The sequence below is a fragment of the Triticum dicoccoides genome, chromosome 1A, assembly GCF_002162155.2.
Source record: "Triticum dicoccoides isolate Atlit2015 ecotype Zavitan chromosome 1A, WEW_v2.0, whole genome shotgun sequence".
Lineage (NCBI taxonomy): Eukaryota > Viridiplantae > Streptophyta > Magnoliopsida > Poales > Poaceae > Triticum > Triticum dicoccoides.
Genome location: NC_041380.1, coordinates 534,610,865 through 534,675,616, shown reverse-complemented (window position 1 = coordinate 534,675,616; position 64,752 = coordinate 534,610,865). Strand labels below are relative to the sequence as shown.

The following is a 64,752-nucleotide window of genomic DNA, read 5'->3' as shown; positions in this document are numbered from 1 at the left end:
CCCCCCCTCCTTTATATACGTGGTCAGGGGCACCCCAAAGACACAACAGTTGTTTCTTAGCCGTGTGCGGTGCCTCCCTCCACAGTTTACTCCTCCGGTCATAGCGTCGTAGTGCTTAGGCGAAGCCCTGCGAGGATCACATCACCATCACCGTCACCACTCCATCGTGCTGATGAAACTCTCCCTCGACCCTCTACTGGATCAAGAGCTCGAGGGACGTCATCGAGTTGAACGTGTGCTGAACACAGAGGTGCCATACGTTCGGTACTTGGATCGGTTGGATCGTGAAGACGTTCGACTACATCAACCGCGTTAACATAACGCTTCCGCTTTCGATCTACGAGGGTACGTGGACACACTCTCCCCCTCTCGTTGCTATGCATCTCCTAGATAGATCTTGCGAGATCGTAGGTTTTTTTTGAAATTGCATGCTACGTTCCCCAACAATATGGATGGTTAAAGTTTGGTTCAAAATACTACCATATACCATTGAATCCTTGGGGTTCCAGAATCCGCCTATTTTTCTGGTCTTCGGAAACAAAAAACCCTGAACCAAGAAGAGTTGGATATGTTATATAGGGTTATGTTTTTTTATTAATTTTATTTTCAGCTCTCAAGATATCGATATATACATATGCAATCTCTACATAATCTCTCTCTCTATCTCTATATAGTATATATTATATGTATATTATGCAAATAGACCCATAATGGGAAATCCAAGTGGCTAATTGTTGAATTAAATAAAAAGCCTTTTTAACTCAGTGGTAGAGTAATGCCATGGTAGGGGGCCTATTAAATCCTGGCGGAGGTAGTAGGCAATACAAAAGAGTTGCTCTCCTATAGCATTAAAGTTGCCTATATAGCACCCAAAGTTTCTCTAAAATAAACTTTGTCGAAACCTACTCATATGGGATCTATTTTTTGAAGAGCTCGTCACGAGAAACCCAACGGTGAAAATGGATCTTGATTCTGACACTAAATCAAAAGTTATAGCTTTTTTTGAAACCTGAAAATAAATGCACATGGGTTTTTGACTGAGGCAGCGTGAGGTTGGAGACTCATGTACTTTCCTTTTTGACAGAGTAGGATGATGTGGCACATAGGTTTCCTAATATAGAGTGTATGCTCGGACACTTCATCAGACGCCCGCACGCTGCCTATCCACGTCTGAATTGCGTGTTACTATCCTAGTCGCTACGCAAAGTGTACTATATAAAGATCACACCAAAGTTTGAACATAACTTTGATCATCTACAAGATATAAATTATATACACCTGATCAAGGCATGTAATTCATTGTTAACCAAATTAATGGCCAGAGTTATGTTGAAAAATTGAGGGGAGCTCAAGAAAATAGCATATATAGCACCTAGCACCCTGATATTCCCCGCCCCCTTGGTCAGGCATCTTCTAGGGTCGCGAAGAAGGTAGCGAAGTTTTTTTTGTTTTTAAAAAGGAGGGTAAACTCTTGACCGGTTAGCAAAGCCGATAGGGACTCGATGGTTTTATCTTGTTTGTTCAGTGATGAGTAGGACACAAGGCATCACTGGTTGTCGCACAAATACAAGAGACTCTGGTATCTTCTTTCAACTGAATTGATGTGGAATTTTTTGCCATAAAAACACAGGAATGCCAACACACATAGAATCATCAATGAATCGTGTGATGGAAAATAACATGGGAAGAGGAAGAAGCTCCCCGGCTTATATTAAAAGTGATATTTTTTCATCAAAAACCGCAAACAGGGGAGGCTCAAATTCTAGTAGATGAGATTGTTTGCTTAATTCGACGTCGGTGGCCAAGGGAGAAGGTGTGTCATGCCAGTGCCACGCAATGACGGTTGGCGGCAAGAATGCCCGTGCTTGGACCCTGGCGAAGCAGCAATCCTGACCCGCCAGTGACCTCATGGTGGAGCAAACTCGAATCATCTGTTCCCTTGCCATGCTCCCTGCCCTTGAAGAGGAGGCTCTGAACTTATCATGTGCCATCTATGAAAAAATCCAACTCCGGCACAGGAAGATCCGCCTCGATACATATTGTGTCTTCTATCGCTGCTTCTGCGACCATGAGAACAAGGGTGTCAGTGTCAAAACCGGCGGATCTCGGGTAGGGGGTCCTGAACTGTGCGTCTAGGCGGATGGTAACAGGAGGCAGGGGACACGATGTTTTACCCAGGTTCAGGCCCTCTTGATGGAGGTAAAACCCAACGTCCTTCTTGATTTATTCTTGATGATATGGGTATTACAAGAGTTGATCTACCACGAGATCGGAGAGGCTAAACCCTAGAAGCTAGCCTATGGTATGATTGTTGTTGTCCTACGGACTAAACCCTCCAGTTTATATAGACACCGGAGAGGGTTAGGGTTACACAAGGTCGGTTACAAAGGAGGAAATATCCATATCCGTATTGCCTAGCTTGCCTTCCACCCAAGTAGAGTCCCATCCGGACACGAGACGAAGTCTTCAATTTAGTATCTTCATAGTCCAATAGTTTGGCCGAAGGATAGAGTCTGGCTGTCCGGAGACCCCTAATCCCAGACTCCCTCAGTAGCCCCTGAACCAGGCTTCAATGACGATGAGTCTGGCGCGCAGTGTTGTCTTCGGCATTGCAAGGCGGGTTCCTCCTCCGGATATACCATAGAAGAGTTCAAATAAAGGATAGTGTTCGACCCTGCAAAACAAGTTCCACATATCTCCGCAGAGAGAATAATATTTCCACAAATCTAATCTGCTGACACGTTTTGGCAACATGACATTAAGCCATGGCCCAGTGATTATTCGAACAGTTTCCTTTAACTAGCCCTGCACATAACACGAGGCAGTTTTTTGACACGTCTCGTCAAAGCAGAGATCGTGTCCCCCTTATTACGGGATTCTCATCAATACGGGCGTGGGTAACCCAACCGCGCCATCAATTACGGCGCTTGGGGGATAAGCGAGTTTTACCAGGCTAGTGGGGCGCATATATAGTTTCCGCCGCCCTTATAAAGGGACAAGGTTTAACCTTTTTCTACCCATGCCTTCTTCCTCCTTGCTCATCCACTCTTTTGCACTCGAGCTCCAACGCCCAAGTCCACATCCTTCCCCTCAACCTTCTCCAAACATGTCCGGAGTGGGGGGAAATGGATGGCTTCCTTCGTTACGGAGGGGCACATCTAAAAGCTGTGCGGCGCCGGATACTTAGCCGCGAATATCGCGCATTGGCTGCCCGCTGCGGGGCAGATCGTTCCTACCCCGGAACCTCATGAGAGGATAGTTTTCCTCCACCACTTCCTCCATGGACTGGGTTTTCCCCTTCATCCATTCGTCCGTGGTCTCATGTTCTACTACAGGCTGGACTTTCATGATCTGGCCCCGAACTTCATCCTCAACATTTCGGTGTTCATCGTCGTCTGTGAGGCTTTCCTCCGTGTCCGGCCCCACTTCGGCCTGTGGCTGAAGACCTTTAACATCAAGCCAAAGGTGGTGGTAGGCCAACAAGCAGAATGCGGCGGAGCCATGGTGGGCAAGATGCCCAATGTCACATGGCTTGAGGGCTCCTTCGTGGAGACCACAAAGGGGTGGCAATCGGCGTGGTTCTACATCACCGAGCCGCGCGATGCGAAATGGGTGGCTGCCCCCAAGTTTCGATCCGGAATCCCCACGCGGCTCACCTCCTGGAAAGAGAAGGGCATGTCCTGGGGTTCATCGGTAGAGCTGGACGGACTCCAGAAATGTATCCGAAATATGGCCAGCAAGAAGCTCAAGCTTGTCAATATAGTCCAGGTCATGCTCATCCGCCGGATCCTCCCGTGCCAACAACGGGACTTCAACTTGTGGGAGTTCGACCCGACCCAGCACCAGACTCTGAGCGAGCTCTTCGACACGACGCACAAGGACGTCTGGAAGGTGTTGTTCAAGGGCGCTGAGGTCCCTCCCTCCCTCACCGAGGACCGCGGGCTAAGCGCGAAGCACCAAGCGCATTCGGTGAGTTCTATACATCCGGTAGGACATTTATTTCCCCTAGCTTAACCATGTGTGGGGTCTGATCTCCATGCCTTTGATAGGACTGGGTGGAGACGTTGGGGCAGATTAATTGTCCGGCCCCTCTGCCCGAAGACACTGCGAACGCTCTCCTGACGGAGATGCTGACTCCGGCTCCTTACAAGGTGCCGGAGAAGACCAAGAAGGCCAAGGGAACCCGAAAGAGCTCCCGGCGCCAGGTGTTATCGGACTCATCGTCCGATAAATCCGCGACGCACTCCTCCCTCGAAGACGAGGAGGAAGATGAAGATGTTCCCCCTCCAGTCGGGGAGACAAGAAAAGGAAGGCCGCCCCTACTGGGGGGCGAAGGGTCCAAGAAGGGAAGCACTCTCCTTCTGGACTACTCCACCACCGCCGCTGAAGGCGAAGACGAATGGCTGCTTAGGGCCAAGCCCCTGGCAAAGTCGTAAGTATTCGGATACCAGAGTAACTCATAGAAACACCGAATTATGATTGTGCAGACCGCCCCGAACCCGTATCGACGTATCCTCGTCGAACGGCTCCCTGGGCTCATCGGATATGGATAGCGATCCACTTCCGACCGCCACCTCCCCTTGCCCTACGGACAACGCCGAGGTGTTGTCTCAAGAGGCACTGGGTCGAGGGAAGACAGTCCCGGAGGCACCTCAAAGTGACCTTCCGGACTCCGAGAGCAGGGGGAGCAAAGCCCCCGAGGGCTCCGAGTTCGGCCCTCAGCCGAACACCGTGCCGGAACCTCCAGTGGTTCCGGACTCGGACAGGCGGCCTCGTTCCAAGAGGGGCAAGACGCCTGTGCCGGTGACCTCTGCCCATCCAGAGGCACCGGACAATCTACTGGGAGCGCTTCGTAGCACTTCCATAGACGAAGAGCACCGCACTATTATGAGTGCGATGGTCCAGAAGGTTCAGTCCGCCAAGAGCGGATTGACTGAAGCCTGTGCCAGCCTTCTAACAGGCTTTGAGGTAAGTTTTTGAAATATAGGAGAAATGTTACCGCATAGACAGTAGCCCCTGATGCTCTGTTCGGTGTTCACAAAGAAAAGCCGAACAGAGGATCAAACAATATTGCAGGAGTCTAATATAAGTATGTCTATATGCGTATGCAGGCTTCGCTGCTGGCCTCTGCCGCACTGACTGCGGAGGTCGCCGCACTGAAGCAGGACCTTAAAGGGTCCAAGGAAGAGCCCGGCCTTGCCAAGAGGCAGCTCGAGGATAACAAAGTTAAGTAGTACCTAGTCTATGGATCTATATAAAAGGAAAGGGATTGCAAAATGACAGGATTATCGTAAATTTGCCAGGGGCCACGACCGAGGTGGAGACCCTGAAGCAAGCGTTGTCCGAGGCTGAAAACAAAGTGGCCAAGGAGCGCACCGAGCGGGAGAGGCATGAGGCACGGGTGGGCGAGGTGCAGAAAGAGCTCCACGCTCTCGTGACGAAGCACGAGGCGCTGGAGCTTGACTTGAAGACGCGAGAGTCCGAGCTTGCCACGGCCCTTGAGGGTGCAAAGAGTGCCAAGGCCGAAGCCCAAAAGGCCCTCCAGGAGATTGATGCGATGAAGAAGATAGCGGCGGGTAAGGCATTCTATATGCAAAGTAAGCATGTGAAAGTAAATTACTTGTTACTTACCCAAATCCGGAGCTCTCCAGGAGCATTCGCAGATTTGCCCCGCAGCGTGTCGGATGCCGCAAAATTTTACTGGGCCGAGGAGGGAAGCTCGAGGAGAAGTTGTTCTGGGCCCAGTATACTGGGACCGAACACCCAGTACCTATGAGCGACCAGCTAAAGCAGCTGGTCGAGCTACACAAGGCGGCCGAACAGGCCATGAAGGGCTTGATAGTCCGGATGTGGCTTGGCGACGCCCTTCCCAACAGCTACTTCGGCTTGGTGAGGCGGCTTGTGGATGTCTGCCCATGGCTGGAAGTTATCAAGCGGTCTGTTTGCATCGAATGTGCACACTGGGCTTTCGCCCGTGTGAAGGTACAATGGGCCAAGCTGGACGCCGTGAAGCTGATCAAGGAAGGGCCGCCGGAGCGCAAGGAGCATCGCCACCCCGAGATGTACTACGAGGGTGTCCTGAAGGGTGCCCGTCTCGTAGCGGTCGAGTGTACGAAAGATATAATATTTGAGTGAACTCGCTCGTGTAATCCTGTATTCATGAAAACTTGTTCATCTGCGCTATGCAACGCTTGTTTGAATTTAAAATATTACCTTCTGTTCGGCAGTTTATCAGATCTGAGAGATGGCTAGTCGTCGGCTTTTTCCCCCATGCCACGAGTGCTGGGGTGTTCGGGATAAACCTCAGCACTCTTGTTCCCATTTTTGGGTCCTTCGAGGGAGGTGCTCAGCACAACGAACAAGGCAATCGAACTATAATGCGTTATCACTCTCACTTAGCCATAGAATTCTATAATTTTAAATTTTGGCGAAGCCCCTAGTATTTAGAAGGCCGAATCTGGGGCGCGATAGACGCCTTAAGCCGGACAGGGCCGGCTCCTCGCTCTAAGCAGCATAAGTCTTTAAGGACTCGAAAACCTCTCGAACAGCGACCAGTCTCTCGCCTTATCATGACAGTCAGTTTTAGCTTTCTCTACTGAGGTGCTTTGCCCAGCAGAACCGGGGCACAATCGCAGTAGTTCTCCCAGTGCTACCTTAGCCGATATAGCGGAACGTAAGGTACCAAAACATGGGAGCCAGGCAAACCCAACTATTGACCCAAGACATGATTCGGAGCTGATGCATATAATGCTATAAGTTCGGGGTGCCGCACTATCGAAAGTGTTCGGACTTCTCACGCCGTATTGTGAGGTATGCTTAAGCCCCTAGCGTATTGGCCGTACCAGAGTGTACGGGTGCTAGATGTCACGAATGAACATATATATATATATATATATATATATATATATATATATATATATATATATATATATATATATATAAAGAAGAATGCAATAAAAGCCTTAATGCAATGCATTGTAAAAAATGTGCGTTAGAGCAGAATGATACAAGTAGTGCGATAAGCAAAAAGTAGGACTATGTACCCTCCAAGGGCAAGCTGAGGAATAATATTAAAGCAAGTATTTCACTCATTATCCTAATCCACCTGGGAGTTCCGTGGTGTGATGTAGCTTTCTGCCTCCTTGGTTGCTGCATCATGTGTTCGGCAATCATGCTGCCGGACAAGGTTTCCAGAGATTAAAGTCCTGAAAAGAAAATAATAAAACAGGAAGCCCCTAGTGCGGTTTAAGCCGCGTCTTGGGGCGTGCCGTAGTCATGCCCCCCTCCCCGCCTGTGCCCATGGTATTTTTAATGCGTAATTATGTACGCGTGGCACGAATTTCGCCGTTTGGCTTGGGCCGGGGTGGGGGCCGCATTGCTATGCGAGCTCGGAACGTGTCAGGTGGTCCTGTTGCTGATTACTCCAGGCGTGCTTGAAGGTGTTTGGGTCCTTAAACGCCGAACTAGTGGATTGCCTTAAGAGGCTGCTTTGCGCTTCCGCTGCGAGGGCTGCAGTGTGCTCCTCCGTTCGAAGAGAGCGCTCTGTGTTTCCGTTAACTGTAATGACCCCCTGAGGTCCTGGCATCTTGAGCTTGAGGTATGCATAATGCGGTACCGCATTGAATCTCGCAAATGCGGTTCGCCCGAGAAGTGCATGATAACCACTGCGGAACGGGACTATATCGAAGATTAACTCTTCGCTTTGGAAGTTATCCGGGGATCCGAAGACCACTTCCAGTGTGACTGAGCCTGTGCAATGGGCCTCTACACCTGGTATGACGCCTTTAAAGGTCGTTTTTATGGGTTTGATCCTTGAGGGGTCTATACCCATTTTGCGCACTGTGTCCTGGTAAAGCAGGTTTAGGCTGTTGCCGCCATCCATAAGGACTCGAGTGAGGTGAAATCCGTCAATGATTGGGTCTAGGACCAGTGCGGCGAATCCGCCATGACGGATACTAGTGGGGTGGTCCCTGCGATCGAAGATGATCGGACAGGAAGACCATGGGTTGAACTTTGGGGCGACTGGCTCCAACGCATATACATCCCTGAGCGCACGCTTCCGCTCCCTTTTGGGGATGTGGGTTGCGTATATCATGTTGACCGTCCGCACTTGTGGGGGGAACCTCTTCTGTCCTTCGGTGTTCGGTTGCCGGGGCTCTTCCTCGTCATCGCTATGTGGCCCCTTATCTTTGTTTTCGGCATTTAACTTGCCGGCCTACTTGAATACCCAACAATCCCTATTGGTGTGGTTGGCTGGCTTGTCGGGGGTGCCGTGTATTTGACACGAGCGATCGAGTATGCGGTCCAAACTAGACGGGCCCGGGGAGCTTCTTTTAAATGGCTTTTTCCGCTGACCGGGTTTAGAGCCTTTGAATCCGGCATTGACTGTCGTATCCTCGGTATTGTCGCTGTTAATGTGGCGCTTATGTTTGTTGCGACGTGACCTGCCATTGCCGTCCTTGGTATCCGAAGTACCATGGTTCTTTGATATGTTATTACTATGAGCCAGCCAGCTGTCTTCTCCCGCACAAAAGCGGGTCATGAGTGTCGTGAGGGCTGCCATAGATTTTGACTTTTCCTGACCAAGGTGCCGGGCTAGCCACTCGTCGCGGATGTTGTGTTTAAAAGCTGCTAGGGCCTCTGCATCCAGACAGTCGATGATTTGATTTTTCTTAGTTAGGAACCGTGTCCAGAATTGCCTGGACAATTCCTCTGGCTATTGAATTATGTGGCTCAAGTCATCGGCATCTGGTGGTCGCAAATAGGTACCCTGGAAGTTGTCGAGGAATGCGGCTTCCAGATCTTCCCAACAGCCAATGGACTCTGCTGGCAAGCTGTTGAGCCAATGCCGAGCTGGTCCTTTAAGTTTGAGTGGGAGGTATTTGATTGCGTGTAGGTCATCACCGCGGGCCATGTGGATTGTGCAGGAGGAAATCCTCGATCCATACCGCAGGATCTGTCGTGTCGTCGTATGATTCTATGTTTACGGGTTTAAAACCCTCTGGGATTTGATGATCCATTACTTCATCTGTGAAGCATAAGGGGTGTGCGGCACCTCTGTACTGGGCTATATCGTGACGCAGCTCCAATGAGTCTTGCCCGCTCTGTTCGGCCCAGCCGGATTTACTTTTACTGTATCCGGTGTGATGTTTATCGTCTCGCATAGTGGCGCGCCCTCGTGATCCATAGATCGATCTTGCATGTTTTGCTTTGTCCTCCAATACGTCTCGCAGGTCTGGTGTATTTCCCCATGCCTTTTTATTTGAATGGCGTCGGGGTGCAGGCTGAGCTTTTGGCTGGAATGCCTCTCTATCGCGGCCACGAGGTGGCCGATCAGCCGCGTCATATGCTTCTTCCTCCAGTCGGGGTAGCAACATGCATTTTGGGTAACTCTTGGAGGGGCGTTCGAGTTTATATTCCTCAGTCGCGAGGACTTCAGTCCATCTGTCAGCTAGCAGATCTTGATCAGCTTGAGGCTGCTGCTGTTTTTTCTTAAGGCTATTTGTCGTGGCTATAAGCCGGCGCTTGAAGCGCTCTTGTTCGACGGGATCCTCTGGCACGACGAATTCGTCATCGTCGAGGCTTGCCTCGTCTTCGGAGGGGGGCATGTAATTATCATCCTCCGCCTCTCCATCTGTCGCTCTCTCTCTGGAGGGCTGGCCTCTCCATCCTCCTGTCCTAGATCGTGCTGGAGGGGATTGTTGCCATCTTCAGCACTATCCGGAGTGTTATTATCTCCTGTGCCGGTATCACTACTTTTGCTTTGGCGGGACTTAGAGCGGCGCCGCTGACGTCGGCGCTTGGGTTGCTTCTTGGAGGGGTCATCCTCCGCTGTCTCGTCGCCATTGCCTTCTTTGGGTGTGTCCACCATGTATATATCGTATGACAAGGTGGCTTTCTAGTGCCCTATAGGCGCTGGTTCCTGTTCGTCTCCTGCGTCGTCGTCCATACCGTCGATGTCTTCGGAGTCGAAGTCGAGCATGTCGGTTAAATCATCAACAGTGGCTATGAAGTGGGTGGTGGATGGGCGTCGAATTTCTTTGTCATCCGCATCCCAATCCTGTTGGTCATAATCCGGCCAGGACTCTCCTGACAAAGAGAGAGACCTTAGTGAATTCAGTATGTCGCCGAAGGGCGAGTGCTGAGAAATATCCGCGGCAGTGAGCTCCATGATTGGCGCCCAATCGGATTCGATTGGCAGGGGCGCGGATGGTTCAGAGTTCGGAGGAGAGTCCGACAATGTGGAGTCACGGGCCTCACGAAGGATAAGGTTGGTGTTCCGCTCGATCGTTGTTGAGGCTACAGCCTCCGCGGCGGGGTCTAGCCACCCGCCCTCGGTCGGCGCAATTGGCTCCGAATTAAAGGTCGGAGCGGCTGCCGGTGCGATCTCCTGAACACTGTCTGATGGTAGAGCTAAATTGTACTCATCGTGACCGTGTGACGCATAAGGCAGAGGCTCGACTCCGTCGAAGATCAAGTCTCTGCGAATATTGACCGTGTAGTTTAAGTTTCCAAACCTGACCTGGTGGCCAGGGGCGTAACTTTCGATCTGCTCCAGATGGCCAAGCGAGTTGGCCCACAGTGCGAAGCCGCCGAGCACAAAGATCTGTCCGGGAAGAAAAGTCTCACCCTGGACTGCATCGCTATCGATGATCGTAGGAGCCATCAAGCCTAATGGCGACGACACAGAGGAACTCTCAATGAAAGCACCAATGTCGGTGTCAAAACCGGCGGATCTCGGGTAGGGGGTCCCGAACTGTGCGTCTAGGCGGATGGTAACAGGAGGCAGGGGACATGATGTTTTACCCAGGTTCGGGCCCTCTTGATGGAGGTAAAACCCTACGTCCTGCTTGATTTATTCTTGATGATATGGGTATTACAAGAGTTGATCTACCACAAGATCGGAGAGGCTAAACCCTAGAAGCTAGCCTATGGTATGATTGTTGTTGTCCTACGGACTAAACCCTTCGGTTTATATAGACACCGGAGAGGGTTAGGGTTACACAAGGTCGGTTACAAAGGAGGAAATATCCATATCCGTATTGCCTAACTTGCCTTCCACGCCAAGTAGAGTCCCATCCGGACACGAGACGAAGTCTTCAATTTAGTATCTTCATAGTCCAATAGTCCAGCCGAAGGATAGAGTCCGGCTGTCCGGAGACCCCTAATCCCAGACTCCCTCAAAGGGCAAGGGCAAGGGCTGCCGTCGATGATGAAATTGACCTATCCATATAAAATTAATTTAATTTAGAGAACATGCCATCATTTTGATTGTCTCATGGTGTATGAACTCCCACATGCAATGTTAGTACTACCTTCGTCCGGGTTTATTAGTCCCCTTTGTATTTTTTGCCCAACTTTGACCATAAATTTGACTAACAAATTATAAGTTGTACTAGCACAAATGCCCGTGCGTTGCAACGGGAGATTATTTTTTACATGCTCCTAGCTCAATAATCATGACTCAAGGCCCTCCACATCTCCCGGTCATCTATTTTAACACGGCGCCTCACCTATATTATCGCATATCTGAATTTTCGCCTTGCCTGATAGTGCTTGTGGTGGCCACCTAATCACAATGTGTTAAAATATTCGTCAATCCTATCTTGGTCATCGCACGACACACATGTCATTGATCCGCGCAAGTAAAAGGAATGTTTAAAACTTATAAAATTAATCCCATCCACCTGGACGTGAGGCCGGCACTCTGCCAGCTACAGTTGATCCATACACCCTCTCTTATACTTACACTCACTTTTTAAATTGCATGACTTTATGTTCCATGTGCATTCAGTACATGGTTATAATATATCAAAGAAATACCCAATGTTTTACCAACCAAATCCACAGTTGGAAAAATCTGAACCAAAATCCTTGTGAGTTTTTTTTTCCTGTAGTTTATATAGTTTTGCCTGAATATCCTTAGTTTTCTGGGAACTTCTATTAGGTTCATATTACATTTTACGCTGATTTGTATGCAAGACACATACACGGCAAAAAATTGATAATTCCTTTGTGTGATTTACGGTATTTCATTTGCACATGGATGTGTGCAACCATATTTTTTTTCTCTCTACTTTGTCCACTATATGATTTATATTCATTGACAAGATTCTTTACAAAGATGTTGCATTTGGATTGGACCAATTTGTTTCTGTACATTTTTATTTTAAAAATGGAGGCTCTAATGTTATTTGAATATCCACTAATATCCCTATTATATTTGTTTAGCTATTATTTTTAGATTCATTCAGTTATGTGAATTTTTTTAACATGTTTTGGCCAGTCATTTTTTTCTCACATCGTAGTATCTGCACAATTTGCATTTGTTCATTTTTTAATCCATGTTTCAATCTAAAATTCTTAGATGGTATCAATCAATTTTTCCAATATAAAATTTCTTAGCTCTTTGATTAAAAAAAAAGCGTCTCTACTTTAAATTGAAGATGCTGGCCATATATGTGTCTTTTGTCCTCTATCGTGCTGGTCCTTGAACATGGCTGCTGGTGTGGCGAGCACATCGTGCATAACCGTGTGCGCTATCAGGCTGAGAGACCGTCTGCTCTGCCATCCGTCTATATGTGCCGGCCGTCCATGGCCTTCATGTGTCACTGATTTCTTTCATAATAGCCATATATTTGTTCATCTAGCCGCATGCACACCTCATTCATATATTTGCATGTCACCATCCAGCCTCTCGTTGCCTTATTTTTGTTGCTTATTTGTGACCAAATGGGATCCAATCTGTTTATTGACTCTCAAGACGATGTACTGATTTTAAAGCTTAGATGTATTTAAATTGGCAACCTAGGATTTAGGAAAGCGATGTGGTATTATTTAACAGAGAATCAGTCCAATTTCTATGCACAAAGTGGATGTAGCTCAATTGTACATAGGCCTTGTTGTTGGGCCAGAGGTTTGGAGTTCGATCCCAAACACCAGCACCTAACTTTTTGCGCCGGCTACCATAGCAGCTAGGCCGGCTGACTCGGCCGCACTTAATTAATGGGCTGAGGCCCACTCGGGCAACGTACGAGCGTATGAGAGAATCCAAAAGCAATTGAAACTAACGGTGTGCACGCGTGACCCAAGAATTAGTCCCCTCAAAAAAAAAAAGAATTAGTACCACCTCGCGTATAATTCAATCAATCAGCATAGTATCAGATGCGGGACGAAACCAAGAATATCACCTTGCTTTAATAGTAGGTATAGATGTCATAAAACTTATATTGCTAGATGCATATTTGAAAGAGGTTTCCAATTATACTATTATTAGGGTATATAACTTAATTTTTGATAGTTAAATCAAAGTTCAAAATTTGACACAAACTATAAGAAGGACTAATAAACCAGGACCAAGATAGTAAGTTGTATTATGTCCTAAAAGCCAAAGTGCGTGTGCTGATCTATGTGCATGCTTGTGTATGAATTTGAGGTTTTAGACATGACTAGCAATTTGCCTGTGTGTTGCAACGGATCCAAAGTAAAATAGTACTTGTTCACAAACTTGAAAGAAAGCACTATTGTTTTGATATACATATACCACTATACGTTTCACTCAAAATATACTCCCTCCGTCCCGAAATTAATGTTGTACGCCCAGTTCATTGGTAAATTTGCAAACAAAACCTCATCATCCAAAAATTGTCTCAAACAGACCCCTCCGCCCCGTCTTCTTCCTCCGCTCATTGCCCGAGCATCGCCAGGGGCCGGCACCGGCCAGCTACGGTCCCCTCCAGTCGCGTTTCCTAGGGGCATCGCCTCCGCTGCCTTGATCCCCTCCCGCCGCCCAGACTTGCATTGCCGCCCAACTGCTCTGCCGCCGCCGCCCAGAACTGCTCTTCCGCCATAGCCAAGATCTGCGCTTCCACCCATAACTGCTCTGCCGCCGCTGCCCAGAACTACTCTCTCACACGTCCTTGAGCTCCCGCTGTTGCTTCTCCTTGAGCTCCGGTTGCTGTTTCTTCCCGAGCTCCCACTGCTGCTTCTCCTCGAGCTCCTGCTGGTGGAGCTCTACTGTCTCCCGTGATTCTCCCATGTCGCCAGCTTCTCCCGTGCTCGTGTTGTTGTTGTTGCTGCTGCTCCTCTGCACTCTCTAAAATTCAATCAAATTCACTGTTAATTTTGGAGCAGATCAAAATCAGACAAGACTTTCTTCTTTTAATCATCAGATAATTTTCTAGGAATGCACTTGATAATTTTGGAGTTGATGTCCTGCTAGTTGCATTTCGAAAAAGATCCAATGGCTTCCAACTTCACTCGAGATTATTCAGTGTCCTTGGCAGCACATGATTGCTGGGATGTTTGTTCACTCCGGCCTTCGAGCTAAGGAGCTTCTTGCTCAAATCTCATCTGGCAAGCAGAGCTGCTCCAGTTCCTCCTAGACATCAGCATTTCTGACAGTTTTAAGCTACCACCATTCTGAACAGTGAACACTGAAGGAAGTGTTTATCTTTAACGAACAAAAATGTATGCTCTTTTTTTCTATTAAATGGAATAGTAATGGAACTAAAGGTAGGTGATTGCATTGATCTCAAGTTTGGGACAACCAAATAACCAACTGCAGGCCCTCAAATGTGCATCTAAATGATAATTGCGTTCAATTTAAAATTCAGTAGCACAAGCATAACCTCTACAGATGTTGAGAAAAACAATTGATGTGCAGGAAATAAATTCAGACAAACACCACGGTGTTTCCTGCTTGTGTTTTTACCTCCGGTGTTCTTTTTGCTAAACTATGATTTGAGGAATCTTCAAATTCTTTGATATTGATGTTGTTTTATCGTGCAAATGCCTAGATGCTGTTGATTGACATTAATGTTGCCATTTTTGCCAAGTATGTTGCTTCTCTCTTGGACTTTCAAGATTCTCTTAGGACTACTTTGAGGAGGTCACCTTTAATTCATTTGGATCAGGATCACCCAGCTAGCTAACTTCATGTGGGTGGTGGGTTGATTCCTTACCGTAAAAAACAATTGCAAAGTTTAACCTACCAAAAAAATAAGGCATCCACGTAAAAAGATTGACCAAGGAAAATACACCCATGTGGCACTAGATGAGTGGCCAGTGTAAAGTTCCAACAGAGCAACAAGGTTGAAAAGAATAAGGTTCAGAACTTAAATGTTGTCTCCACTCTCCAGTTTAAATCCAGTAACAAGGGAGAGCAAAAACCTTTTGCTGCTGCTGGAGGAGGGCGGTTGCTTGATTGCAGAACGTGAGCACACTCACGACGTTGGGCATTGTTTCGTTAGCAGTTCGTCGGACCGGGCGACCAAGGGTGCACATCAAATGCCTGTGAAGATCAGCAAGCAGGTGGTGTGGTGAAACGAATGGTGATGAAGTAGGGATACATGCGTGCATGATGATGCAACATTTTCTGATTAAACGCGGTCTAGACTAACTTTTAGACTGATTTTCCATCAAAATTGAAAATAGTTACACTAAGTTTCAAAATAGAAAATACACTTCTCAGTTTTACAAACTAAAATTTACTGTATGACAGTACAAAACTTTCTTGCAATAAAATCCCAACTCTCTAAAACTGAAACTTTAACTGACTTTTAGACTGTATTTTTACTCCAAGAGTTTTTATATTCAGATCACTTTAACTGAATTTTAGACTGAGTTTTAGATTGAATTTTAAACTTTCTTGCAATAAGCTTGCAGTACACTTTATATAAAGATCAGGAGCCAAGCTCTAAAATTGAATTTTTAACTGAGTTTTAAAGTGAATTTTTACGACTGCACCTGTTTCAATTTCAGTTTCAGATAAAGTTTATATTCAGATCGAGACTGACGAAACTGACTTTATATTCAGTTGCAGGTAAGGACATCAGAGAATCTACAGCAGTGAGGCCAATTCAACAGCATCTGTGACAAAGATTCTACAACAGTGTGGCCAATTCTACAACATTTGTTTCAGAGAATCTACAACAGTGAGGCCAATTCTATTGTGTGGCAATTCAATTGTAGCAGCCCAATCAATTCTACTCAAGCAAAGAATCTGTAGTACTCAAGCAAATGTGTAAGCAAGCAATGAATCAGTATGCAAGAAAATGTGTACTCAAGCAAATGTGAATCTACAACACCGACGAGGAACATACCTTGAGGTTGGTGTGCTTGGTGGTGGAGTCCTAGAGCGGTTGGAGGAACATGTCGGAGCTCGCCGCCCCCTTGCCGCCACCTTCCCGCCGCCGCTGTTGCGTGCCTGTAGCCATGTCATAGTCAGACCTGCGTTGATGCTGGATGAGCGTGAAGAAGGCGGCCAGGTAGCCGCGACTGCAGGAGATGGGCTCCTCACCTGACGACCACCAGCAGCAGCCCCATGCCAGCGACCGGCAGAAGCAGCTCTGTCGCGCCGTCTTGGTAGTCTCCGCCGCAGATTGAGCCCGGCCGCTGTAGATCGAAGAGCCGGAGGGGGAAAATCAGATTTTCACTGATGTAGAGGGACATGTGTGAGGAAGAGAGTGTCGGTAACGCGCACAAGGGAGAGGGCGCCGGCGCTGGGGAGGGAGAGGAGCCACGCGCAGTGTGGAGCTGCGCGGAGGGGAACGGCGTCGGCGGTGCCAGACGGTCGGAGAGGAAGGAGGAAGAGAGCGACTACACAGAGGGACTTCGGGTTCGGTCGGGAAAAGGCTGAGGACTAAATTGCAAAATGACCAATGTGACATGAATTTCGGACGGAGGGAGTATTTCTCAGGATATTTTGATGAGGCGAGGGAGGGAAGTGGTTGTTTTCAAGATAATGAGGGATTTTCTGCAAATTGGAGCAGAGAAGTGGGCTATTGTTGTAAAAATGTCATAACTTACCTCACAACCGTTAGATGTAGATCTAATACTCAGAAATGACGGATAGCAGATACACCATCATCACCAACTGGGTCTTTTATAGTAGTAAAGAGACTGAGGGCTAGACAGCCGGTCGGGGCTGTCTCACACTCGTTTGTTGGATTCCAAATTTGACATATATGGTTGAAGATGGAGCAACTCCAAGAGCACAGGTACGAAATTCATCGTAATAGTCAAAAATGACGGATAGCAGATACACCATCATCACCAACTGAGTCTTTTATAGTAGTAGAGAGACTGAGGACTACAGATGCGGATAGCCGGTCGGGGCTGTCTGACACTCGTTTGTTGGATTCCAAATTTGACATGTATGGTTGAAGATGGAGCAACTCCAAGAGCACAGGTATGAAATTCATCATAAAGTCTGGTTATTATTTAGAGGAGTTTCTCAAGTGAGCTCTTTTCTCAATCTATGTAAAAAAATCCCTAAAAGTGCTTTTGAAGAACTTAGGATATCCTGTAATAATATTGCGGGAAGGCCATCTTTCCATAAATGAAGGAGCTTGTGTCGGTGGTTGTGTTGGGCTGCTTCATTTACAGGATATCCTAAGTTCGTGCCGGCTCCCCAGGGATTTGGGTGTAATTTCAGTTCTTTCTGGGTGCGTCTGTACGACTGTTACTGTTAGATCTGGGGTCTATTTCGTAAAAGAGAAAGAATTTACGAGGGTGTCATGAGGGATCCTTTGCTGCCGTTTGCCGAGATGGTACATACAACTTTCTGGGTGCATATGTAGTTCCTGTCCAGGACATGGCTGATCCAGAAGTGCTTGAGGCAATGGCTACGAGTAAAGGGATGTCACTAGCACTTGATCTTGCATGCAACAACATTGTTATTGCCACTGACTGTTCTGCCACGGCGAAACACATCAAGGAGGCTTATTTGGGGACCTCGGCTGCTACTATTCATGAGATAAAAAGGTGCACCCAATTGTTTGCATCAGTGGAAATGGTCCATGAGAACAGATGCATGAACGTTGAAGCTCATTCATTGGCAAAGGCGGCGACTACTCTAGCTCGTGGCCGGCATGTGTGGCTAATCCATAGACCTGATGTTGTTTATATTCCTGAGAACATTTGAGCTAATAGAGTGTTTTCTATTCTAAAAAAGGAAAAAGAAATCAAATGACCCAAATTCAAAATTCAGTTGACTTGTCTATAACTAACTAAAGTGACAAAGAAATGCCCTTGCAAAAAGAGCGACAAAGAAATGGATACAAAATACAATGGCCTACCACACAGAAAGCTCAGCCAACCTCCTACCAACAAATGCCCGGTGAAGGTTTTCTCTCCCTAGCGAGAAAGCTAGGGTTTTCTCTCCCCTAGCGAGAAAGCTAGGGATCTCTCGCTACCGGCGGCCACGCCGGAATTTCCCTCTCCCCCGGACGGATCCCCTCCGCTATCCCTCCTCTCACTCGGGCTGCTCCGCCGCCTTTGTATACGAGAGGGATCGGGGGTGGGTTTGGGACAGGAAGACACTAGGGTTTGTGCGTCGCAATCTGTTCGGCGACCATGGAGGAAGAAGTGCCTGGTTCGCAGAGGAAGGGGACGAAGGAGAGTACTAAAGATCTCTTGGCTCGTCTGAATCTACAGGAAGAAGAGGATGACGACTTCGTCTGGGAAGAGGAGCTCCCTGATCTGAGGTCTGCAGCTAAGTGGCTAGCGATTGCTAGGGTTCATACCCCAAAAACTTTCAGTCCGAGCGCGCTCTATGGGGACATGCGAGCAGCATGGAATCCAGCAAAAACTGTGAGTTGGAGGAGGATCAATGAGAACCTTTTCACCGCGCAGTTCGGGTGCTTAGCAGATTGGAACAAGGCAATGTTTGAAGGACCATGGCTTTTCAAGGGACAGGCAGTCATAATGAAGGAGTATGATGGATTTAAAAATCCTGAGTCAATCCAGTTGGACAAACTCACAGTGTGGGCGCAGATCCATCGCCTCCCAGATGACTTCTTAATTGAACGGGCAGTTCAAGGTATGGCTTCACGCATTGGTGAGGTGGAGGAGATTCAGTTAAGGCTACCAGCTGGTTTCTTCGGGGAATTTGTCCGCGTAAAAGTTAGTATTGACATCAATGCCAAGATAAAGCGTTTTGTGACGGGAAAGAAGGGGGACGAAAGAGTTCGCTATCAAGTGAAGTACGAGAAGCTACCCACCTTCTGTTTCAATTGTGGCGAATTCGGTCACTGGTATGAAGAGTGTGGGGACGGTGAGCATGATGTATCGTCTTTTGAATGGGGGGAGTTTGTGCTAGCTAATGCTTTCAGAGCGGGGCATGATGGCCGTGGTGTGGCGGGACCCCGAAGAGGTCGTGCTACAAGAGGTGGGGCAGGAGGCAGAGGAAGGGGGAGAGGCACGTACAACCCCAACCAGAGCTGGCGCTTTAACGCACAAAATCAGACTCCGGTGAATGCTGGGGGGAGAATGGAAACTGATAAGGGAACGGTTGATGTTGATGCTGCTGGCCAAGAGAATGTCTCAGGGATAGTAAAGGATAGTATGCAGCCACAGAAGCGCCTCTCTGTTGAAAATACTTCAAGTTCTATCTCGGCAGGGCAAAGTGAGCTTAATTCTGGAGTAGGGGTTGATGGGGCAAATCCATTGGCAATGGTGGTGGCGACGGCCCAGCTTGCTGTACCCCCACTACCCCCAGTTTATGTCTCACCACGCAAACAAAATAAGAGATACAAACATGGGGAGGAAGGCAAAGGACAAGCGGGAGTAAATGCTGGTACTAGCATTGGGGGCTCAGGAATGGCAACTTCTTCAAATACATCGGCGACCTCCGGATGGGAGGATCGCCGGGACCAATGAAAACCCTAGCGTGGAATTGCTGTGGGATGCTCTCTCCCGCGGCAATTCGAGAGCTCTTGGACCTCCAAGGGCGGCTAAGAGCAGATGTGGTCTTTCTGTCGGAATCACATCTAAATAATGACAAGGCAGAAATTTTAAGGGTTAAGTTAGATTTTGATTGTTTCCATTTAGTGGCTAGTGATGGACGTGTTGGTGGGCTTGTACTCTATTATAATTTATCAAATGAAGTGATTCTGAATTACTCCTCAGATAATGTTATAGATGGCATAGTGATGGACGGAAACTCACCATCTTGGCGTATTACAGGGTTCTATGGAGAACCGAGCTGGGAGCGAAAGTATCTCTCATGGACGTACATCAAAGATATTCATGCCAATAATTCTGGGCCATGGATGATCCTTGGCGACTTTAATGAAATCACCAACATGAGTGAAAAGGAAGGTGGTAATAACAGGCCTGATCACTATATGCGGGACTTTAGAGACTGTATTGATGACTGTGGGTTACAGGAAGTAATGGTGATAGTAGATACATTCACATGGAGTCATGGACCGATCAGAGAGCGACTTCACAGGGCTCTATGTAATGAAATGTGGGCAGAAAAATTTCCTTTTGCAGGACTGGTACACGAACACCATACCCACTCTGACCATAGGCCTATTCTGCTCGATACGGAGTATTTCAAACCGATGTTGATTCAGCAGCAGCAGACCCGGAAAAGAATGTTCGAAGCACGGTGGTTGGAAGAAGGGACAGTGAACGAGATTGTAAACACAGCTTGGGAGCGAGCCAAGTTAGCTGGGCTAGGCCCGTCCCTTGCGGGTCGGACCAAGGCAGTATTGAAGGACTTGCATATGTGGGATCGTGATACCCTAAAGAGCCCTAAGAAGAGAATAAATAAGTTAAAGAAAGATCTGGAGAAATTAAGAAGGGGACCGAACACTCCTGAAAACAGACAGAGAATGAAAGATATCCAAGTCCTGATTGAAAACCTACTGGATCAAGAAGAGTTGATTTGGCTCCAACGTGGAAGGGCAAACTGGTTGCTGCATGGGGATCGTAATACAACTTTTTTCCATAGAGCGGCTGCGGCTCGCAAGAAGAGGAATTGCATTAAGAGGTTGTTGGATGACACTGGAGTATGGAAGGACAGAGAGGAGGACATCAATCTAATTATCTCAGAATACTTTTCAGCTTTGTTTACAGCACAGGTTCAGCAGCCGGACCTTAATGTGTTGTCAAAGGTACAACCTCGTGTTACTGCTGCCATGAACGAAGCTCTTATGGCCCCCTATACGGCAGAAGAGGTCAGGAAAGCTTTGTTCTTGATCGGTGATTTTAAAGACCCTGGACCTGACGGGCTACATGCAGTTTTCTATAAGAGGTTTTGGCCAATGTTAGGGGATGATCTTGTTATGGAAGTTCTGGGTGCAGTTAACTCACAGGAGATCCCACCGGGATGGAATGAAACTACTATTGTGATGATCCCTAAGGTAAACACTCCTGAGCAAGTCACACAATTTAGACCTATTAGTTTGTGCAATGTGGTCTGTAAAGTTATCTCCAAGATGATTGCTATAAGACTGAAAAGTTTGCTTCCTGAAATCATTAGTCCCACACAAAGTGCTTTTGTTCCGGGGAGACTCATCACAGATAATGTCTTGATAGCTTATGAGAGCCTCCATGCAATTAAACAGAAGAAAAAAGGCAAGGAGGGATGGTGTGCAGTTAAGTTGGATATGCACAAGGCCTATGATCGTGTAGAATGGGTCTTCTTGGAGGCAATGCTTCTAAAACTGGGGTTTAGAGCTGATTGGGTCCGAATGATTATGGCATGTGTGTCGTCTGTGGAATACAGAGTGAGGTACAACTCGGTTGAAACAGATACAATCAAACCATCACGTGGACTCCGCCAAGGTGACCCTCTGTCACCCTACTTATTCTTATTGGTTACGGAGGGTCTGTCAGCACTTCTTAATCATGCAGAGCAATCAGGCGGAATTGTGGGAATTCAGGTTTGTCGAGATGCGCCCTCAGTTACAAATCTCTTGTTTGCAGATGACTCCTTAATTCTTATGAAAGCAAATGTTTCGAATGCGGTATGCTTAAAATCTGTCCTGGATGCTTACTGTGGAGCTTCCGGCCAGTTGGTGAGTTTGGGTAAATCTAGTATTTTTTTCAGCCCTAGCACAGATACAAACACCAAGGCTCAGGTGTGCACTACTCTGAATATTATGACGGAGGCCCTGAATGACACATATTTGGGATTACCCACTACCCTAGGACTGGATAAAACAGACAGCTTTCAATACTTGATTGATCGGTTGATTGTGAAACTTACAGGATGGAAGGAAAAGTGTCTGTCTTCGGGAGGTAAGGAAGTGCTTATCAAATCTATTGCACAAGCCATACCAACGTACGCGATGTCGGTTTTCAAAATTCCTAAGAAAATTTGTAAAGGAATTACAGACGCGATATCTCGTTACTGGTGGGGCGATGACGCATCACATAAGAGAATGCACTGGTTTGCCTGGTGGAAGATGTGCTTACCAAAGTGTAGAGGAGGAATGGGGTTCAGAGATATTCATTGCTTTAACTTGCCATTGCTGGCAAAACAAGCATGGCGACTTATTGAAAACCCCGAATCTCTTTGTGCACAGATTCTTAAAGCAAAATATTACCCTGATGAGGAACTTATGAATGCTAGTCTGAAAAAGAAGGCCTCTTATACATGGCAAAGTATAATGGCTGGTGTGGAGACCTTGAAACATGGACATATTTGGAGGGTGGGAGATGGTTAAAAAATAAAAATTTGGGAAGATAGTTGGATCCCACAATCTCCCACCAGGAAAGTAATCTCTGTTAGAGGGAATCATCTCCTCTCTCGGGTGTCAGAGCTTATAGATCCAGTGTCAGGTGACTGGGATTCGGGGCTGATAAACCAAACATTTTACAGTGTTGATGCTCAGAGAATTCTTTCAATTCCACTACCAATATATGAAATGACAGACTTTTTAGGTTGGAGTTTCACTAAAACAGGCGGGTTCACCGTAAGATCAGCATACCACGCTATCTGGGAGTCAAAGTTTGGGCACAATCTGCAAGGTGCAGCGAGTTCTTCCTCGCCAACACCTACATGGGATTCGGTGTGGAGCTTGAGCTGCCCAGCAAAGGTAAAAAAATTTGTTTGGAGAGCACTTCTTAGTGTTGTTCCATCTCGTGCAATATTGGCGGATAGACATATCAAGATCAAACCAAATTGTCCCGTATGTAACAAAGGACCGGAGAGTATCCGTCACCTGCTTTTTGTATGTCCAGTTGCGATTCAGGTTTGGAAACTGCTTGGAGTGTGGGATGTAATACAGAGGGGATTGGCGATGAATACTTGCGGGGAGGTTATGTTGGATTATCTTCTTAGCCTACCGGACGATCATATCCATGTGTTAGGATTGCCAAAATAGCGAGAAACGGTGGCTACATGCTGTTGGTACTTGTGGTGGGAAAGGAGAAAAATTACACATGGAGGTGATCCACAAACGGTGCCACAGATCAATCTTGTTGTACGCTCCTTGGCAGAGAATTTTATAGCAGCGAATTCACCACGGCCAAGAGTTCATTTGGAAGGTTGGATGAGACCAAGGACCGGGTATGTCAAGCTAAATGTGAACGCGAGTTTTGATCAGGACTTACTTGAAGGTTCAGTAGGTGCTGTCATTAGAGACCACAAGGGCAAGTTTATAGCTGCAGCAAATGAAAAACTTGTAGTCTGTTATGATGCTTTTACTGCTGAGGCAATTGCAATCAAATTCGGCCTAAATCTTGCTCGCACAACTGGATGTAGCAAAGTTGAGGTGAATTCAGATAATTCGGACGTGGTTGAAGCACTCAGAGAAGGCTACTCAGCTTCTGTAGCCAGTGCGATTTTTAATGACTGTTATTTCATGTCTTTAGAATTCAGTCATATTGTTTATGAGCATTGTTTTAGAGAGAATAATAAGGTAGCACATGAATTAGCTAGTCTAGCTAGATTCAATCCTCCTGATGTATGGTTGGATGATCCCCCGTCGGCTATCATCCCCTTAATTGTATCAGATGCTACTATTGTTGCCAATTAATAAAGGAGGTGTTTATCAAAAAAACAAATGCCCGGCGAAGAACCTGGGATGTCTCCTCGCACCATACCGCTCGCTAAAACCAAGAGAAACAGAACTCCCGATAGCAGCAGGAATCTTTGGCTCGCGTTAATCCATCGGTTATGGAGTCGATTAGGATTTAACTATTTCTCGGAGAAATGGCAAATCCGGAGGAGTATTCTTCTTTTTCTGCGAGGAGGAACATTCGTTGCACTTGAAATGCCTATGGTCTATATACTAGTACCTACTAGATTTGAAACCTTCATAGATACTAGCATGAATCATCGAGGTCTTAATCAGCTGCTTGATAGTACCATTACAGATATATTATACGCCGCAAAGCGTTCTTAATTTTTATTCTCGGCAGTAGGGACACCCTGTTCATCAAAAGTCCAAAGTAAACCCAGTTTCCTAGAGCTCATTGCAGGGCACAGATTCGAGCTTCTCTTGGCCGGCGGCGGCGCCTGCAGTGCCTAGCTGAATCATCTCGGCGAAGAAATCCGTGAGAGCAGTCTCGTAGCCCGGCATCTTGGCGAACCCCGGGAAGTAGTTGATGTCCACGAGGAAGTACCTCCGCCGGCCGCCGTCGTCCAGCTCCGTCGCCGCGAACATGTCGAAGTTGAGGAGGTGCAGCCCCAGCGCCTGCCGGAGCCCGCGCGCGACCTGGTCCACTAACGCGGCGGGCGGCATCGAGTCCTCCCCCTTGTCCAGCGCGGGGCGGCTGGAGATGTTGGCGAAGGGGACGGAGGCGTCGGCGTCGGGGTCCGCGAGGCGCTCCGCGGGCACGTCCGGCAGGCTGCTGCGGCGGACGCAGACGGCGCGGCCGCCCACCACGTAGACCTTGAAGAGCACGCCGCCGTGGTTGACGAACTCCTGGAGGACGACCGGGGTGTGGAGGCCGCGGAGGCCCTCGGCGCGGTACACCAGGCACAGGTCGTGGGAGCTGGCGCTGCCGTCGACGGCCAGCGGCTTGGCGATGAGCGGGAAGCGGAGGCCGTGGGACGGGTCGTCCGCGGCCAGCGCGGCGGCGTCGCTCACGGTGACCTGCGCGGGGACGCTGAGCGGGAAGTCCAGGCCGGCGGCGAGCCCGGGGACGACGTCGAGCATGGTGAAGCGGTCGAGCAGGCGGTCGACGGCGGCGGGGGCGTCGACGACGGGCACGGAGGGGTGGAGCGCGGAGAAGGCCTCCAGCTGCGCGCGCCAGGGCCGGTCGAAGAGCTTGTGGATGATGAGGTCGAAGGGGCCCTGGTCGGCCAGGGGCAGCGAGGCGTCGACGGCGACGAGGCGCATGCCGCGCTCCGCCGCGAGGGCCTCGAGCGGCGGCTGGATGACGCTGCCCGCCTTGCCGGGCGGCAGCGCGTAGCCGATGGTGAACCGCGGCCGCGGGGAGGACTGGTGGTCGGCCACCATGATTTGATCGCTCGCTCGACTCTGCTTGGCTTTGTTTGGGTCGTTGTCCTAGTGCCTTTGTGGTTTGTGCAGGCCGTTTTATACACGCGACAAGTCGGCAACCGCTTGGAACCACCGACCGGCCGCGTTCGCACCGCTCTGTGGCAGCAAGAGTAGTCGAGTACTGCTCCCACCTGCTTTGGATTCGTCTTCGCTCCAGACGCCACCGGCCAAGGGCGGACATGCATCGACTAATCAACACGAAATGTACATGCCACGAACGGTCAAGGTTGCTGCGTTGTACGCCTGAGCCGTTGGATTGGGTGACGCAGCAAGGGGCTCTCCGCCATGTGACATGATTAATTCTGGTTCGCGTGGGGCACCGACCGGCATCACGTGCTAGTAGTAACTCGTCCACAGAGACAAAGTCAAACCAAACCTCCGGTTATGATCGCGTCTGGAGTAGGAGGCGGCGGTGGGATATCCCATCGTCCAAGGGCATCTCCAACGTGAAATAACCAGCGCTCAATAAGGTTCGGTAACAAATTGTCCGACAGTTATGCGTAATTCTTAGACCAACTTCAACGGGCCGACCTAAACGGACGGCGTTTTTATCCGTTTGGATCGCCCGCCCGCCCGACGTTCACCCTCAATTAGATTTGAATCGACAGTGCGCCCAACACGACGACCCATTTCATGACCGCGCATATTGGTTTTGGCGCTCCAGCGCGCGAGAAAGGTTCGCGCGCTGGTTTTGGTATAGCCGGCGCTCGTTATAAAAAGACGCTCCCTCCATACTCCATTCGATGCCCACTCGTCGCGGCCCCTCACTAGCCTCGTCGCCTCTGCGTAAGGTTGTCAGAATCGCGATTCTGAATCGGATCGAAGCTCCAATGGTAGTATCGCAAATCGTAGAATCTTCACTATCAGGATCGTAAAAATGTAGATTCTATGAACCAAAATCGTAGAATCAGAAGGGTTAGTTTGGGTCGTAAAGTCGTAGAATCGTACAACGGAATCGTGATTCTGACAACCTGCCTCTGTGCCGCCTGGGGGCTTCGGATTTTCACAAAGCCCGCGAGCACCGCTCCAGCGCCTTCTCCTCCGGGATCTGATTTGGCGAGAAACGCCTCATTCTCGGCACCTTCGACACCGCAAAGGAGGCGGCCCGCGCGCACGACGCGGCGGCGTGGCGTCTCCTGAGGCCTCGTCGGGAGATGAATTTCCCCGACGTGTCGAGCTAGCGGACGCAGGATCTCGCGCCTCTCCCGCGGCTTTTCACCGACAAGGATCGTCGTGACCACCGGAGACGGCAGCGTCGCCTCGCCATCGCCGAGATGGACGTGGAAGCCATGGTGGTGTGGTGCGAACGCTTCCCACGGGACATCATCGACGAGCGCCAGTTCTACAAGTAAAGGAGGACGGAGAGGGAGGCGAGGAGGATGGAGCGAGCCGCCTATCGAGAGGACAAGCGTGCGCGAAGCAAACCGCTCAATTGAACCTGAAGCTAGGAGAAGCGTCGTCCTGGGACTCCGAGGACGAGCGGTATGCTGACGCCTACATTTAAACGTCGGAGGAGGACATTACTGAGTCGGAGTCGAAAAACGACGAGTAGTTCATCCTTTTCTTTATCTGTCTATGCTACAACTATCTATGTATCCTTTTTCTATCCGAAAAAATGGCCGGCGGCGTCGGCGACGAAGCAGGCGGGCGACGGTATACTATTGGATGGGGAGAGGCCAATATGCCACCGACCAGTGGGTTCGGGGGAAAGAGAGGGCGAGCGCGCGCACGTTCGTCTTGTGTCCGCGCCGACGCAAATCCGTCTCAAAAACGGGCCGAGAATAGGTCGACAGACGGATGCGCGTCCGTTTAGGTCGACGCGTTAAGCCGGCTTTTCTGTCTGCGCCGACCCAAACGGATGGTGGCGGACGAAATGAGTCACTCCATTAGAGTTGCTCTTATTTACTGGATCTTATAAATTCTTTCTTTTTTACGAAATAGACCCAGATCTAACAGTAAAAGTGATACAAAAGCACCTTAGAAAGAACTGAGATTTTGGGTTGTTTGGTTTGTGACTGACTTTGAAAAAGATTGTCACATTTAAAGTTAGACAAGTTTGACCAACTTAGATGAGTGTTTGGTTCAAGTCACACCTTAGACAAGTCACACTTGAACCCCACATGGCATACATACAAAAAATGTGGCAAGATTTCTTAGGCTTATCAACTTGTGGTTTTCATTTTAATGAACTAACCGAACAGCCCCTACACCTAAATCCCTGCAGAGCCGGCCCAACACAACCCACCGATGCGAGCTCCTTCATTTATGGATAGATGGCCTTCCCACAACTTATTACAGGATGTCATAAATTCTTCAAAGATCACTTTCAGGAGAAATTTTTATGAAGATGGAGAAAAGAGCTCACTTGAGAAACTCCTTTACTCCCTTCTTCTTCTAGGTGTATAAGTCACTTTATGAAAATTAATCACAAACCAGAGTCCAGGAACGGGCATCCTTGTTGCCGATCGACGCTGCGTGGCACCGGCACGACACGCCTTCTCCCTTGGCCACCGGCATCGATTTAAGCAAACAATCTCATCTGCCAGAATTTCAGCCTCCCGCGTTAGCGGTTTCGGATGAAAAAACATCGCTTTTAATATAAGTCGGGGAACTTCTTCCTCTTCCCATGTTATTTTCCATCACACTATTCACTGATGCTTCTTTGTGTGTTGAGCATTCCTGCGTTTTTATGGCAACAATTTCTGTTGGATTATGGATGAACTTAGGCTCATATAAGACACTAATCCCTGGTTAATTTTGAGGCCTATGTATGAGATGGCAGGTGGTGGGAAGTTTACTCCCACCTTGCTAGTTGAGTTGAGACCCCTTTATAAGGGCTGCTCTACCACTTGCCATTGGGATCTTGGGAAGAGGAGTGGTACACGCGCGCTCCTCCTCCTCCTCCGCCGCCCGCCTCGTCACGACGCGCGCCCGCCGCGGGTTGCGGGGATTAATTAACGAGTCGCTAACATGTGGGCCACTGTCCAAGACGTTGGACTGTGGGCTGACTTGCGTTGCCGGCATTCGTCGACTCCCTTGCCGGGGGTGTGACCCTTGCCGGGACCCGCGTATTTGTCGACTCCCTTGCCGGGAGTGGGCCGACTCGGTCGTGGGCCTATATAAGAAGGCTCTGGCCAGTGAAGTAACCTAGTTCGGTTCACTCACTTCCTCTCGCGTGACCTAGCCGTCATCTACTGTTCCTCACTCTGTGCTGCCTCCGGCGATCCCATCCCGACGACCGCGTGCATGGCTGGTCGGGAGAGCAGGTGCCTCCGAAACCCTGTCGTTCAAGATCCTGCCCGGGAGAACGGCAATAAGGTTTTTGGGGAGCGTCTCCACGCGACTGCTCTCGATCCGTCCCCAACTCTGTTCGCCTCTGCTTTCACTACTTCCTCTGCATCGACACCATGGCCGCCGCCGCTGCCGCTAAGAAGAAGGCCACGGACGACGCCGAGGCTGCTGTTGCAGCCGCCGCGTTGGTCTGGCCAACCGGAGGGTATGATCTGTTCATCCCTCGTTTACTCGTACTTATGCTAGTCGTATATGTGCTGCTCATAGAAGGTTTGATTCTATGTTCTGCACGCGCTAGTATGCTTAGGTATCGCTATGAGATGCATACCTTTTATGCCATGCTTACTATTTACTCGTGGATAAGTCTAATCGGAAAAGTGCTAATATTTCCAACAATCCAAAAACCTTATTTTAGGCACTTTTCGATTCAAGGCTTTGCTGCTACTCTGAAACCGGAAAAGTTTACCGGGACGCATTTTAAGCGTTGGTAGACAAGGACCACCTTGTGGCTCACAACAATGAACGTGTTCTAGGTTGGTGGTGTGTCCCTCACAGAAATGATTGCTCCTAAATAGGAGAAGGCATTTAGGGAGGCAACCACAATCTTTCTGGGAGCAGTTCTGAGTGTGAAGACAAGTTGGTTGATGCGTATATTCATATGGGTGTTGCCAAAAACTTGTGGGATGCGCTCGAAGTCAAATTCGGCGCAACTAATGCTGGCAGTGAGTTGTATGTCATGGAGCAGTTCCATGATTATAGGATGGTTGATAACCGTTTTGTATTGGACCAGGCTCATGAGATACAGTGCATTGCTAAGGAGCTGGAGCTGCTGGAGTGTGAGTTACCGGACAAGTTTGTCACGGGTTGCATTATTGCAAAACTCCCTACTATTGGAGGAACTTTGCTACTTCTCTCAAGCACTTGAGACGTGAATTCTCTGTTGAGGATGTCATTGGTCATCTCAGTGTTGAGAAGAACTCGAGAGCAAAAGACTCACACGTGAAAGGGGCAGAGGGTTCTTCTAGCGCCAATGTGGTGCAGAAGAACTTCCACAAGTTCAAGGGAAAGAACTCTGTCCAGCAGAATACTGCCTTTAAGAAGAAGGGTAAGAAGAAAGACAAAAAGAGAGATGGCTGCTTTACTTGTGGTTCAGATGAACATTGGGCAAACAAGTGCCCAAACAAGTACAAGAAGCCAGCACAGGACTCCAAGTCTGTGAATGTGACTCTGAGAAACAATGATGCGGCATCTAGGTATGGTAATCTGTTTACCATACTTTCAGTTTGTCAGTCCACCGATTGGTGGATTGACACTGGGGCCAATATTCATGTGTGTGCTGATGTGTCTTTGTTTTCTTCCTACCAGGTCGCACGAGATTGTTCCGTCCTGATGGGGAATTGCTCGCATGCTTCTGTTCATGGTGTTGGCACGGTAGATCTGAAGTTTACTTCGGAAAAGATCGTGCAACTGAAGAACGTGCAACATGTCCCCGCCATAAAGAAGAATCTCGTTAGTGGCTCCCTTCTATGTAAAGAAGGGTTTAAGTTAGTATTTGAGTCTAACAAAGTAGTCGTATCTCGGTATGGACTATTTGTTGGAAAAGGATATGATTGTGGTGGTTTGTTCCGCCTTTCCCTGGAGGATTTCTGTAATAAAGTCGTGAACCAAATTCATTCTAATGTGAACGAATCCGAGGTTTGGCATTCACGTCTTTGTCACATAAATTTTGGTTGTATGACGCGGCTAGCTAAGATGGATTTAATCCCGAGTTTCACTTTAGCCAAAGGCTCTAAGTGCCATGCGTGTGTGCAAGCTAAGAAACCTCGTAAGCCTCACAAGCTTGCGAAGGAGAGACACCTGGCACCTCTAGAGCTCATACATTCAGATCTTTGTGAGATGAATGATGTGTTGACTAAAGGTGGAAAGAAATACTTCATGACTCTGATTGATGATTCCACTAGATTCTGCTATGTGTATTTGTTAAATACTAAGGATGAGGCTCTACACTACTTTAAAGTCTATAAGGCTGAAGTTGAGAACCAACTTGAGAAGAAAATAAAACGAGTCTGGTCTGATCGTGGTGGAGAGTATTTTTCTAATGAGTTTGATTTATTCTGTGCGGAACATGGTATTATTCATGAGAGGACGCCTCCCTACTCACCGCAGTCAAATGGGGTTGCCGAACGGAAAAAATGTACTCTAACTAATTTGGTTAACGCCATGTTAGATACATCGGGTTTATCCAAGGCATGGTGGGGGGAGGCTGTACTGACATCTTGTCATGTCCTGAATAAAGTTCCCACAAAGGATAATGAGACTACTCCCTATGAGCAATGGAAAAAAAAAGAACTACACTCTCTTACTTGCGCACTTGGGGATGTTTGGCGAAAGTCAATGTGCCGATAATCAAAAAGCGCAAGTTGGGACCAAAGACCGTGGACTGTGTTTTTCTTGGCTATGCCAAGCATAGCGTTGGCTATAGATTTCTAGTGGTGAAATCTGAGGTACCTGACCAGAAGGTCGGTACAATTATAGAGTCTAGGGATGCTACATTCTTTGAGGATATTTTCCCCATGAAAGATATGCAAAGCAATTCTAGACTAGAATCTGATGAGACTCCTGAACCTGCTATTCCGATGGAATGTTATGAACATAGAAGTGATAAGAATTCCACGGAGGATGACGAGGAAGCTCCTATTAGGAGCAAGAGACAGAGGACTGCAAAGTCCTTTGATGATGATTTCCTCATGTACCTCGTGGATGATGATACTCTCAGCTCCATTTCAGAAGCTTATGCATCTTTGGATGCTGACTACTGGAAGTATGCGGTCCGTAGTGAGATGGATTCCATCTTGGCTAACGGGACATGGGAGATCACTGATCGTCCTTATGGTTGTCGACCATTAGGATGTAAGTGGGTGTTCAAAAGGAAGCTTAGGCCCGATGGTGCTGTTGAGAACTACAAGGCTAGGCTTGTGACCAAGGGTTATACCCAGAAAAAAGAAGAGGATTTCTTTGACACTTATTCACCTGTGGCTAGACTGACAACCATTCGAGTGTTACTCGCTTTGGCTGCCTCGCATGGTCTTCTCGTTCATCAGATGGACGTTAAGACGGCTTTCCTTAACGGAGAGCTAGACGAGGAAATTTACATGCAACAGCCGAATGGCTTTATAGTAAATGGTTAGGAAGGAAATGTGTGTAAGCTAGTGAAATCTTTGTATGGCCTGAAACAAGCGCCTAAGCAATGGCATGAGAAGTTTAACACTACTCTAACATCTGCTGGCTTTGTTGTGAACAAAGCTGACAAATGTGTATACTATCGTTATGGTGGGGCGAAGGAGTTATACTGTGTCTGTATGTCGATGACATACTGATATTTGGGACCCACCTCAAGGTCATTGAGGAGGTCAAGTCTTTTCTATCTCACAACTTTGAGATGAAGGACCAGGGTGTGGTTGATGTTATCGTGAACATCAAGCTACTGAGAAATTCTGAGGGTGGAATTACACTTTTGCAATCCCACTATGTTGAGAAGATTTTGAGCCGTTTTGGATATTCGGACTACAAACCTTCTCCAACACCATATGATCCTAGCGTGCGGATTCGAAAGTTCGAAGGCATGGCTATAGATCAATTGAGATATTCTCAAGTGGTTGGTTCACTGATGTACCTAGCATGTGCTACTCGTCCTGACATCTCGTTTGCTGTGTGCAAATTGAGCCGGTTTGTTTCCAATCCGGGAAATATGCATTGGCATGCTGTTGAGCGAGTGATGCGTTATTTGCAAGGTACTGCGAACTATGGAATTCGACGGTACTTGAGGGGTATAGTGATTCGAATTGGATATCTGATGCTGATGAGATGAAAGCCACAAGTGGACATGTCTTCACACTTGGTGGTGGTGCTGTTTCCAGGAAGTCTTGCAAGCAGACGATCTTAACTAGATCGACTATGGAAGCAGAACTCACAGCATTAGACACATCATGCGTCGAAGCAGAATGGCTTCGAGAGTTTTTGATGGATTTGTCGGTGGTTGATAAACCAGTGCCGGGTGTCCTTATGAACTATGACAATCAAACAATGATTGCCAAGGCTAAGAGTTGAAAGGACAACATGAAATCCACAAAGCACATAAGAAGAAGATTGAAATCTGTCAGGAAATCAAGAAACTCCGGAGTAATAGCGTTGGATTACATCCAGACGGCTAAGAATCTGGCCGACCCTTTTACGAAAGGGCTATCATGGATTGTGATAGAAAATGCATCGAGGGAGATGGGTATGAGACCCACGTAAGTTGCCATGGGGGTAACCCAACCTATGTGATCGGAGATCCCGTGAATTAGGACCTGAAAAAACAATCCAGCGGTCAACTGAGGAGAATATCCTTAATTAACCCACTCCATTGGAGATGCACAATACTCTTAATTCTATAAGGTAGGCTGACTTTTGTCTTAATGTGCTCCAAAGCTTGTGTAAGCAAGATGCTAACCTACAGAGCATTCTTTGGAGGAACACACCTATGTGAGCCCGACTGCTGGTCACAGTCTATGAGATTGGGTAATCTCTAGTAAGCTCATGAGAAGGTACTGAGTATGACTAATAGGCTCCACCCGTGGGGTTTAGCCTTCGGCAGCCATGTATCAGCTGACAATAGGCGAAACTTCTCACGCTAAACTGACAATTCAAGGCATAGTCCATTGCTCAGTTGTGAAGAAGTCTAATCCTGTTACTCTAGGTGGAAGTGCAACTTAACAGTCTCCACTGAAAATTCTGGTATATCAAACATTGTTTGGAACAGTTGATAAACTTATGTGCCTCGAGATCCGGTGGGGGATTGTTGGATTATGGTTGGGCTTAGGCCCATATAAGACACTAATCCCTGGTTAATCTTGAGGCCCATATATGAGATGGCAGGTGGTGGGAAGTTTAGTCTCACCTTGCTAGTTGAGGAGAGTTGAGACCCCTTTATAAGGGCTGCTCTACCACTTGCCATTGGGAGCTTGGGAAGAGGAGTGGTACACGCGCGCTCCTCCTCCTCCGCCGCCCGCCTCGCCACGCCACGCGCGCGCGCCGCGGGTTGCGGGTTGCGGGAATAAGCCGAGCCGAAGCTTATTTTTGCCGCTCAGGAATGATTAGTTAATTAGGGATTAATTAACGAGTCGCTAACATGTGGGCCACTGTCCAAGACGTTGGACTGTGGGCTGACTTGCGTTGCCGGGATTCGTCGACTCCCTTGCCAGGGGTGCGACCCTTGCCGAGACCCGCGCATTTGTCGACTCCCTTGCCGGGAGTGCGACCCTTGCCGGGAGTGGGCCGACTCGGTCGTGGGCCTCGACAAGGCCCACGACTTTCTTCCTTACGGACTATATAAGAAGGCTCTGCCAAGTGAAATAACCTAGTTCGGTTCATTCACTCCCTCTCGCGTGACCTAGCCGTCATCTACTGTTCCTCACTCTGTGCTGCCTCCGGCGATCCCATCCCGATGACCGCGTGCACGGCTGGTCGGGAGAGCAGGTGCCTCCGGAACCCTGTCGTTCGAGATCCTGCTCGGGAGAACGGCAATAAGGTTTTTGGGGAGCGTCTCGACGCGACTGCTCCCGATCCGTCCCCAACTCTGTTCGCCTCTGCTTTCACTACTTTCTCTGCATCGACACCATGGCCGACGCCGCCGCCGCTAAGAAGAAGGCCACGGACGACGCCGAGGCTGCTACTGCAGCCGCCGCGTTGGCTTGGCCAACCGGAGGGTATGATCTATTCATCCCTCGTTTACTCGTACTTATGCTAGCCGTATATGTGCTGCTCATAGAAGGTTCGATTATATGTTCTGCACGTGCTAGTATGCTTAGGTATCACTATAAGATGCATACCTTTTATACCATGCTTATTGTTTACTCGTGGATAAGTCTAATCGGAAAAGTGTTAATATTTCCAACAATTTCTACATCAATTTAGTTGAAAGAACATACCAGAGTCTCTTGTGTTTGTGCGACAACCAGTGATGCCTTGTGTGCTACTCATCCCCGGACAAAACAAGATAGAACCGTCAAGTCCCTGTAGGCTTTGCTAACCGGTCAAGAGTTTACCCTCCTTTTCAAAAAGAAAAGAAAAAACTTCGCTGCCTTCTTGGTGACCCTAGAAGATGCCGACCAAGTGGTCGGCGGGGAATATCAGGTTGCTAGGTGCTATATATGGTATTTTCTTCAGCTGCCCTCAATTTCTCAACATAACTTTGGCCATTAATTCGATTAACAAAATATGAATTTTATGCCTTGATCAGGTGTATATAAGTTATATCTTGTAGTCAATTCCGTGATCAAAGTTATATTCAAGATTTGGTGTGATCTTTATATGGTACACTTTGCGTAGCGACTAGGTTGTTTCCAGCAACGAGAGTTGTCCAAATGGACTCTCGGGATGAAATAAATTAAGAATTGTTCTTAGATTCCTCCACCGTACGAATCTAAGCTCCTTTTGGTGTATTCTTCAGCTTGCTAAATACTCCCTCTGTAAGAAAACATAAGAAGTTTTTTAGACTAACTAGCATATAAGATCATCTTTTATTTTGGTACAGAGGTAGCTTACCTAATACGTAGCCGAAAGATGGATGCTGCGAATTTGACATGTGTGGTTCCTATTGTGCAAGTGAAATTAGCAAGGATTGATTGTACATGCTAGCTAACCTGACGAGCGGATGAGCAATAACGCGCGCACCTTTACGCACACTTTCTTCCTGCTCCTTGACGAGTTGTGCGGGTATATTCGTCCGCGAGCAACAGGCCAATAGTTAACTTGCATGAGCATTTCATTTGTGGTGAGAATATGTGCGCCGCTATACCACCCTATATACATTATCTGCTTTGCTTTAGTTGTTGGTGTGCTTTATACTGCAGGTAGTAGGAGTATTATTGTACGTATGCATGTGAGTGGTTTTGTTTTTTCCTGCTTTGTGGTGAAAAGCGAGATATCCTCCGCGAAAAAAAGAAAAAGAAAAAAGAGATATCGACAGATATAAGCTATCAAAGCTCCTTATCTTCCCACTCCGGCCAATAACGCAAACAGCTTGCGTGATGGCGCTTATGCGCATATAGCGAAAGTGTGTATTGTGGTTTCAGCGGCTACGATCTTTCAGTCAAATCAAGTTAGTTTGGGCATGGCACGAAATGAGATAGGCAAGAGTAAACTGATGCCTGATGCCCCCACTCACTTTTGTTCCCACAATTACCAAACCCAGTTTTTCGGCATCCACGGATCCAAACAGCTAACATGCTCGACACCTTCAACATTGTACTTTGACTTTATAAAGACTACCCTTAACAAAACAACATGGCTCGAAACGCCCTTGTCGGCCAAATATGAAATTCTGAGCAACAAAGAATTGATTACCAGCTAATATTAGTGAACATAATGAAGGTGGTGATATCTTCATCTTATCACTGATTGATGAAAGTTTCTCTATTTTTCGTCCAACTTGTTCTGCATGTCTGTCAGCTTTCAGTAACAGAGTCCCCTAACCTTGCGGCCCCGTCTGAAACATGTGCAAGTACCATGCAGGTTGCATTACCAAGTGCCACAACATCGACAAGGCAAACGTTTACAAAATTCTATGTTGATTAACTAACTTATTATGCAATACTTGATGTCAAGCTGCACCAGCCAGTTTCTGCTTAGATGCCTCGAGTATAGGAAATATTCTTTGCCTCAAGTAAAAATATCTTGATTGCAGAATTATACATTGACCCCTCTTTATTCAGAACAGACAATATTGCACAAAAGCGCATTTTTCTTCTTCTTATGCTTTCAGTGACCTAGAGTCGCTGTTCTACTCTCAGACCTAAAACGTCTTATATTAGTTACATAGGGAGTAGTTTATAATTTATGGGTTTTGATATTTTAAAATATTTTTTGTTTTTCACCTTAAAACCTCTTTACGGATTCCGACCCGTTCTGACGTCTTACTACTTGTCCTGTACCATGATATCAGCTAAGCTGAAAAGAGTTCATCGCCAACATGACATGGCACCTCGCTGAAAGTACCAGGCTGAAAAGGTCAACCTCAAGTGTGCGGACTAGTAGATTAGATGCGAGTCTCTTTTTTGGTTGGTTTGCTGTTAGACTAGAAACAATCAGTGCAAAGTTATGTATTGTAAAATCATCTGAGTATTATACATAGTCCATACTGTAAAATGACATGGCTTGGTTGTCCTCTGAACTGTCATTCAGAAGTTTCATACAGCACTTTATATGTTTCCGGGTCGGGTGATGCTTAGGATATGTTACCTCACATGTATTATGAGTTAATTTAGTTACCGCATACAGTGGCACTCGTGCAAATCATGCATGGCCATGGTCCGTGGGGAGACTCTCCAAGCCTGCATTTGCATATGCTCAATTAGTGTCTGCCTCAACAATAATTACATGGTGTTGCAGTTGGCATTTGTGATGCTGCAGGTGAGTTTCCGGCGCCAACCTTAGCACGGACAATTTGCATATCCATTTTGATTTAACAAGTGTTCCTTTGTTGTGGATTTTTTGGATTTTCGCTGTGTGTTGGTACTACGTCTTAGCAGCTGATGCAGTTTTGACACTTATGTTTGGAACCAATTACTGATGCTTTGACCGTTTGACGCACGTAAACACAGTCTTCTACCACCGGCTGAAACAGGGATATCTCGAGCTTAACAATACTCGGTTCCAGCACAAAATTAAGCAATGTCTAGTCAAGCAGACACCTCCCAAGTCACCTTCATCGAGATAGAGTCAAGCTCAAGATTTATCTGATGGCTGTCAGTATCCATTCAGCTTAGCTTTGAAGGAACAGTTGCGTTCCATACTACTGTCGAAACCTTCAGGACCAGCCTTGAACTTGAAATGTACTATCACAGCCTTGAACTTCAAACCCTCCGCAGGCCACACAGCTTACCGACATCGACACAGAAAAGCTGAAACTTTTCTTATCCCTTCAAAACAGAAACAATGGAACTGAGAGATAAACTGAAACCAGTCTGCACCTCTGATATGACAAACGTCTACCATGGCCGCGACTGCATTATGAACAGGTGCGAGAGAGATATCCACCGCGCAACCACGGTCACCACCCAAGCGAACTTTGCGTCGCGTCGCCGTGGCCACTGGCCAGAACGTGCCGTCCTTTTCTTGGTGAAGTTACAAGAGCAGAATCTTCAGCAGAAACTGATGACAGCATGATACCGTCAAGAAGTACATATGGCCTGATTGGATTTATAGTCTACAGATCCAATGCTAGGTAGTGTGGATGTCTGATGGCACATCTCCTTGTACAGTTGTGTTCTTCCGAACCAACTAATATATCTTAAAAAAAATCACTGCGCTGCTCAGGTAGGGTGATCAGTTTCAGAATACAATCTCGAACCTCAGTAGCTTGTCTCTATTCAGAAAGAGGGAAAAACTGGTTTGTTCCTTGCATAAACTTTGTGCAATCAAGGATCTTAGTATTGTACCTAAACTGAATGATGCTCCACAGGAAAATCAAAATGAGCACCGCAATATCATAGCTGCCACCAGTATGACTGATGGCTCCACAAATTGCATGTTTTAACATCACACTATTGTTTTGTGATAGTACAAGCCTGGCAACAGTAAAGAAACGAGCACTGATAGTGTTAATTTGGGAAAAAGCAAATGATATAGGCAAGAATGACCAACTCCACAATTACCAAACCCAGTTTTCCGACATCCGCGGTCAGACCCAAACATCTGACATGCTCGATACCTTCAACATTGTACCTGCCTTTATAAAATTTACCTTGTAGATCAAACACATGGTTCAAAACGCCCTAGTGGGTCAAATATGAAGTTGTGAGCTATTAATAATTAATCACCTCAACAGTCCCAGCTCCAGCAGCAAAACCCAGATGGATACAATCTTTGAAATTTCAGTAAAAGCTCAGTGCTTCCCAATATAGACATTCAGAAGACACTGTACAATCTGCACCACAAGTTTGTTGTTTCGTCCTGATTTGTTTGTGTTTATAATAAATAACATAAAGCTTCGGGATAACGCAAGGTTAGAAAGAGTACAGATGTGAGAAAACTAGCCAAGTTTGGACAAAAACACATAATGAGATAGGCAAGAATAACTCCACCAGGAGCCAGACCCACTCTCAGCATCTAGAAGCAAATGAGTGAATTGCAGAAAACCACCACATTACAACGAAGCTTTGCAGAAAAGACTTTTTTACGAAATTGTTGCAGAAAACACTGATTCGCGGCCTAATCTTTTGCAAAATACACTAATCAATCACTTAGGCCATTTTAACCGCCATTATAACATATGGGTCCCACATTTGATGACGTGGCGTAACGTTTTGCGGTAGACGATGTTAGGCTGGTCTTTTTTCAAGAAAACCCTCCCTCCCAAAGATAAATCCAGATCGTGGGAAGCGTTCGTCCGTCCGAATTGCGGCGCGCGCGGCCTGATTCCTCTGTCTCCGCCGGGGGCGGTGGTGGCGCAGCGACAATGGGCGTCGCTGTCGACGGCTATGGGGTAGCCGCGGGGTGGCTCTACGGTCGACGGCCTCACGCTGCGGACGCGGGGAAGGGGAGATGGACCCGGGGCGTCGTGGACTCGCGCGGCAGCAGCGACGACGAGCCCGGCGGCCTCCCCGACCTCGGCCCTGGCGCAAGCAGCGGTGGTCGCACCTCCCCTTCACCATCCTCCCTCCTCTCTCTTTCCTGAGCAGGGGGCGTGCTTCCCGGCGGCCTCCCCGACTTCGGCCCTGGAGCAAGCAGTGGCGCCGCCTCGCGCAACACGAGCACGAGCCTCGGCGCGGTGCACATCACAAGAGCAAGCAGCAGCGCGGCGGCGCACAACATGGGCACAAGCAGCAGTTTCAGCGTGAGAGCAGCAGCAACGGTGCGGCGGTGCGCAGCCCCGAAGCAAGCAGCAGCCGCGCGCAAGCAGCGGCGGCCCGGCGGCGCGCAACACGGCCGGGGCATCGGCGTGGGCGGCAGCGCACGAGCGCGGGATGGCTGGCAGCAGAGTAAAGTCGAGCTTGGCATGACAAGGGCCTGATTGCATTTTAGTTTTCTGATAGAAGGGTGCCTCTGCAAAAATACCAGGGACTATTTGGTAAATTCACATCACACCATGTCTAATGCCGTCTGGGACCAACAGTTACGCCACATCACCAAAGCTGGGCCCCACTTGTCATAAACGAGGTTAAAACTCCCAAACAGACGGATCAGTGCTTTCTGCAAAAAATTAGGTCGAGAATGAGTGTTTTCTGCAACAATTTCGTAGAAGAGTCTTTTCTGCAAACCTTCACTGTAATGTGATGGTTTTCCGCAATTCACTCAGACGCAAAGGGATCCGCCAATTCCAAATCACTGAGATCAACGATAGTCGAAACATCATAGTGACTGTCTGTTGTAAAACAAAGCCGAGCACCTTTGGAAACCCTCTTCTCCATCTGAAGCTTCCTATGTTGTTTTAAGACAAATACCCGAGTGTAATCTGTGAATCAACCTCAAGTCGGATGGACTCTAGAAATCTCGCATTCAGTACAAAGAATGTGACAAAGTTAACTTGTGCCTGGATGCCTTGATAATATCCCAGCACTTTCGTCTTCAAACGGATGTCATATGACTTGAGGAAATTCTTGTGTTTAGAGTGCCACAATTTTTTTCCTGCTGATAAATTTGTCTGAATCTGAATAGACAGGGAAAATAAACCACTTCAGAACTCCACGAATATCACAAGAACAACTGGAAAGCGAACACTGACACACTACTAGACTATGAATGCATACCATCACCTTTATGTACAACTTCTCCAAGCATGGAAAGCATATCAACAAGTCAATAACCATATCCAAATTAAAATCGATATGTATATGGATAGCTAAGATCTTGATAGTCCGCACCACTGTTGTCAGGCTAACAATGCGCAATTCCTTCATCAAGCATGGAACACAATATTATGACAATGATAAGTAAAAATGACACGCAACCTTTATTTATGCACATACATACAAATAATAGCAAGGAGTACAAAGGACATAGCTACCTCAATACATGTGGAGCCAAACATAATTCTGGACTCCCATGAATCATGAGAAATGTAACCCAAGGTCTCTAGTTTGGGCGCAGAGACTACTGACACACGCATTCTCATATGTCGATTCATTTTTTTCAAGAAGAGCACTTTTCCAGTGAAGGGGCATCTTCAATGGTGAGTTGTACAAAGATTGCACGAACGCCTATACTTTTAAGGGTAGGGGTGTTGATCCTGACACCATAGACGTCAAAACGGGTTCTGAGCAGCAAGCACCAAGGTGAGGGCAGCAGATGTTGATAATGCGGCACAGCGAGGCCTGAGAGATTACGAGCGCCACAAGCACAAGTTTCTTGAGCTGGGGAAATAGGAGTGTTTGGACCGTGCGGTCTTTGAGATGGCAGCGGCTGAAGGTGGCGACACGAAGAGTGGATGAGAAGCGGAAGATGGACGCCGGTGGCGGTTGCAGAGCTATCGATGTTACTGGTAGCTCTAGTAGGTAGAAGTCGAGCTCCTGGAGCTTATCCAGGGCAGGGGATTGGATCCAGGCTTTCATGGCAGCGGCTTGGTCCGAGAGGTAGCGCGCTGGGAGACAGAGACGGTGAACTAGTCCCTCATGGGCGGCGAGGATGGTGCCGGGGAGGACACCATTGTGATTGGTGGGGAGGCCACATAAGTCGAGGTTAAGAGGGGCGGTGCGCTATAGATGGCGCCATTGAGACGCGAGCGTTTGTGTGCGGGCGCCGTCCTTGGTGGGAAGGAGGGAGATGATCTCACCGAGGATTGCGTCAGGGAGATCACTGATGCGGTCAGCAATACTTGTTGGTCTTCCACAGCTTCGAATGGTGGTACTTGGCCTTTTTCCGGCGGCCGGCTCCGTGGTCAGCGCGCCGCCGCGGAGGGAGGGAGGGACGTGCCGTTCGCTGCGTAGTCTCCGGCTTCAACTTTACTTTTTGTAGTGCAGGGCCGGGACTTCATCTGCTACCACGCGACGGGCCGGGCTGAGCTCTTTGCCGACATTTTATCAGTCCACCCGTTTTCCTTGCCAGTTTTCACGGCCCATGTGTCGCGACACGTTAGGCCCCATTTGGAACGACGTGTGTCTCCGTAGTTACTTTCAGTTCTTTACCCCTAAAAAAAAGTTACTTTCAGTTTTGATTTACCATCCGGAGACACTGTGGTGAGTGGAAGGAGCCCCTGAATCCGAAAATAAATGCTGCCGAGCCTGCTCCACCAAAACACCGGGAATGCCCACCAGAAAACGCCGTGAAGAACTGAAGATCAATGTTGGTGTTCAAGCTAGCTACGTGCTCATTTTTACTGAGCCGAGTGTTTTCAATGTACACAAGCCAGCCACGCATGTGTCGGCTGAGTTGGGTGCAGGTTTAGTCAGTGTATTTAGCTTGAGTAGTTATATGCCTGAATATTTCCAACCGTCTACGTAGCATGTCTCCATCTCTATTCAGAAAAAAGAAGAAGAGGAAAAACTAGTTTTCCTTGTGTAAACTTTCTGCAGTCAGAACTGGAAATGAGAAGATGAAACCATGGAGTTTAGCTGCTAAAGTAACTTGCACGATGCTCAGCCGGAAAATCAAAATGAGCCCCGCAGTCTGAATATAACTGACATCACCAGGCATGGCTGATGGCTTCACAAGTAGCTAGTTTTTAACCATCACACTGTTGTGTTGTGATAGTACAAACTTAGCAACAGTACAGACACGAGACCTAATAAAGTTACTTTGGGCAAAACACGAAACGAGAATAACCATCTCCACGATTACAAAACCCAGTTAAAAAACATGGTTCCACACACCCTAGTTATCGAATCTGAAGTTGTGAGCGATTGATAATTAATTACCACAACACTCCCAGCTTTAGCAGCGAACCCAGATGATGGAAAGAGCAAGAGAAGTTTTCCTCTATGCAAAACTCAGATGGATACAATATTCAGTGACACCTCGGTGCTTCCCGATGACATTGAGAAGACACTGTACAATATTCACTGTGAATGGAATAATTTGAGCAGTGTTCCAGTGGACAATCAAAATGAGCACCCCCAGAAAATATAGCTGATCTCCGTTTCGAAAAAAAAGAAAGAAAATATAGCTGACTCCAGCCATTGTTGTTTGGTCCTGATTTCTTTTAGTGTTTAAATAACACAAAGTTCAGGGACAACACAAGGTTAGAAAGACTAGCTAAGTTTGGACCAAAACAGAGTGAGATATGCAAGAATAACTCCACCAGGGGCCAGGCCGACTTTCATCATCTATATACATGTGAAGGGATCACAAAAATCCAAATCACCGAGATCAATGATACTCGAAACATCATGGTGACAATCTGCTGTGAAACAGTACAAACATGAGAAATGAGATAGGTAAGAATAACCAACTCCGCAATTACCAAACCAAGGTTTTCAACATTGCACATGCCTTCATAAAATTTACCTTGTCAATCAAACAACATGGTTCAAAACACCCAAAGTTGGACAGTGGAAAGAACAACAGAAATTTTCCTTTATGCAAACTCAGATAGATACTTTCAGAGTCTTCTTCTTGCATATAAGAATGCAACTCGAAGCAAGCTCGCAATAGACACTGAGAAGACACTGTACAATCTTCACTGCAAATGAAACAGTTTGGGAGGTGTACCAGTGAACAATCAAAATGGGCACCCGCAGATGATATCTTCATGATATAGCTGACTCTGGCCATCGTCGTTTGGTCCTGTTTTCTTTTAGTATTTAAATAACATAAAGTTAAGGGATGGATCAACCAAATCACTGAGGTTAGAAAGACTACAGGTACAAGAAAACTAACCAAGCTTGGGCAAAACCACAGAATGAGATACGCAAGAATAACTCAACCAGGAGCCAGGCCCACTCTCAACATCTACATGTGAATGGATCAACCAAATCCAAATCACTGAGGTCAACGGTGCTCGAAACATCATTGTGAGAACCTGTTGTAACACAGAGCTGAGCACCTCTAGAAACCCTTTTCTCCATCTGAAGCATCCTACATTGTTCTGCGAAAAATCCGTCATTGTAATCCCTGGAATCAACCTCAAGTCGGATGGACTCTAGCAGTTTCGCATTCAGTATGAAGAATGTGACAAAGTTAACTTGTGCCTGGATGCCTCGGTAATGCCCTAGCACTAAGGTCTTCAAACGAATGTCCTGAGATGTGATAAAATTCCGGTGTTTATGACGCCAGAAATTTGTTCCTGCTGGTGAATCTGTCTGAATCTGAATAGACAGGAGAAATCACAAACTTCAGAACTCCAAGTAGATCAAAAGAGCGTCCAGACAGCAAACACTACCACTTTATAGAGTATGAATGCAAACCATTACCTTCATATACAACTTCTCCAGGCATACGAAGCATTTCATCAACTCAATAACCATATCCAGATTAAAATTCATATGGACAGCCAAGATCTTGACAGTACGCACCACCATTGTCAGGCTAACAACGCACAATCTCTTCATCATGCATGAAACACAATATTAAGAGATAAGTAAGTACAGATGACATGTAAGATTTCGGCATAAAAAATGTAACAAGAGGTATAAAGGACATGACATAGCTACCTGAATAACTGTGGAGCCAAACATGATTTTGGAGTCCGGTGAATCCTGAGAAATGTAACCCAAGGTCGCCAGTCTAGGTGCGGAGATTACTGACACTCGCATTCTCATATCCATTCTCAGACAGAGCAATCTTTCAAGTGAAGGAGCATCCTGAATGATGAGTTCTACAAACCTAGAATGAACGCCTATACTTTTAAGGATAGGGGAGTTGATCCTGAGACCACGGATGTCAAAACTAGTCCTGAGCAACAAGCTTTCCAGGGCAGGGCAGCCGGAGGTGATGATGCTCTGCAGCAAGCCCTCCGAGATTTTGACCTCCACGAGCGCAAGCTTCTTGAGCAGGGGAAACTGAAGCGTCTCCACAGTATTGTCCGGGAGATGGCACTGACTGATGGTGGCAACGCGGAGAGTGGACGAGAACCTGAAGATGGACGCCGGCGGTGGTTGCAGCAGCTGTAACCTTGAGAACGAAAATCTGTATGTTATTGGCAGCTCTAGGTAGAACTCGAGCTCCTGGAGCTTGTCCAGGGAGGGGGAGCGGAGCCAGGTGCCTGCCACATCGGCTCTGTACTGGAGGAGGAGCGACGGGAGGCAGAGGCGGTGGACGGGCCCCCCGTGGGCGGAGAGTATGGCGCCGGGGAAGTTGCCGGAGAGGCCCCGGCAGTCGAGGTTGAGAGGGGAGGCGCGCCAGAGGTGGCGCCACCGGGACGCGAGGGCTTGAGTGCGGGCGCCGTCCTTGGTGGGGAGGAGGAAGATTATCTCGCCGAGGACCGCGTCGGGAAGATCGCTGATGCGGTCCGGCGACCCCTCGCCGCCATCTCTCCCAGCTCCCGGCGGCGGGTGTTGGGTTCTCCCCGCGGTCGTGGCTTCCAGATCGGTCGTCTCCGCTGGACCTGGCGTCGATTGGTGGATGTCGGGTGGCGCGGGTCTCATCCTCTTGGTACTCCGGCCGGTCGGCTCCATCTCCGGCCAGCGCCGCCGGTGTGCGTGGTGGCTGCAGCCTGCAGAGGGGAGACTGTGCCCTTTTTGCTGCGAAGTCTCCGGCTTCCTTTTTTTCTTTTTGAGATTTGAGAAATCCGACTTCAACTTTTGGCGTAGTGCTCCATTCCAACCGGGCCACACGGCGGGCCGGGCCGAGCTCTCTGCTAGCCTTTAGCAGTCCATTTAAACGGGCCATTAATAGCTAAAAAAAAATACTACCGGATTAAGGATGGCAATGGGTAGGGTATGGGGCGGGTAGAGCAATACCATACACATACCCGTGTAGTCAATGGGTATAAAATTCTACCCATACCCATACCCATGGGTATGATACTTTACCCGTACCTATACCCGATAGGTACCCATACCCATTGGGTACCCAACGGGCAGTTCAAATAGTACATAATCTATTCACAATTTTACATTCATATAGCACATTTGACAAAAAAAACATTAATCTCAACTCAATAACAAATAGCTGAGTAGATGAAAATTATCTCAATTCAAATTGACAATTGATAACAACTTTAACATAGATTCATAAGCTCACAACACAACTTTAACATATGTACACTTGTGATTGTGAATCACGGATAAGACTCACATGTCAGTATAAAATGAGTAGGGTATGAGTATATCCATGGGTAAAAGGCTATACCCGTTCCCTACCCATGACTTAACGAGTAGGGTATAGGTACTACCCGCGGGTATAAAGTTGCGCCCATACCCTACCCATGCAGGTACGGTATCCGCGGGTACCCGTACCCATGGGTAAAATTGCCATCCTTATACCGGATCATGCAAATTTGACTAGCTAAACGTCCGCAAACAGGGAAGCTGCTATATGACGCTGTACAACACGGTTCGCACGAAGTGAAAATCCCTCGAAAAGAGAAGCGCGCTCGCTAGGAATGGAACACCGCCAGCCCTTCCGCTGTTAAATACAGAGCGCTAGCCAATTGCGCTAACCAGTGTTGTTTCTCTAATAGGTAGCCTGAAACTCTAAAGAACAAACAACAGCGCCGGATCTGCAACATTTTTTGAAATAACTGGGTCACAGTAGCGTTTGGCCAATGTAGCAAACCGACTTTTATTTTGAACAAAAAAAGGGAAAACCCCCAAAAAAATATTTTTTGAACGAAATTTGAATATGAGAACTTTTCTGAAATTCAACATATAATTATTTTTTGAAATACAAATTTGTAAACAGTAAAAGTTTATAAAAAATTCTAAGAAATTTTAAATAAACATCAACTTTAAAAAAATCCCGGACAATTTTCAATAATGCATACAATTTTTCAATTTACGAATAAATTGAAATCAAGAACAGATTCTGAAATTCAAAAAAAATGAAAAGGTTGGTCTTTTGCAAAAATGTGAACATTTTTTTAATTATATGAACAACTTTTTAAAAAATGCAAAGATTTTCTTAAATTTTGAACAAGTATATGAATTCCAAAACATTCTTTAAAAAATAAAAAAAACATTAAAAAGAAACAAAAATACATAAAAAAAGAAAAAGGGGAAAGCTAAATACCGATAAAAATGGTTCACAAACCTCCTAGAAGGTTCCCAACACCAGGAACGCTGGAACGCCTTAACTGGTCGGCCGAGCTCACCACTCGATCGCCAACTCCTGTGCGGAAGCTCGACAATGTGATGCAGAATGTGTCATATAGGGTTTTCCGGCGAACAGTGCAGGCCCGCCCCTATTTGCAAACCCTCAAATTCATACAAACCTTGCAACATTCGTTTCATCATACATAGTACAGTACATGAACTAATGAAACAAAAGCTAATAAAAACAAGCAAAGTACCCTAATCTATTGTCGTCATCTGAGATGTTGATGAGTTCTTAGCCGGACGGGTCGGCCTCATGGTCATTGGCAGTGGAGCGAACCACTGACTCCTCTTCTTCGGCATTGACGTCCGCGAAGAGCTGCTCCCGCTTCATGTCGGTGAGGTCGATAAGGCGGTGGCTTGTCGTGACCTCTTGCTCGGATTGGGTTGAGTCGAACGGTGCCGCCGCCTCCATGCGAAAGCCGCCAGGCTCAACCTCCATGACCGATGCCTCCTTCGCCTCCTCCTCCTCCTTCGGTACATCTGCATGCTCTGTCGCAATTTGAGCGGCGAGGCATGCCTCCTCGGCAGCGCGACGCCTTTTGGAGGCACATCTCGACGGTGATCTTCACAGGGCACTCTTGCGTGAGCATCTTGTAGCAGGTTATTTTCTCCCAGACCATGGCGACGCCGAGGTGGGGGCAGAATGGGAAGCGAACGGGGGGAGTGGTGGCGGCGCAGACGTAAGGGGGTAGGGAAATGAGGCGTCTAGGGTTTCCCTCATTGTGCTTAAATAGTCGGATCCGGAAAAAAAATCATATTTCAAAGAATTCTTAATTTTTGTTACACATGTTCATATGGACATTCGAACTATGTCGGATTCTGTGATGCCATTGACATGTACTAATAGTTCACTAGCTCAGCTCAAACCTTGGCAACATCATGTAACAACTCATGCAGAAAGATCTCGCGTCATTCTGAACTGCCACAAACATGACATTTCTCACGGAAACAGGGAGTCTGAATCCTAAAAGAACAACATAAATTTGACACGATGAAACTACAGCCAAGGAAATTCATCGACAGAAAGAAAAGAAAAAGATACAGCCCCAGAAATCCAGAGTTCTGGTTTACAAGTTTTCTACCAAGAGGATCGATGCGCAATAGCACGTCCCATTGCACACAGTTGTATTACCAGAAACGAACCAACATATAACCATTTTAACTAGGTCAACATTTCCCCCTTATGCCACTTTGACGGTCAGTACCAGAATACAATCTCGATCAGTTCAGTAATATTCATAGAAGCTCGATCCTTCTCCACAGAAGCATACGGTATTATACAAGCCGCACTAAAAATGAAATGATTTGAGTGAAGTTCCAGTGGGAAATAAAAAAAAGGATATTTATCATTCATGCCACTAGTTGTGTCCCACTACTCAGTTTTGCCATTAGAAATTACAGCTACTCAAAAATGCCATCGATTCATGAGATGCTTACTCAAAAATGCCCTTAGATATCTCAAAAATGCCATAATTCTGGTAGATGTTTGCTCAAAATGTCATTAGACATTGTTATTTTCACATCAAACACATTGACCATGTTATATGACAAAAGTAAGTCTAGGCCCACATGCCAGTTCTCTCTATCTCACAATGATAAGTGTGGCCCCACTTGCCAGGAGTAACCAAGCGAATAATTTTACAGGGGAAAAAGAACGCTGTTGGGAACAAGTGGGCCCCACACTTTATTGTAGTGAGATAGAGAAAGAGCTCGCATGTTGATTCGTAGGTATTTATGTCATTATAACATGGCAAAAGAGATTTGAGATCACAATAATGGTGTCTAGTGGCATTTTTGAGCATGTTTCTAACGAAGCGATGGCATTTTTGAGCAGTTGAAGTTCCTAGTGGCAAAACTGAGTAGTGGGACACAACTGGTGGCATAAATGATAAAAACCCTAAAAATAAACACCTCCAGAAGTTATCTCTGGACACACACAAGCCATTGTTGTTTAGTCCGGAATCTTTTCAGTGCAATTGCTCCACAAATGGCTTGTTTAAATATCACAGCGTCTTAGAATAGGACAATTTTAGAAACACTACAAAAACGAAAACTAATCGAGTTTGGACAGAACACAAAATGAGATAGGTCAAGGATAACTCCGCAGGTGGCCAGCCAAACATACATCTCAACAATCAACATCCACATGCGAAGGGATCGGCCGAATCTAAATCACCGACATGCATGAGATGTGGAGAATCATGGTCACAAGGTGTTTTGAAGCAAAGTCGAGCACCTCTAGAAGCCCTCTTCTCCATCTGAAGCACACTATGTTGTTCTGCGAAATACCTCTCATTGAAATCCCTGGAACCAACCTCGAGTCTGATGGACTCTAGCACTTTTGCATTCAGTACAAAGAATGTGACGAAGTCGACATGTGCCCGGATGCTTTGATAATATCCCAGAAATATCGTCTTCAAACGAATATCATGAGAAGTGAGAAAATTTTGGTGTTTACGACGCCACGAGTTTGCTACTCCTGTTGTAGATTTCCGAATCTGAACAGGCAGGAAACATCAACCACTTCAGAACTACAAGTAGATCAAAAGAGAAACCGGACACCAACACATATATGGAGATTAAAAGCATCACCTTCATATACAAATTTTCCAAGCATGGAAAGCATCTCATCAAGTCAATAACCATATGGAGATTAAAATTTGAATGGATAGCTAAGGTCTTGACAGTACACACCACAGCTGCCAGACTATCAATGCGCAGATCCTATATCAAGCATGGAAGGCGACATTAGGACATTAATAAGTACAAGGTGATATGTAGCTTCACTACTCACCAAAAATGTAGCTTAAAAACCTTGAAAAGGCAATGCAGAGCACAAACCTACCTGAATAGATGTGGAGCCAAAGGTCATTTTGGAGTCTGCGTATTCAGAAATGTAACCCAAAGTCTCTAGTTTAAGTGCCGAGATTACTGTCAGTCGCATTTTCATATGAAGTATAAGATTAAGCAGCCTTTCAAGTGAAGGGGCATCCTCAATGATGAGCTCTACAAACCTGGAAAAAACACCTATAATTTTAAGGGTAGGGGAGTTGATCCTGAGACCACAGATATGGAAACTTCCACAAGTGTCAAGCAGCAAGCTTTCCAGTGCAGGGCAGCCGGAGGTGATAAGGCTGGCCAGCGAGCCCTCTGAGATTTTGACCTCCACAAGTTCAAGTTTCTGGAGCTGGGGAAATCGAAGCGTTTCGACGGCATTGTCAGGGATATGGCACTGGGCGATGGTGGCGGTGCGGAGAGTGGCCGAGAACCGGAAGATGGAGGCGGGTGGCGAATGCATAAAGCTTCCATATCTTATTGGTGTATCTAGGTAGAACTCGAGCACCTGGAGACTGTCAAGGGTGGGCGATCGGAGCCAGACATCCACGGCAGCGGCTCGGTCCCGGAGGTGGCGGGACGGGAGGCAGAGGCGGTGAACCGGGCCCGTATGGGCAGAGAGAAAGGCTCCGAGGAGATTGCCATTATCATCGGCAGGAAGATCACGACAGTCGAGATTGAGAGGGGCAGTGCGCCATAGATGACGCCACCGAGATGCGAGGGTTTGGGTGCGGGCACCCTCCTTGGTTGGGAGGAGCGAGATGATCTCACCAAGAATGTCATCCGGGAGGCGGCTAATGCGGTCCAGCGACTCTTCGTCGTCCTCTTCCTCCGCTCCGGACGTCGCCTCTTCGTGGATCTGCGGCGCCGTTAGTTGCACCCTCTTGACACCAGGGCCGCCCGATTGCATCGCCATTTGTTGGTAGCGCCGCCGCTCTGCGCGGTGGAAGTGGGAGAGAGGGACGCCGCGCGCACTCTGCACTCTTTTTTTAGGGGCAAAAGGGATTTTATTCATTAATAACATAGTGCGGAATACAAACGATATTGGGTGTAATCCCTAACCACAAGTGGCGCCCGACTGCCAGAGAAGTAGCAGCCTTAACCAAAGCATGAGCTTCATAGTTCGACTCACAAAATTCGAAAGAAAACTTAACAAACTCAAGATCATTCACCCGATCCTTTTATCTCGTGCAAGACCGGACCATACACAGGCGCTCCCCCCTAGTTGATGTTGTTCAAAACCTCTAGGCAGTCCGAGGCCACCTGAACTCTTCGCAAATTCAGATCTTTGGCTAGCGCTAAAGCTTCATTGCATGCTTGTGCTTCCAGACTTGGTGGATCCACTAGGCCATCGAAAACAATTGCAGACGCTCCCAAAAAAGCTCCCGTTTCATCTCTGCATATAACAGCCGCTGCTCCTCGTGCTCCATTCCTCGAGACCCCACCATCTACATTCATCTTCGCGTTACCAGTGGCCGGTTTTAGCCATCTGCTTGTCCTCTTGGTGCGCTCTATGGTCGTAGCTGCGTTCCTCCCGCGGGCAGAGGCTATATTCAGATCCTCAAGATAGTGGTTTATAAAGCTCATTGTGCTCAAAGGGCTCTAAAATTCCCCATCGTGAATCGCTCATCTTCGTGCCCACCATATAGCCCACATGGTTACCAACACCCGAGCTAGTTCCTGTTGATTAAAGCCTCAAACAAACGAAAAAGCCATAGTCACGTGTCTTGTATCCGGGTTGATATCACATGCTCCAGGGTGTCCTCATCTACCAAGGCCCACACACACCTCGCCATCCGACACTCAAAAAGTGAATGCCTCCATGTATCTTCGGCTGAATTACAGATTGAGCACACGTTTGTATCCGCCATCTTCCGTTCATGCCTCGTCGTTCCAGTCGGTAGCGATGTATGTGCCAATCGCCATGTAAACACTCGCACCTTGGCTGGAACTTTAACCTTCCACAAATACGACCATGATTTCTTGTCTGCCTCTGGATTGGAATGTCCTGTTCGCTGCTCCAACCACGCCTCCCGCTGCTCCCGTATGCCAGTAATCATCCTGTATGCCGACCGGACGGAAAACACCCCTCGTTTGTCGTAATGCCAGGACCAGTAATCGTCCTATATACGAGAGCTTAGCGGAATGTTTTTGATGACATCAACATCAGGACTGACAAAATGATCATACAACTTCTGAACATTCCATGTCTTCGACGCACTGTCGATCAATTCGGACACCATCTGTGGCGGGTTTTGTGATATAGCTCAGAGTGGCCGAAGCTTAAAATCCCTTGGTAGCCAATTATCATGCCAGATCCACGTCTCCTGCCCCGTGCCAATCCGCTTTATCAAGCCCAAATTGAGCACATCTCTTCCTTCCAACAAGGCTCTCCATACTTGCGACGGGTTCGAACCAATGCTTGCTGCTAATATGTCACTATCCGGGTGATACCTTGCTTTGATAATACAAGCACTTAGAGAATTTGGCTCTTGCATTAATCTCCAGACTTGCCTTGCGAGAAGTGCCAAGTTAAAAAGTTCTATGTCCCGAAAACCCATGTCACCCATATACTTAAGTGTTGACATCGTCCTCCATGAGACCCAAGCCGTCTTCCTCTCCCCCCTCTTACTACCCCACCAAAATTTCCTCAAAAGACCGTTGATGTGTTCACAAAGCCCACGAGGTAGTTTAAAGCATGACATGGAATAAGTCGGGATGGCTTGGGCTACCGACTTGATCAAAACCTCTTTGCCTCCTGCCGACAAGCACTTCTCCATCCACCCCTGGACATGCTTCCACACCCTATCTTTCAGGTATTTGAAGCACCCCTCTTTTGATCTTCCAACGTCCGAAGGCAAGCCAAGGTACTTTTCTGACAGAGACTCATTATGAACATTGAGAACATTCTTCACCTCCCCCCGGGTAGTTTCCGACACCCCTTTACTGAAATAGATTGAGGATTTATCCGTGTTGGTTCTTTGGCCCGATGCGTTGCAATATATGTGCAGCAACTCATTAACTCGGTTTGCTGCCGTGCTGTTTGCCTCAAAAAACAGAAGACTGTCGTCAGCGAACAGTAGGTGATTCACCTCCGGGCCTGACGGGGCAACTTTGATGCCTCTAACTCCCTCCGCCCCTTTAAGCAAGCAAGATAATCCCTCGGCCGCCAACAGGAAAAGGTAAGGGCTAATCGGGTCTCCTTGTCTCACCCCACGGGAAGGCCTGAAAGAGTCTAAAACTCCGCCATTAAACAATACTGAGAAAGATATTGAAGTGACGCACCTCATTACTGTTTCCGTGAAGCGAGGGCTTATGCCAAGTTTGAGCATCACAACCCTAAGGTATGACCATTCCAATCGATCATACGCTTTCATCATGTCCAGCTTCAAAGCACAAAATCTGTTTCCCTTAACTCTCCTTGTTTTTCATATAGTGTAAACACTCATAGGCAGTTATAAAGTTATCGGTGATGAGACGACCTGGAACGAAGGCCGATTGCTCCTCGGAGATGACCTCAGGAAGAATTAGTTTCAGCCTATTTGCTAAGGCCTTTGAAGCAATCTTGAAGATCACATTACAAAGACTTATCGGCCGGAACTGTCCTAAAAGTTTTGGACTTGTTATCTTGGGAATCATCACAATGAATGTACTATTGATATCTTCCGGTGAGTCCTCCCCATTCAGCACTCGAATGATCATACTAGTTACCTCATGACCACAAAGCTCCCAATGACGCTGGAAAAAATGTGTTGGGAAACCGTCAGGCCCCGGGGCTTTGGTGGGAAACATTTGAAACAAAGCATTCTTCACCTCCTCATTGCTATATGCTTTGTTCAAGGCCGCATCCATTGCTCCATCAACCCTTGTAGGTATGTGGGAGAGGACCTCTTCCATCCCAATGGTGCCCTCAGATGCATAAAGGTTCGAATAAAAGCTGCTGGCCATCTGCGCCATCTCTTCCGAATCACTAGTCAGTGAGCCATCCTCCTTCTGAAGCTGTATAATTTTGTTCTTTGCCCTCCTCGCACTTGCTTTTTTCTGAAAAAACTGTGTATTACCATCTCCCTCTGTCAGCCATTGAATCCTGGATCGTTGACGCATCATAATTTCCTCCCTTATTGACATCTCAATTATTCTGTCATGCACTTGTTTCTCTTCTTGGCCGGGACCAACCCGAGATGGATCGGCCCGAAGAACAGAAAGTTTCAGCCGCAGCAACCTTAGCTCTTGCCTGACAGAGTAGAACGTGTTTCTGCCCCATCTTCGCAGTGCATTGGTCATCACCGACAATTTACCAGCCATCGCTGAGACCGACATTGCCGGCCCTTCTGACCTCCATATATCCTCAAGCGCCTTCCCAAACCTCCTATCCATCTCCCAGGCAACCGCGTATCTGAACGGCTTCCTCAGATTATATCAGACTGCATTATGCTCAATATCATCGGACAGTAGTATAGGGCAATGGTCTGACTTCGCCACTGTTAAATGTTCCAATGAAGCAAAGGGGAACATGGCCGACCACGACGGGGTCGCAAGGGCACGGTCCAGCCGCACCCTACAGAAATCACCGCCCGCAATTCTCTTCTCAAAAGTCCAGTCGAGTCCTTTATACCCAATATCAGCTAGGCCACATAGATCAACCGCTTCTCGAAATCCCGCCATCTCAGAACTATCGCGTTCATTTGGTCCCCATTGTTCTTCCGGTCGTAATATTTCATTGAAGTCGCCCATACAAATCCACGGGAGAGTGCTCTCTCCCCTTAGCCTGATCATAGTCTCCCATGTATTGTAACGAAGGCTCCTGTTTGCCTCCCCATAGAAACAGGATAGGCATTGTCGGTGTCAAAACTGGCGGATCTCGGGTAGGGGGTCCCGAACTGTGCGTCTAGGCCGGATGGTAATAGGAGACAAGGGACACAATGTTTTACCTAGGTTCGGGCCCTCTTGATGGAGGTAAAACCCTACGTCCTGCTTGATTAATATTAATGATATGGGTAGTACAAGAGTAGATCTACCACGAGATCAAGGAGGGTAAACCCTAAAAGCTAGCCTATGGTATGATTGTTGTATGATGAAGTTGTCCTACGGACTAAAACCCTCCGGTTTATATAGACACTGGAGAGGGTTAGGGTTACACAAAGTCGATTACAATGGTAGGAGATCTTGAATATCCGCATCACCAAGCTTGCCTTCCATGCCAAGGAAAGTCCCATCCGGACACGGGAAGGAGTCTTCAATCTTGTATCTTCATAGTCCTGGAGTTCGGCTGAAGGTATAGTCCGGCTACCCGAACACCCCCTAATCTAGGACTGCCTCAGTAGCCCCTGAACCAGGCTTCAATGACGACGAGCCCGGCGCGCAGATTGTCTTCGGCATTGCAAGGCGGGTTCCTCCTCCAAATTCTTCATAAAAGTTTGTAAACACCAAGAGTAGTGTCCGGCTCTGCAAAATAAGCTTCCACGTATTGCCATAGAGAGAATAATATTAACACAAATCTAATCTGCTGACGTATTCCGCAGCGTGACATCACACTATGGCCAAGCCTTTATTCGAATCGTTTTCACTTCTCCACCTCAGCGTGTTTTGCGAGGCGGTTTCCTTGGCACGTCTTGTAAAGCAGAGATCGTGTCCCCTTTGTTTACGGGATTCTCGTTAATACGGACGTGGGTAACCCAACCGCGCCACTTATCACGGCGCTTGGGAGGCAAGCGAGTTTTACTAGGCTGGTGGGGACGCATAGTCGCATCCGCCCATATAAGGGGATAAGGATCCACCTTTTTACCTACGCCTTCTTCCTCCTTTGCCTATCCATCTTCTGTGCACCCGAGCTCCAGCGCCCAAGCCCGCACTTCCTACCTCAACCCTCTCCAACAATGTCCGGAGCGGGAGGTAAGTGGATGGTCTCCTCCGTCACGGAGGGCCATGTCAAAAGGTTAAGGAAGGCCGGATACTTGTCCAAAGACATCGCGCACCGGCTTCCTGAGGAGGGGCAGCTTCTCCCCACCCCAAGGCCCCATGAGAGGGTAGTATTTCTTCCCCACTTCCTCCGCGGACTGGGTTTTCCTCTCCACCCATTTGTCCGCGGGCTCATGTTCTACTATGGCCTAGATTTCCACGATCTGCCCCCGAACTTCATCCTCAATATCTCGGTGTTTATCGTCGTGTGCGGGCTTTCCTCTACATTCGCCCCCATTTCGGCCTCTGGCTCAAGACCTTCAACGTCAAGCCAAAGGTGGTGCGCGGCAACCAGGCGGAGTGCGGAGGTACCATGGCGGGCAAAATTGCCAACGTCCTATGGCTCGAGGGCTCCTTTGTGGAGACCTTGAAGGGGTGGCAGTCAGGGTGGTTTTACATCACCGAGCCACGCGATCCGAAGTGGATCGCAGCCCCCGAATTCCAATCCGGACCCCCTACGCGGCTCACGTCCTGGAAGGAGACGAGCTTGTCGTGGGGCGACGAAGAAGAGTTGACCAGACTGCAAAAATGCATCTAGTCCCTGGTGAACAAGCAGGTCAAGCTTGTCAACGTAATCTAGGTCATGATCGTCCGCCGGATCCTTCCGTGTCAAGAACGGGACTTCAATTTGTGGGAGTTCAACCCGGCGCAGCATCGAACTCTGAGCAGGCTCTTCGACACGACGTACGAAGATGTCTGGAGGGGGCTAACCAAAGGCGCCGAGGCTTCCACTTCCGCCTCCGAAGACCGCGGATTCAGCTCGCAGCGTCCTGCTGGCGAGGTAAGATATTTCCATCTTTTACAGGATGTTAAGTTTTTTCATAGTTTGACTCTATGCAGGATCTAAACTCCCTCACCTTTGACAGGATTAGCGGGAGAAGTCCGGACAGATTAACTGTCCGGCTCCCTTGCCCGAAGACCCAGCCCCTGCTCTCCTAGAGAAGCTGCTGGTTCCGACACCGGAGAAGAAGGCCAAGAAGAAGAAGGCCACGGGGACTCGAAAGAGTTCCCGTCATATGGTGGTGTCGGACTCGTCGTCCGACGAGTCCAAGACGCACTCCTCCCATGAAAACGAGGAGGAGGAAGAAGAAACCTCTCTCCCTCCAGCGGGGGGAGGAGAGAAGAGGAAGGCCTCCCCAATAGGGGAAGCCGAGGGGTCCAAGAAGAGGAAAACCCCTCCGTCAGACTACGTCCTCGACGCTGACGAGGACGAAGAGGAGTGGCCGGACAGGGCCAAGCGTCCGGCGAGATCGTAAGTGTTCGGATACCAGAGTAACTCGTGATATTCCTTTTGTTGCACAGCTTTCCCTAATGTCGGATATAATCATGCAGTCCGCCCAAGGACAGGCTCGACGAGTCGTCGAGTGGCTTCCTGGATTCATCGGACGTGAATTCAGTTCCGCCTACTGCTTCCCCCTGTGCTGCGGATGACGCCGAAGTGGCGTCGCGACAATCTCTGGGGCGAGAGGAGGTGGTCCAGGAGGAGCCGCGAGGCGACCTCCCGGACTCCAGGAGTGAAGGGGACAAGACCCCCCTGGGCTCCAAGTCCGTCTTTAAGCCGAACACTATGCCGGAATCATCAACGGTTCCGGACCGCGGTAGGCGAACTCCTGCCAAGAGGAGCAAGCCTACTGAGCCGGCGTCCTCCGTCCAGCCGGAGGTGCCGGACAATCTGCCGGAGGAGCTTAAGGGTGCCTCCATCGACGAGGAGCACCGTGCCATCATGAGTACGGTGATCCAGAAGGTTCGGTTCGCCAAAAGCGGACTGACTGAAGCTTGTGCTAGCCTTCTAACAGGCTTCGAGGTAAGTAAAAATATGTAAAAATATTACCGTATAGACAGTAGCCCCTGATGCTCTGTTTGGCGTTTGGAAAGAAAAGCCGAATAGAGAATCTATTAAATATCGCAGGAGTCTAACTAAAAAGGAGTCAATATACGTATGCAGGCTTCGCTGCTGGCCACCGCCGCACTGACTGCGGAGGTGGGTGCCCTGAAGCAGGGCCTCGAGCGGACCGAGCAAGAGCTCGGCCTTGCCAAACGGCAGCTCGAGGAGAAAGAAGGTAAGAGATACCTTATAGAAAAAATGCCTATAGGAAGGCGCAATTGCAAAAAATGACAGGAGTATACTGCTTATTGTAGGGGCCACAACTGAGGTGGCGACCCTCAAGCAAGCGTTGTCCGAGGCCGAGAAGAAAGCGGCCACGGAGCGCGCCGAGCCGGAGAAATTTGAGGCGCAGGTCAGCGAGGTGCGGCAAGAGCTTCAGGTTCTCATGCAAAAACATGAGAGTTTGGAGCTCGACTCGAAGACGCGAGCGTCCGAGCTTGCTGCGGCCCTTAAAACTGCCAAATCTGCCAAGGCTGAAGCCCAGAAGGCCCTCCAGGAATTGGATGCGGTGAAAAAGATAGCGGCGGGTAAGGCATTCTATATGCAAAGCAGACATATAAAAGTAAACTACTTGTTACTTACCTGAATCCGGAGCTCTCCAGGGGCATTCGCAGATCTTCCCCACAGCGTATCCGATGTCGCCGCATTCTACCGAGCCGAGGAAGGCAGCTCGACGGAGAAGGTGTTCTGGTCTCAGTACGCTGAGGCCGGACACCCTGTGCCCTTGAGCGACCAGCTAAAGCAGCTGGTCGAGCTCCACAAGGCGGCCGAACAGGCCCTAAAGGGCTTCATAGTTCGGCTGTGGCCTAGAGAGGCCCTGCCTGGGAGCTACTTCGGACTGGTGCAGCGGCTGGTGGAGGCTTGTCCAAGGCTCGAGGTCATCAAGCGCTCCTTCTGCATCGAAGGTGCCCATAGGGCCCTTGCCCGTGCAAAGGTGCATTGGGGTAAGCTGGACGGTGAGAAGCTTGTGAAGGACGGGCCGCCGCCGGGGAAGGAGCATCGCAAGCCCGAGAACTATTACAAGGATGTTCTTGCTGGTGCCCGCCTTGTGGCGGATGAATGTACCAAGGATGTAATTTTTGAATGAACTCGCTCGTGTTATCCTGTGCGCTGAAAACTTGTTCATATGCGCTAAGCAATGCTTGAATTTAAAATATTACTTTTTGTGCGGCCGTTTATCAAAAAATTGAGAGATGGCCAGTCGTCGGCTTCTGCCCCCATGCCACTAGTGTTGGGGTGTTCGGGATAAACCTGAGCGCTCTTTTTCCCATGATTGAGTCCGTCGAGGGAGGCGGTCAGCACAACGAACAAGGCAATCAGACTATAATGCTTGAACACTCTCACGTAGCCATAGAACTCTATAATATTAAATTTCGGCGAAGCCCCTAGTATTCGGAAGACCGAGTTCGGGGCGCTATCCACGCCTTGGCCGGACAAAGTCGGTTCCTCGCTCGAAGCGACATAAGCCTTTAAGGACTCGAAAAATCTCTTGAACAGCGACCGGTCTCTCGCCTCATGATGACAGTCAGTTTTAGCTTTCTCCACTGAGGTGCTCGGCCTAGCTCAACTAGGGCACAATCACAGTGGTTCTCCTAGTGCTACCTTAGCCGATATAGCGGAACGTAAGGCACCAAAACATAGGAGCCGGGCAAACCCAACTATTGACCCAAATCATGATTCGGAGCCGATGCATATAGTGATATAAGTTCAGGGTGCCGCACTTGTGAAAGTGGACGGACTTCTCACGCCATATTGATGGGTACAGAAGCCCCTGTCGTATTTTGCCGTACCACAGTGTACGGATGCAGCATGTTATTAATAAACATATATATAAAAAGAGGGTAATGCAAAAAATAGACAAAAAGCTATGCATTGTTTATAGAAAGGCTGCTATGAAAGCGGTGTTGGGTTTCGTAGTAATTTCAAAAAATTTCCTACGCACACGCAAGATCATGGTGATGCATAGCAACGAGAGGGGAGAGTGTGATCTACGTACCCTTGTAAATCGACAACGGAAGCGTTTGGTTGATGTAGTCGTACGTCTCCACGGCCCGACTGATCAAGCACCGAAACTACGGCACCTCCGAGTTCTAGCACACCTTCAGCTCGATGACGATCCCCGGGCTCCGATCCAGCAAAGCGTCGGGGATGAGTTCCGTCAGCACGACGGCGTGGTGACGATCTTGATGTTCTACCGTCGCAGGGCTTCGCCTAAGCACCGCTATAATATGACCGAGGTGGAATATGGTGGAGGGGGGCACCGCACACGGCTAAGGAATGATCACGAAGATCAACTTGTGTGTCTAGAGGTGCCCCCTGCCCCCGTATATAAAGGAGCAAGGGGGAGGGGGCAGCCGACCTAGAGGGGGGCGTGCCAAGGGGAGTCCTACTCCCACTGGGAGTAGGACTCCTTCCTTCCTTGTTGGAGTAGGAGAAGGGGAAAGAGGGGGAGAGGAAAAAGGAAAAGGGGGCTGCGCCCCTTGTCCAATTTGGACCAGAGGGGGGGGGGGGCGCAGGACTCCTTCCTTTTGGCCTCTCTTCTCTATTACCGTATGGCCCAATAAGGCCCATATACTCCTCGGCGAATTCCCGTAACTCTCCGGTACTCCGAAAAATACCCGAATCACTCGGAACCTTTCCGATGTCCGAATATAGTCGTCCAATATGTCGATCTTTACGTCTCGACCATTTCGAGACTCCTCGTCATGTCCCCGATCTCATCCGGGACTCCAAACTCCTTCGGTACATCAAAACTCATAAACTCATAATATAACTGTCATCGAAACCTTAAGCGTGCGGACCCTACAGTTCGAGAACAATGTAGACATGACCGAGACATGTCTCCGGTCAATAACCAATAGCGGAACCTGGATGCTCATATTGGCTCCTACATATTCTATGAAGATCTTTACCGGTCAGACCGCATAACAACATACGTTGTTCCCTTTGTCATCGGTATGTTACTTGCCCGAGATTCGATCGTCGGTATCTCAATACTTAGTTCAATCTCGTTACCGACAAGTCTCTTTACTCGTTCCGTAATACATCATCTCACAACTAACTCATTAGTTGCAATGCTTGCAAGGCTTTATGTGATGTGCATTACCGAGAGGGCCCAGAGATACCTCTTCGACAATCGGAGTGACAAATCCTAATCTCGAAATACGCCAACCCAACATGTACATTTGGAGACACCTGTAGAGCACCTTTATAATCACCCAGTTACGTTGTGACGTTTGGTAGCACACAAAATGTTCCTCCGGCAAACGGGAGTTGCATAATCTTATAGTCATAGGAACATGTATAAGCCATGAAGAAAGCAATAGCAACATACTAAACGATCGGGTGCTAAGCTAATGGAATGGGTCATGTCAATCAGATCATTCACCTAATGATGTGATCCTGTTAATCAAATAACAACTCTTTGTCCATGGTTAGGAAACATAACCATCTTTGATTAACGAGCTAGTCAAGTAGAGGCATACTAGTGACACTCTGTTTGTCTATGTATTCACACATATATTATGTTTCCGGTTAATACAATTCTAGCATGAATAATAAACATTTATCATGATATAAGGAAATAAATAATAACTTTATTATTGCCTCTAGGGCATATTTCCTTCAGTCTCCCACTTGCACTAGAGTCAATAATCTAGTTCACATCACCATGTGATTTAACACTAATAGTTCACATCTTTATGTGATTAGTTCACATCTTCATGTGACCAACACCCAAAGGGTTTACTACATTCAGTAATCTAGTTCACATCGCTATGCGAATAACACCCAAAGAGTACTAAGGTGTGATCATGTTTTGCTTGTGAGAGAAGTTTAGTCAACGGGTCTGCCATATTCAGATCCGTATGTATTTTGCAAATTTCTATGTCAACAATGCTCTGCACAGAGCTACTCTAGCTAATTGCTCCCATTTTCAATATGTATTCAGATTGAGACTTAGAGTCATCTGGATTAGTGTCAAAATTTGCATCGACGTAACCCTTTACGACGAACCTTTTTGTCACCTCCATAATCGAGAAACATATCCTTATTCCACTAAGGATAATTTTGACCGCTGTCCAGTGATCTACTCCTAGATCACTATTGTACTACCTTGCCAAAATCAGTGTAGGGTATACAATAGATCTGGTACATAGCATGGCATACTTTATAGAACCTATGGCTGAGGCATAGGGAATGACTTTCATTCTCTTTCTATCTTCTGTCGTGGTCGGGTTTTGAGTCTTACTCAATTTCACACCTTGTAACACAGACAAGAACTCTTTCTTTGACTGTTCTATTTTGAACTACTTCAAAATCTTGTCAAGGTATGTACTCATTGAAAAAAAACTTATCAAGCGTCTTGATCTATCTCTATAGATCTTGATGTTCAATATGTCAGCAGCTTCACCGAGGTCTTTCTTTGGAAAATTCCTTTCAAACACTCCTTTATGCTTTGCGGAATAATTCTACATTATTTCCGATCAACAATATGTCATTCACATATACTTATCAGAAATGTTGTAGTGCTCCCACTCACTTTCTTGTAAATACAGGCTTCATCGCAAGTCTGTATAAAACTATATGCTTTGATCAACTTATCAAAGCGTATATTCCAACTCCGAGATGCTTGCACCAGTCCATAGATGGATCGCTGGAGCTTGCATATTTTGTTAGCACCTTTAGGATTGACAAAACCTTCTGGTTGTATCATATACAACTCTTCTTTAATAAATCTATTAAGGAATGCAGTTTTGTTTATCCATTTGCCAGATTTCATAAAATGCGGCAATTGCTAACATGATTCGGACAGACTTAAGCATAGATACGAGTGAGAAACTCTCATCATAGTCAACACCTTGAACTTGTCGAAAACCTTTTGCGACAATTCTAGCTTTGTAGATAGTAACACTACTATCAGCGTCCGTCTTCCTCTTGAAGATCCATTTTCAATTGATTACCGATCATCGGGCAAGTCAGCCAAAGTCCATACTTTGTTCTCATACATGGATCCCATCTCAGATTTCATGGCCTCAAGCCATTTTGCGGAATCTGGGCTCACCATCGCTTCTTCATAGTTCGTAGGTTCATCATGGTCAAGTAGCATGACCTCCAGAACAGGATTACCGTACCACTCTGGTGCGGATCTCACTCTGGTTTACCTACGAGATTCGGTAGTAACTTGATCTGAAGTTACATGATCATCATCATTAGCTTCCTCACTAATTGGTGTAGTAGTCACAGGAACAGATTTCTGTGATGAACTACTTTCCAATAAGGGAGCATGTACAATTACCTCGTCAAGTTCTACTTTCCTCCCACTCACTTCTTTCGAGAGAAACTCCTTCTCCAGAAAGTTTCCGAATTTAGCAACAAAAGTCTTGCCTTCGGATCTGTGATAGAAGGTGTATCCAATAGTTTCCTTTGGATATCCTATGAAGACACATTTCTCCGATTTGGGTTCGAGCTTATCAGGTTGAAGCTTTTTCACATAAGCATCGCAGCCCCAAACTTTCAGAAACGACAACTTTGGTTTCTTGCCAAACCACAGTTCATAAGGCATCGTCTCAACGGATTTTGATGGTGCCCTATTTAACGTGAATGCAGCTGTTTCTAATGCATAACCCCAAAACGATAGTGGTAGATCGGTAAGAGACATCATAGATTGCACTATATCCAATAAAGTACGGTTATGACGTTCAGGCACACCATTATGCTGTGGTGTTCCATGTGGCATGAGTTTGTGAAACTATTCCACATTGTTTTAATTGAAGACCAAACTCGTAACTCAAATATTTGTCTCCGCGATCAGATCGTAGAAACTTTATTTTCTTGTCACGATGATTTTCCACTTCACTCTGAAATTCTTTGAACTTTTCAAATGTTTCAGACTTATGTTTCATCAAGTAGATATACCCATATCTGCTCAAATCATTTGTGAAGTTCAGAAAATAACAATACTTGCCGTGAGCCTTAACACTCATCGGACCGCATACATCAGTATGTATTATTTCCAATTAGTCAGTTGCTCGCTCCGGAGAACGGAGTCTTAGTCATCTTGCCCATGAGGCATGGTTCGCAAGCATCAAGTGATTCATAATCAAGTGATTCCAAAATCCCATCAGCATGGAGTTTCTTCATGCACTTTACACCAATATGACCTAAACGGCAGTGCTACAAATAAGTTGCACTATCATTATTAACTTTGCATCTTTTGGTTTCAAATTTATGATTATGTGTATCACTACGATCGAGATCCAACGAACTATTTTCATTGGGTGTGTAACCATATAAGGTTTTATTCATGTAAACAGAACAACAATTTATTCTCTTACTTAAATGAATAACTGTATTACAATAAACATGATCAAATCATATTCATGCTCAACGCAAACACCAAATAACACTTATTCAGGTTCAACACTAATCCCGAAAGTATAGGGAGTGTGCGATGATGATCATATCAATCTTAGAACCACTTCCAACACACATCGTCACTTCACCCTTAACTAGTCTCTGTTTATTCTGCAACTCCCGTTTCGAGTTACTAATCTTAGCAACTGAACTAGTATCAAATACTGAGGGGTTGCTATAAACACTAGTAAAGTACACATCAATAACATGTATATCAAATATACTTATGTTCACTTTGCCATCCTTCTTATCCGCCAGTCACTTGGGGTAGTTCCGCTTCCAGTGACCAGTCCCTTTGCAGTAGAAGTACTTAGTCTCAGGCTTAGGACCAGACTTGGGCTTCTTCACTTGAGCAGCAACTTGCTTGCTGTTCTTCTTGAAGTTCCCCTTCTTCCCTCTGCCCTTTTCTTGAAACTAGTGGTCTTGTCTACCATCAACACATGATGTTTTTCTCGATTTCTACCTTCGTCAATTTCCGCATTACGAAGAGCTTGGGAATCGTTTCCGTTATCCCTTGCATATCATAGTTCATCACAAAGTTCTACTAACTTGGTGATGGTGACTAGAGAATTCTGTCAATCACTATCTTATCTGGAAGATTAACTCCCACTTGATTCAAGCGATTGTAGTACTCAGACAATCTGGGCACATGCTCACTAGTTGAGCGATTCTCCTCCATCTTTTAGCTATAGAACTTGTTGGAGACTTCATATCTCTCAACTCGGGTATTTGCTTGAAATATTAACTTCAACTCCTGGAACATCTCATATGCTCCATGACGTTCAAAACGTCTTTGAAGTCCCGATTCTAAGCCATTAAGCATGGTGCACTAAACTATCAAGTAGTCATCATATTGAGATAGCCAAACGTTCATAACGTCTGCATCTTCTCC

General features: G+C 47.3%; 3 protein-coding genes across 4 annotated transcripts; all 3 read right to left on the bottom strand.

The window, feature by feature from the left end:
• Positions 1-13,445: 13,445 nt before the first annotated feature.
• LOC119354704 lies at positions 13,446-16,670 on the bottom strand. The gene is made up of 5 exons (XM_037621450.1): positions 16,484-16,670; positions 16,301-16,395; positions 16,104-16,207; positions 15,172-15,292; positions 13,446-14,095 (listed from the first exon to the last, which is right to left on the bottom strand). Exons 1-5 carry the CDS (start codon positions 16,668-16,670, stop codon positions 13,910-13,912), a joined length of 693 nt encoding a protein of 230 aa, XP_037477347.1. The 3' UTR covers positions 13,446-13,909.
• A 7,284-nt stretch (positions 16,671-23,954) lies between these two features.
• On the bottom strand, positions 23,955-25,275 carry LOC119286627 (inositol-tetrakisphosphate 1-kinase 4-like). Its single transcript, XM_037566041.1, has one exon. The coding sequence runs from the start codon at positions 25,203-25,205 to the stop codon at positions 24,207-24,209; it is 999 nt and encodes a 332-aa protein (XP_037421938.1). The 5' UTR covers positions 25,206-25,275; the 3' UTR covers positions 23,955-24,206.
• A 17,789-nt stretch (positions 25,276-43,064) lies between these two features.
• Positions 43,065-45,206, bottom strand: LOC119286616 (F-box/LRR-repeat protein 13-like). 2 transcript variants are annotated; one of them, XM_037566019.1, is made up of 4 exons: positions 44,165-45,206; positions 43,925-44,056; positions 43,392-43,819; positions 43,065-43,305 (listed from the first exon to the last, which is right to left on the bottom strand). In XM_037566019.1, exons 1-3 carry the CDS (start codon positions 45,125-45,127, stop codon positions 43,457-43,459), a joined length of 1,458 nt encoding a protein of 485 aa, XP_037421916.1. In that variant the 5' UTR covers positions 45,128-45,206; the 3' UTR covers positions 43,065-43,305; positions 43,392-43,456. The 2 variants fall into 2 exon arrangements, with proteins under 2 accessions (XP_037421916.1, XP_037421924.1); XM_037566027.1 differs by having other exon boundaries at positions 43,065-43,298.
• Between the last annotated feature and the right edge of the window lie 19,546 nt (positions 45,207-64,752).

Excerpts from the sequence above, each read along its gene's own strand:
- LOC119354704 (XM_037621450.1), bottom strand. The coding sequence starts at position 16,670 with ATGTCACATTGGTCATTTTGCAATTTAGTCCTCAGCCTTTTCCCGACC. Across the intron at positions 16,396-16,483 it reads GCGCCGGCGCCCTCTCCCTT|CGGCCGGGCTCAATCTGCGG; the intron begins GTGCGCGTTACC and ends TTCGATCTACAG. Across the intron at positions 16,208-16,300 it reads CTGCTGCTGGTGGTCGTCAG|GCACGCAACAGCGGCGGCGG; the intron begins GTGAGGAGCCCA and ends ACATGGCTACAG.
- LOC119286627 (XM_037566041.1), bottom strand. The coding sequence starts at position 25,205 with ATGGTGGCCGACCACCAGTCCTCCCCGCGGCCGCGGTTCACCATCGGC.
- LOC119286616 (XM_037566019.1), bottom strand. The coding sequence starts at position 45,127 with ATGGAGCCGACCGGCCGGAGTACCAAGAGGATGAGACCCGCGCCACCC. Across the intron at positions 44,057-44,164 it reads TTGGCTCCACAGTTATTCAG|AGATTGTGCGTTGTTAGCCT; the intron begins GTAGCTATGTCA and ends TGCATGATGAAG. Across the intron at positions 43,820-43,924 it reads TGGAGAAGTTGTATATGAAG|ATTCAGACAGATTCACCAGC; the intron begins GTAATGGTTTGC and ends CTGTCTATTCAG.